Below are 65,972 nucleotides of genomic sequence, written 5' to 3' on the forward strand. Positions count from 1 at the left end.
TGAATGTGGGATTGAGTTGGTAGTTCTAATGCATGTTTAAAAGAGTGGTGGATGACACTGTGACGCAAATGGACTCATGACCCGGTCAGACTGTAGTGTCTGTAGAGATGGACTCTGTACAGCTGAGGACTTCATGACCTGGTCTGAGATCAGATTGTAGTGTCTGTAGAGATGAGAGACAGTAGAGAGACTATCATGACCTGGTCTGAGATCAGATTATAGTGTCTGTAGAGATGAGAGACAGTAGAGAGACTATCATGACCTGGTCTGAGATCAGATTGTAGTGTCTGTAGAGATGAGAGACAGTAGAGAGACTATCATGACCTGGTCTGAGATCAGATTGTAGTGTCTGTAGAGATGAGAGACAGTAGAGAGACTATCATGACCTGGTCTGAGATCAGATTGTAGTGTCTGTAGAGATGAGAGACAGTAGAGAGACTATCATGACCTGGTCTGATATCAGATTATAGTGTCTGTAGAGATGAGAGACAGTAGAGAGACTATCATGACCTGGTCTGAGATCAGATTGTAGTGTCTGTAGAGATGAGAGACAGTAGAGAGACTATCATGACCTGGTCTGAGATCAGATTGTAGTGTCTGTAGAGATGAGAGACAGTAGAGAGACTATCATGACCTGGTCTGAGATCAGATTGTAGTGTCTGTAGAGATGAGAGACAGTAGAGAGACTATCATGACCTGGTCTGAGATCAGATTGTAGTGTCTGTAGAGATGAGAGACAGTAGAGAGACTATCATGACCTGGTCTGAGATCAGATTGTAGTGTCTGTAGAGATGAGAGACAGTAGAGAGACTATCATGACCTGGTCTGAGATCAGATTGTAGTGTCTGTAGAGATGAGAGACAGTAGAGAGACTATCATGACCTGGTCTGAGATCAGATTGTAGTGTCTGTAGAGATGAGAGACAGTAGAGAGACTATCATGACCTGGTCTGAGATCAGATTGTAGTGTCTGTAGAGATGAGAGACAGTAGAGAGACTATCATGACCTGGTCTGATATCAGATTATAGTGTCTGTAGAGATGAGAGACAGTAGAGAGACTATCATGACCTGGTCTGAGATCAGATTGTAGTGTCTGTAGAGATGAGAGACAGTAGAGAGACTATCATGACCTGGTCTGAGATCAGATTGTAGTGTCTGTAGAGATGAGAGACAGTAGAGAGACTATCATGACCTGGTCTGAGATCAGATTGTAGTGTCTGTAGAGATGAGAGACAGTAGAGAGACTATCATGACCTGGTCTGAGATCAGATTGTAGTGTCTGTAGAGATGAGAGACAGTAGAGAGACTATCATGACCTGGTCTGAGATCAGATTGTAGTGTCTGTAGAGATGAGAGACAGTAGAGAGACTATCATGACCTGGTCTGAGATCAGATTGTAGTGTCTGTAGAGATGAGAGACAGTAGAGAGACTATCATGACCTGGTCTGAGATCAGATTGTAGTGTCTGTAGAGATGAGAGACAGTAGAGAGACTATCATGACCTGGTCTGAGATCAGATTGTAGTGTCTGTAGAGATGAGAGACAGTAGAGAGACTATCATGACCTGGTCTGAGATCAGATTGTAGTGTCTGTAGAGATGAGAGACAGTAGAGAGACTATCATGTTGAGAGTTGAATGTTTTTTGAACATGGTCCTGGAAACTTCACTTGAAAACTTGAGTCCCCCGACGATGACTAACGTCTCAAGCATCGGAATGAGTGAGATGAAAAAGAAGAGGAAGAAAGAAAGGAGGAAGATAGCATCTGTTTGTTTTTCTCTCTTTCTTTCCCAAGCTTGTTATCTTTCCTCATTTCCTGCTGGACGACAAGTAAATAATTCACATGTTCTGCATGTTCAACACTGGGATGTGTGTGTTAGTGTGTGTGTGTGCCTGTGTGTGTGGGTGCGTGGGTGCATGCAGGACCAAATTGAACCCAACCACCCCCCTCTGTGTGTGTGGGTGGGTGGGTGGGTGCAAGTTTTGTGCGTGCATGCAGAACCAAATTGAACCCAACTACCCTCCTCTGTGCCTTGGTTGAATTCTGTCAGAGAAATGTCTTTATAAACTGTCCCACAAGTCATCTAGAAACCATGGAGGGAGAGATGGGGAGAGAGAGTGAGAGAGGGGGAGAGACTAGACCTCTTCTTTGAGGCAGGAAAATGAGGTCATCATTCTGAATTGTGAGATGTTCCCAATGCACCATGCTGGATTCACATGACTCTGCACATTCCTGCCCACATACAGTGCAATGTGCGTGTATGCAGGGACACACACATACACCCCCCCCCAATCCACTCCAGTCCCCAGGGGAGACAGCCAAGGGATTGTCTCAATCAGTCTTTCATTGTGACCCTGGAGTTCCTACTCTCTCAGGGACAGAGAGAGGATTGACAGTTTAACCATAGATCATAACAGTGCTCAGACAGTGGACCTCTTTAGGAGATGGTAGAGAAATGAAGCAGACCTGGGTTCAAATACTATTTGAAGTCATTTAAAATACTATATCTGTGCTTGATAGCCTGTGACAATAAAACCAATAGAAAAGTCCTGAAAGTGTAAATCAGATATCTCTCAGAACAGGGTTAACTTCTGCATCAGCACATGACTAGCTGGCACAACTGGGGACGGCCATGGAAGAGGTTCTTTACCGTTTGCAGCGTCTCAAACATCCCCGGGAGGCGCTGCATCCTACTAGCGGAGGATACTCTAGAACCAGCCTTCCCATTGAGCCAGCCCAACAGCCAATTCAGCATCCCGCTCAGGTCAGCGATGCCTGTTATCCCTCCCAGAGAAATACGATGGTACCCAATCCAAATGCCGTGGCTTCCTACTTCAGTGCTCCCTTTATTTTACACACCAGAGGGGAGCCCCCACCACCGAGAGGTCTAAGGTTGTCACGGTTATTTCTCTACTGACAGGGTGGGCATTGCAATGGGCTAAGGCCGTCTGGGAGAGAGGAGGAGCTAAATTCCTATGAGGGGTTCATGGCTCTGTTTAAATGTATTTTCGATCAGTCCAATCATCAGGAGAATATCCCCTTCATCACCAGTGCACCACTTCACAAGAACATCCTCGGCCTCCCTTGGCTTCAATGCCATAAACCCACCATTTATTTCATGGTCGAGGATGAGAATCACATACTGGTCACCTGAATGCCGGAGGACCCGCTTTCCTGTTCCATGTGGTTCCATGTCGGTTGTGAGTCCTTTGTTTGCCCTTCAGCCCAACATCCCGTAGGTATAACAGGATCTGAGAGAGGTATTCTCCAAGACCCGGACACCTGTCTCCCTCCTCATCATCCCTGGGACTGTGCCATCGACCTGTTGAGTGGTTCCGGCGCGCAGAACAAGTGTGGAGCGACGCTCACGTGAGACTCCATCGTTGAAAAGAACAGGCAGAGCGCCATCACAGTGAGACCCCTGTGTTCTATCCTGGGGATTGCGTCTGGCTCTCTACCAGGAACTTCCCACTCTGCCTGCCCTGCAAGAAACAGAGCCCCCGATTTGTGGGTCTGTTCAAGGTTCTCTGGCGGGTCAACGAGGTGATGAAAAGGTTGCAACTGCCCAGTCACTACCATATCTCACCCTTGTTTTCATGTCTCCCTTCTCAGGCCGGTGGTTCCTGGTCCCCTAGCTGATGCAGTCCCCCACGACACCCCACCACCCCCCCTGGACATCGAGGGCAGTCCGGCGTATGCTGTCAGATCTCTGCTGGACACCCGGCGCCGTGGGGGGTCGGCTCCAGTATCTGGTAGACTGGAAGGGGTACGGCCCTTAGGAGCGGTGTTGGGACATTCTGGATCCCAACATCATCCGTGATTTCCCAGGGTCCGTGCATCAGAGGGGGGGTTACTTTCACATCTGCTCCTCCCCTCCATTGTGCGAAGTTGCCAGAATACTAACCACTGGTCCTGGGACTCATCATGATTCACACCTGGACCTCATTACTTCCCCTTATAGGTCCCTTCCTTTAATTCATTCCTCAGTTGGTATTGATCCTGTGTTCATGCGATCTTGCTTCTGTTACACTGTCTTGTTTCATGTTTTTCCTTTCATTAAAGGTTTCACCTGCACCTCCTTCTCGACTCTGTGTCATTGTTACAGTAGTGGACACAAAGGTCTGAGATGGTGTGACTACAGAGGACAGTCTCATGGGTGTAGTGAGCTACCGATCCATAGAGAGTAGTTAAAGATAGAGTCAACAACATTCTTTCAGTGCAGCTCTCTAAATCGGCTTTTAAATTAGTTTTTTTTTTTTTACTGACAGCCCTACTTATTCATGGATTTATTTTCAGATATCCGGGTCATGATGATCCAAACCAGTCTGTCTAGCCATGTTTAAGCAGTCCTGAAAAGCCATCTGGTCAGGAACACTTTAGTGGATATAGTCCCTAGATGTTCTACTAGCTCTAGGCTATACTAGGGGGGCTGGGGTCAGTTTGTTATATCTGGAGTACTTCTCCTGTCCTATTCGGTGTCCTGTGTGAATCTAAGTGTGCGTTCTCTAATTCTCTCCTTCTCTCTTTCTTTCTCTCTCTCGGAGGACCTGAGCCCTAGGACCATGCCCCAGGACTACCTGACATGATGACTCCTTGCTGTCCCCAGTCCACCTGGCCATGCTGCTGCTCCAGTTTCAACTTCCACCTGACTGTGCTGCTGCTCTAGTTTCAACTGTTCTGCCTTATTATTATTCGACCATGCTGGTCATTTATGAACATTTGAACATCTTGGCCATGTTCTGTTATAATCTCCACCCGGCACAGCCAGAAGAGGACTGGCCACCCCACATAGCCTGGTTCCTCTCTAGGTTTCTTCCTAGGTATTGGCCTTTCTAGGGAGTTTTTCCTAGCCACCGTGCTTCTACACCTGCATTGCTTGCTGTTTGGGGTTTTAGGCTGGGTTTCTGTACAGCACTTTGAGATATCAGCTGATGTACGAAGGGCTATATAAATAAATTTGATTTGATTTATACTATACCAACTAGGCTATACTATACCAACTAGGCTATACTATACCAACTAGGCTATACTATACCAACTAGGCTATACTATACCAACTAGGATATACTATACCAACTAGGCTATACTATACCAACTAGGATATACTATACCAACTAGGATATACTATACCAACTAGGCTATACTATACCAACTAGGCTATACTATGTAGGATATACTATACCAACTAGGCTATACTATACCAACTAGGCTATACTATACCAACTAGGCTATACTATACCAACTAGGATATACTATACCAACTAGGCTATACTATACCAACTAGGCTATACTATACCAACTAGGATATACTATACCAACTATGCTATACTATACCAACTAGGATATACTATACCAACTAGGCTATACTATACCAACTAGGATATACTATACCAACTAGGCTATACTATACCAACTAGGCTATACTATACCAACTAGGCTATACTATACCAACTAGGCTATACTATACCAACTAGGATATACTATACCAACTAGGCTATACTATACCAACTAGGCTATACTATACCAACTAGGCTATACTATACCAACTAGGATATACTATACCAACTAGGCTATACTATACCAACTAGGATATACTATACCAACTAGGATATACTATACCAACTAGGCTATACTATACCAACTAGGCTATACTATGTAGGATATACTATACCAACTAGGATATACTATACCAACTAGGCTATACTATACCAACTAGGCTATACTATACCAACTAGGATATACTATACCAACTAGGCTATACTATACCAACTAGGCTATACTATACCAACTAGGATATACTATACCAACTATGCTATACTATACCAACTAGGATATACTATACCAACTAGGCTATACTATACCAACTAGGCTATACTATACCAACTAGGCTATACTATACCAACTAGGCTATACTATACCAACTAGGCTATACTATGTAGGATATACTATACCAACTAGGCTATACTATACCAACTAGGCTATACTATACCAACTAGGCTATACTATGTAGGATATACTATACCAACTAGGATATACTATACCAACTAGGCTATACTATACCAACTAGGCTATACTATGTAGGATATACTATACCAACTAGGCTATACTATACCAACTAGGCTATACTATACCAACTAGGATATAGTATACCAACTAGGATATACTATACCAACTAGGATATACTATACCAACTAGGCTATACTATACCAACTAGGCTATACTATGTAGGATATACTATACCAACTAGGCTATACTATACCAACTAGGCTATACTATACCAACTAGGCTATACTATACCAACTAGGATATACTATACCAACTAGGATATACTATACCAACTAGGCTATACTATACCAACTAGGCTATACTATACCAACTAGGCTATACTATACCAACTAGGCTATACTATACCAACTAGGCTATACTATGTAGGATATACTATACCAACTAGGATATACTATACCAACTAGGCTATACTATACCAACTAGGCTATACTATGTAGGATATACTATACCAACTAGGCTATACTATACCAACTAGGCTATACTATACCAACTAGGATATAGTATACCAACTAGGCTATACTATGTAGGATATACTACACCAACTAGGCTATACTATACCAACTAGGATATACGTATCTCAGTTGGTAGGGCATGGAGCTTACAGGGGCAGGATAGTGGGTTCAATTCCCAGAACCACCCATACCCAAAAATGTATGCACGCATAAATCGCTTTTGTTAAAAGTGTTGGCTAAATGGCATATACTATATCTAGATGGTCACTCATTGGGTCTAGAAATCCCTTGCCTATTCAACTGACAGCCATGAACTCTCTATGGAATAGTCCTAGATAAGTGCAGGTGTCCTACGTCACATGACAGTGGACTGTCAGTTGGTTCCCTGATTGTCAGCCCACCCCAGACATCCCCTACCCCCTTCTTTCCCCCTGGGAGCCCCAGGATCCCACCTGATATCCTGATCAATGCCCCTTCGGCAGCTAGTCCCGGCTCCCCCTTTAAACCCTGGTGGAATGTGTGGATTTGAGTGAGAGCTGTAACCAGAGAGCAGCATTCTTCTTTCTAAGCCCATAATGGAGCAACTCTCTTCACTTCCTGTTGTTAATCAGTTTGTTTTGATTTCTTGAGGTTTTGACACTTTGAGATCTGTGGGAGAGAGGAAGAACGATGGAGAGGAGAGAAGGAGAGAGGGAGGGGAGATTTGCGAGAGGGGAAGGGGAGAGAAGAGAAGGACCATGACATTATTCCTACTGGTGTGTTTGTGTGTGGGGGATATAACATAGTACACACACAGAGTCCACTCTTCCCCCAGTCCCCCTACCTCATCATCATTACCTATATGGGACTCCCACCTCCTGCCAGCACCATTTGCACTAAATTCCAGATGAGAAGCTTGCCAGTGGAGGGGTACATAAAAAGGTAGAGGGGGTCTACCTCACCTCTCTCAGGCACGCATACCCCCCATCTCAACTTCTCCGTTCCCCACCTCTTTACGGCTCCAATAATAAACAACAATAAAATAATCCAAAGCTAGTCTAATTATGTTTTAAAAGCAGCCGTAGCCTTACAACTTCCAGAGCAGCGAAGGCTAATGGCCGCAGGGGGGAATCACATTAAACACAGTTAATCGCTACCACGATGCGTGCGAAAACACACTGTCATGTTATGGCCCGTAAACTGTGTAGGGTGGTTCTCACTCGGAGGTAAAGTGCTTCCATGGTTTCGTCAGGTGTGGTATAGCAGGGTTGGGGAGTAAACTGATTACCTACAGTTTTATAACCCATCCTCTCTTCCTCCTCTTCTCTTCCTCCCCTCCTCCTCACCATCACCTCCTCCCCTCCTCCTCACCATCTCCTCCTCCTCACCATCCCCTCCTCCTCTTCTCCTCCTCCCCTCCTCCTCACCATCCCCTCCTCCTCCTCCTCACCATCCCCTCCTCCTCCTCTACTCCTCCTCACCATCCCCTCCTCCTCTTCTCCTCCTCTACTCCTCCACACCACCCCCTCCTCTTCTCCTCCTCCTCACCATCTCCTCCCTCCTCCTCTACTCCTCCTCACCATCTGCTCCTCTTCTCCTCCTCTCCTCCTCACCATCCCCCCTCCTCCTCCTCCTCACCATTTCCTCCTCCTCCTCTTCTCCTCCTCTCCTCGTCCTCTCCTCCCCCCTCCTCTCCTCTCTCCCCTTTAACCTTATCCTCCACATCCCCTGCTCCCCCTCCTCTCCTTTCCTTCCCCCTCCTCTCCTTCTCCCTCCTCTCGTCTCCTCACCCCTCCTCCCTCCCCCCACCTCTCCTTCCCGTCTTTTCCTCTAATCCCCCTCTTCTCCTCTCCTCCCATCTCCTGTTCTCCCCTCTCTGTGGTGCAGTCCTGTCAGTCCCTGCCTGCCTAGCAGATCTCCAGTGAGGCATGGGGAAATCCTGCCTTAATCCTCCCCAGCACACCAACACCATTAGGACTGTAGCCTGGAACTAGGGACCAGAAGGATTGGAAGGAGGAGAACAAGAAGAGAATGAAGTGAAAGCCCCACCTGGCATGCCAATTGGAGGAGTCATTATAGGCTTATAGGGACGTTATACATTTCTAATACATTTCTGAGGACAGCTGTTCCCCTCCTGTAGAGGTATCCAGGAATTATTAGCTGGGTCCCTCTCACCCTCAACCCTGAAATCTGCCACTGATTAACCCCAGTCCACATCATTGTTGCCTCCCACCCTCCTCCCTAACCACATAACTCCACATCTCATTCCAAACAGTTTGTTACAAATGGATCTTAAGTTGGGTTGGATCCACTGGGACCAGCGACACAGAACGCTCAAGAATCATTGCGCTCCCGGGTAGCGCAGCGGTCTAAGGCACTGCGCCTCAGTGCTTGAGGCGTCACTACCGACAACCTGGTTCGATTCCAGGCTGTATCACAACCGGCCTTGATTGGGAGTCCCATAGGGCGGCGCACAATTGGCTCAGCGTCGTCCGGGTTTGGCCGTTGTAGGCCGTCATTGTAAATAAGATTTTGTTCCTAACTGACCAGCCTAGTTAAATAAAGGTTACATTTTTTTAAATAAAGAAATCCAGTCTTCTCTTGTTCATAAGGGCACAACATTATGCAACGGTCAATGAAAACTAAAGTTTCTCTCCAACCTGCTCCCTCCCTAATCCCTCCTTGCTGCGCATAACCAACAACCATAGTGTGATTCCAGTGTTGGCTGGTAGTACTTTAAATGGGGAGGACGGGTTTATAGTAATGGCTGGAACGTAATGAATTGAATTGTCTCAAACACATTAAACATCTGGTTTCCATGTGTTTGATACCATTCCATTCACTCTGTTCCATTCATTATTATGAGCCATCCTCCCCTCACCAGCCTCCTCTGTGTGATTTGTGGGTTTGCAGACATCTCCATATTCCCCCAATCCCCACACCCCCGCCACTCAGCTTGTGGACTCTCCCAGTGGGGGAGTTCCCATGGTTAGGGGGGTCAGACCACCACGGTGTAGAGGGGAGACCCGAGACCCCTGTCTTCCTCTGATCCGGTTCCCAGAAGTCTCTACACAGCTACACACATGTTGAAAAGGTCAGGGCTTGATAGACAACAGAGCACCAGCCATTACACTGCTATGTCTCAAGCCCCTCTGTTTCTCTCTTGCTTCTATACTGGAAGTCCCCCTGTTTCGTGTGACTGTGTGTTTTTTTAGCCAGCCAGTGAATAAAGAGGTAGTGTTTTTGGGTGTGAGACCCACCAAGGGGGGAACAGGGGGAACTGACTTAACTGCATGTTAAGGCTTGTCCTAGGCTGAATGGCTGCATGTCTGTGTGTGTGTGTGTGCGTGTGCGTGTGTGTGTGTGTGTGTGTGTGTGTGTGTGTGTGTGTGTGTGTGTGTGTGTGTGTGTGTGTGTGTGCGCGTGTGTGCGCGTGTGCGTGTGCGTGTGCATATGCGTGTTGGGTTGCGCATGCCTGCGAGTGCACGTGTGTGTGTGTGATTCCCACTGCTCGGTTCTGGTCAGCTGAGGTTGGTGTCTGCTGTTCCCACCCAGTGTAGTGGTCAGCCACTGTGGTCAGCGCTCCCTCCTCTGCCCCAGCAGCAGGGGTCAACCAAGAGCACTGGAACACATGACGAACGGACTGAGGCCAAGCGCGCACACACACACACACACACACACACACACACACACACACACACATACACACACACACACACACACACACATACACACACACACAGGAACCGGACACAAAGGACAAAGGCCAAGCATACACACATTCCTTCATTCCTTCCACATTTCTCTCCATTCTTTCACTGTTATTTCATTTTGTACACACAGACGTCCTTATTTCTAGCCCTTGCCGATCTCTTGCATCAGAGGGCAGCCTGTGGAAAGGTTGTGGGAGAGGTATGACAAGAGATGACCGTAGGCTGACAGGGCTGGAGCTTTACACATCCAAGACACCATCATCACTTGGCTGGACTTAATAATGAAATATTTAGCAGCCGTAGAAAGGCAGCAGTGTGGCATATCGGTGAACCTGTACCCGTACCCGTACCCGTACCCTTACCCGTACCCGTACCCGTACCTTGACCACAAACCACCAACCTCACCCTAACCCTGGCAAGGTGGGACTGGAGGTTTTGCTCAACAAAATAACAGGTGTTTGTGGGGAGAGGATGTGTGTGTGCGTGCGTGTGTGTGCTTGTGTGTGTGTGTGTGTGCGTGCGTGGCACAGTAAACCACTCCAACCTCCTGTCCCTCTCTAATGTTCCATCGCTCCTATTCAGTACAGACCAGACAGGTGAGTGAACTAATTAATGCAAGAAGAGTGATTGAGGGAGGGGTGGAGGGACAAAGTGAGGAAGGGAGAGAGGGGGATGGTGTGTGTGCTGAGAGATTAAGAAGTGCTAAGTGCATAATGATAATAAGCCAGGTATATTCACCTAGTCTCTAAGTCCATTCCTTATACAGTATAACACCTGTCTGGAATGTGCCTTTGCTCAGGGAAACTCTGCTGAATCATCTCCTTAGCAGTGAGTAATCCCAAAGGTGTGGTCCTATGGTGTCCAATAGGACTATAGCATTATACACTGGTGTGTTTAACAGTAAATGATGCACAAAGCCGTCTTCATGTGTCAAAACAATAACCACTAATGGTATCTGCTTTATCATCATAGACACAGACTGATGTGGTGGTTGGAGCTTTGGTCCTGGGTGGTTTAGCCCAGAGAGATAGAAGGAGGAGATAGAGTACTGTATATCCCACCACTGTGATCCTCTGGTCTAGCTCATGACTCACACAGTGAGATAATGGTAGGCAGGGAGACACCAACATTTTACAACGGAAAACAAAAACAAACGTTTCTTATTGGGACAACTTGAGGTAGTCCCTATACCTGTTTCAGTACGTTATGTTCCGTTTGGTGCCTAATGAACATGCCCCAGCTCCATATGATGCTACCTCTGGTAAGATGAGGGGTGGGGGTGTGTGTCTATTTGTCAATAACAGCTGGTGCACAATGTCTAATAATAAAGAAGTCTCGAGGTATTGCTCGCCTGAGCTAGAGTACCTTATGATAAGCTGTAGACCACACTATCTACCAAGAGAGTTCTCATCTATATTATTCGTAGCCATCTATTTACCACCACAGAGTGAAGCTGGCACTAAGACCGCTCTCAACCAACTTTATAAGGCCATAAGCAAAGAAGAAAATACTCACCCAGAAGCGGCACTCCTAGTGGCCATGTTCTTTATTGCAGGCAAACTTAAATCAGTTTTACCAAATTTTTACCAGCATGTCACATGTGCAACCAGATAAAAAAATATCCCAGACCACCTTTACTCCACACACAGAGATGCATACAAAGCTCTCCCCCACCCTCCATTTGGCAAATCTGACCATAATCCTATCCTCCTGATTCCTGCTTACAAGCAAAAACTAAAGCAGGAAGTACCAGTGATTCGCTCAATATGGAAGTGGTCAGATGATGTGGATGCTACACTATAAGACTGTTTTGGCTAGCACAGACTGGAATATGTTCTGGGATTCATCCAATGGCATTGAGGAGGACACCACCTCAGTCATCGGCTTCATTAAAAAGTGCATCGACGACGTCGTCCCCACAGTGACATGTACATACATATTCCAACCAGAAGCCATGGATTACAGGAAACATCCGCATCGAGCTAAAGGCTGGGGCTGCTGCTTTCAAGGAGCGGGAGACTAATCCGGACGCTTATAAGAAATCCAGCTATGCCCTCAGATGAACCATCAAACAAGTAAAGCATCAATACAGGATTAAGATTGAATCCTACTACACCGGCTCTGACACTCATCGGATGTGGCAGGGCTTGAAAACTATTACGGACTACAAAGGGAAACCTAGACGCGAGCTGCCCAGTGACGCGAGCCTACCGGACGAGCTAAATGCCTTTTATACTCGCTTCAAGGCAAGCGACACTGAAGCATGGACGAGAGCACCAGCTGTTCTGGATAACTGTGTGATAACGCTCTCGGTAGCCGATGTGAACAAAACCTTTTAAACAAGTCAACATTCACAAAGCCGCTGGGCCAGACGGATTACCAGGATGTGTACTCAAAGCATGCGTGAACCAACTGTCAAGTGTCTTCACTGACATTTTCAACCTCTCCCTGACTGAGTCTGTAATACCTACATGTTTCAAGCAGACCACCATAGTCCCTGTGCAAAAGGAAACGAAGGTAACCTGCCTAAATGATTACCACCCCGGTGGCACTCACGTCGGTCACCATGAAGTGCTTTGAAAGGCTGGTCATGGCTCACATCAACAACATCCTCCCGGAAACCCTAGACCCACTCCAATTCGTATACCGCCCAAACAGATCCACAGATGACACAATCTCAATCGCACGCCACACTGCCCTTTCTCACCTGGACAAAAGGAACACCTATGTGAGAATGCTGTTCATTGATTACATCTCAATGTCCAACACTATAGTGCCCACAAAGCTCTGGGACTAAACACCTCCCTCTGCAGCTGGATCCTGGACTTCCTGACGGGCCACACCTAGGTGGTAAGAGTAGGCAACAACACGTCTGCCCGGCTGATCCTTAACACTGGGGCCCCTCAGGGGTGTGTACTTAGGCCCCTCCTGTATTCCCTGTTCACCCACGACTGCGTGGCCAAACACGACTCCAACACCATCATTAATTTTGCTGATGACACAACAGTGGCAGGCCTGATCAATGACGAGACAGCCTATAGGGAGGAGGTCAGAGAACTGGCAGTGTGGTTCAAGGACAACAACCTCTGCCTCAATGTGAGCAAGACAAAGGAGCTGATCGTGGACTACAGGAAAAGACGGGCCGAACAGTCCCCCATTAACATCGGTGGGGCTGTAGTAGAGCGGGTCGAGAGTTTCAAATTCCTTAGTGTCCACATCACCAACAAACTATCATGGTCCAAACATACCAAGACAGTCGTGAAGAGGGCATGACAAAACCTTTTTCCCCCTCAGGAGACTGAACAGATTTGGCATGGGTCCCCAGATCCTCAAAAGGTTCTACAGCTGCACCATTGAGAGCATCCTGACCGGTTGCATCACTGCCTGGTATGGCAACTGCTCGGCATCTGAGTTAGGTGTTACAGAGGGTTGTGCGAACGGCCCAGTACATCACTGGGGCCAAGCTTCCTGCCATCCAGGACCTATATAATAGGTGGTGTCAGAGGAAAGCCCATAAAATTGTCAGAGACTCAAGTCACCCAAGTTATAGTCTGTTTTCTCTGCTACCGCACGGCAAGCGGTACCAGAGTGCTAAGTCTAGGACCAAAAGGCTTCTCAACAGCTTCTACCCCCAAGCCATAAGACTGCTGAACAATTAATAAAATCTCCACCAGACAATTTACATTGACCCCCCCCCTCCCTCCCTCCCTTTTGTACACTGCTGCTACTCTCTGTTTATTATCTATGCATAGTCACTTCACCCCCACCTACATGTACAGATTACCTCAACTATCCTGTACCCCTGCACACTGACTCGGTACCGGTGCCCCCTGTATATAGCCTCGTTATTCTTATTCTTATTGTGTTACTTTTTATTATTACTTTTTACTTTAGTCTACAGTACTTGGTCAATATTTTCTTAACTCTTCTTGAACTTCATTGTTGGTTAAGGGCTTGTAAGTAAAGCATTTCACAGTAAGGTCTACACCTGTTGTATTCGGCGCATGTGACAAATATAATGTGATTTGATTTTGTCCTGCTTTTAGCCTAGCACCCTAGCCACTGATGAATACACCGTTTGTGAGAAACTAAAAGTTGAGAAAGAAAGTTAGATTTCATTTGACAAGGAATGCCAGCATTCTTCTTTGTTTAATCAGCACAATGTCTGTGTTGCTACACTGTAAAATGCCTGACATTTCTACGGTAAAGAACTGCGGATAACAGAAAATGATCTACACAGACATGGATGGTTGAACTTAGTGGTTTTTTAGCCAACTAGAGTGTGGTGATGACTGTGGGGATTACGCTGGGTCTGTACATATAGCATTCCTGTCCTCTATCGGTTGTGTCTTCTCTGACACGTCTATAGTATGAGAATCGTGGGTTCAGTTCCAGGTGGTTGAGAGTGTTAGATGAACTGAGCTGAGAGGAAGATAGTCTTCTGGTCAAGATAGTGTGTTTGTTACAACGCCTACTGATAAATAGACCACAGCCAAGAGGTCCATCCATCACTGACTCAGCAACACTGACTTGTCATTCTATTTGTCTGCTCTCCTCCGCATCCACAGGTCGGACTGACAGAACGGACATTCCCATTCAAGTCAAGTGGTGGATGTTCTGTAGTATTTATAATTCTCTGCTCTTCTCCCAGGTCAGACAGACTCTTATCCACCACATCCACTACTTTCCAGAGCAGGAATTCTTTCCTTTTCCCACTCCCTCTTCCCTCCTCCCAGTTGGGAGCTGTGCTATGTGTGGCCCGGGGAGAAACAGGAGTCATCTCCTTACTCAGAGAACATGTCTTCTCCTCCGCCACGTCTTTATGGCCACAGGTTTACTGTGCAGCCAGCTTCCATAAAACTATTTATTGGGGTTGATGTTGTTAGGTACACAGACCTCAGTTGCCAGTAAACATGTTGTTTAATAGCCCGTAGAGGGGGAGACTGAAGGAGAGAATGAGAGAGAGAGAATGAGAGAGGGGGCTAGATGGAGAGAACTGCCAGCCCCCCCCCCCCCAGACTTCTTTCTACTCTTCTCATCTCCTTTCCGTTCCTATCCTCATCTCACCATTCCACCTTATTATTGTTCTACTCCCCTCATCTATTCTGTGATGATTCCCCTCTCTTCCTCCTCTATCTTCTCTTACAACCTCTCAGTTTCCCTCCAATCTCCACCTCTACTCCCCACCTCTACTCCCCACCTCTACTCCCCACCTCTACTCCCCACCTCTACTCTCCACCTCTACTCCCCACCTCTACTCCCCACCTCTACTCCCCACCTCTACTCCCCACCTCTACTCTCCACCTCTACTCCCCACCTCTACTCTCCACCTCTACTCCCCACCTCTACTCCCCACCTCTACTCCCCACCTCTACTCTCCACCTCTACTCCCCACCTCTACTCCCCACCTCTACTCTCCACCTCTACTCTCCACCTCTACTCTCCACCTCTACTCCCCACCTCTACTCCCCACCTCTACTCCCTACCTCTACTCCCACCTCTACTCCCCACCTCTACTCTCCACCTCTACTCTCCACCTCTACTCCCCACCTCTACTCCCCACCTCTACTCCCCACCTCTACTCCCCACCTCTACTCTCCACCTCTACTCCCCACCTCTACTCTCCACCTCTACTCCCCACCTCTACTCCCCACCTCTACTCCCCACCTCTACTCCCCACCTCTACTCCCCACCTCTACTCCCTACCTCTACTCCCCACCTCTACTCTCCACCTCTACTCTCCACCTCTACTCTCCACCTCTACTCCCCACCTCTACTCCCCACCTCTACTCCCACCTCTACTCCCCACCTCTACTCTCCACCTCTACTCCCCACCTCTACTCTCCACCTCTACTCCCCACCTCTACTTACTCCCCACCTCTACTTCCCCACCTCTACTCCCCACCTCTACTCTCCACCTCTACTCTCCCCACCTCTACTCCCCACCTCTACCTCCCACCTCTACTCTCCACCTCTACTCTCCCACCTCTACTCCCCCACCTCTACTCTCCCACCTCTACTCTCCCACCTCTACTCCCCACCTCTACTCCCCACCTCTACTCTCCCACCTCTACTCCCCACCTCTACTCCCCACCTCTACTCCCACCTCTACTCTCCACCTTCCTCCCCACCTCTACTCCCCACCTCTACTCTACTCTACTCCCCACCTCTACTCCCCACCTCTACTCCTCCACCTCTACTCTCCACCTCTACTCCCACCTCTACTCCCCACCTCTACTCCCCACCTCTACTCTCCACCTCTAGCTCTCACCTCTACTCTCCACCTCTACTCTCCACCTCTACTCCCCACCTCTCCCACTCTACTCCCACCTCTACTCCCACCTCTACTCCCCACCTCTACTCTCCACCTCTACTCTCCACCTCTACTCCCCACCTCTACTTCCCCACCTCTACTCTCCACCTCTACTCCCACCTCTACTCCCCACCTCTACTCTCCACCTCTACTCCCCACCTCTACTCCCCACCTCCACTTCCCCACCTCTACTCCCCACTCTACTCCCACCCTCTACTCCCCACCTCCACTCCTCCCACCTCTAACTCCCCCACCTCTACTTCCCACCTCTACTGCCCCACCTCTTACTCTCCACCTCTACTGCCCCACCTCTACTCCCCACCTCTTACTCTCCCACCTCCTACCCACCTCTACTCCTCCACCTCTACTCGCCCACCTCCGCTCCACTCTACTCCCCACCTCTACTCCCCACCTCTATCGTCCCACCTCTCCCACTCTCCACCCTCTACTTCCCCTCTACCTTACTTCCCACCTCCTACTCCCCACCTCTACTCTCCACCTCTACTCCCCCCTCTAACTCCCCACCTTACTCTCCCACCTCTACTATCCACCTCTTACTCCCCACCTCTACTCCCCACCTCTACTCTAACTCTATCCCACCTCTACTCCCCACCTCTCCTCTCCACCTCCTACTCCCCAACCTCTACTTCCCCCACCTCCACTACCCACCTCTACTCCCCACCTCTACTCCCCACTCCACTCCCCACTCTACTCCCCACCTCACTCCTCCACCTCTACTCCACCTCTACTCTCCACTCTACTCCCCACCTCTACTCTCCACCTCTACTCCCCACCTCTACTCCCCACCTCTACTCCCCACCTCTACTCCCCACCTCTACTCTCCACCTCTACTCTCCACCTCTACTCCCCACCTCTACTCTCCACCTCTACTCTCCACCTCTACTCCCCACCTCTACTCTCCACCTCTACTCCCCACCTCTACTCTCCACCTCTACTCCCCACCTCTACTCCCCACCTCTACTCTCCACCTCTACTCCCCACCTCTACTCCCCACCTCTACTCTCCACCTCTACTCCCCACCTCTACTCTCCACCTCTACTCCCCACCTCTACTCCTCACCTCTACTCTCCACCTCCTACTCCCCACCTCTACTCCCCCACCTCTACTCCCCACCTCTACTCTCCACCTCTACTCCCCACCTCTACTCCCCACCTCTACTCCCCCACCTCTACTCTCCACCTCTACTCCCCACCTCTACTCTCCACCTCTACTCCCCACCTCTACTCCCCACCTCTACTCCCCACCTCCTCTCCACCTCTACTCCCCACCTCTACTCCCCACCTCTACCTCCCCCACCTCTACTCCCCACCTCCTCCTCCACCTCACTCCCCACCTCTACTCCCCACCTCCACTCCCCACCTATACTCCCCACCTCTACTCCCCACCTCTACTCCCCACCTCTACTCCCCACCTCCTCTCCACCTCCACTCCCCACCTCTACTCCCCACCTCCACTCCCCACCTATACTCCCCCACCTCTACTCCCCACCCTCTACTCCCCACCTCTACTCCCCACCTCCTCTCCACCTCCACTCCCCACCTCTACTCCCCACCTCCAATCTCCACCTCTACTCCCCACCTCTGACCTGTGATGTAATAGAGATGACGGTGTATGACGTTGGCGACCTCATGGGGGCTATATAAGGAACCTGCTCATCAGTCATTAGTCATATACCAGGACCCATCATCTCTCATCTCTCTGGGCCTGACTTATGCAATAGAAAGCTATGGGGGCATGAGCAACCACTGCCATGACAAGTATTATGGGGGAAAGTGCTGCACATGGCAGAGAAATAACTATGTTACTGTAGTAACCTAGAGTTTAATGACTACAGGTCAAATAGTATGTATGCAGGAAGGTTGTACTCTGGAATCCAAACTGAATATTGACCCTTTTTCTCAATTTCTATTTTTTTCACTCTGTTGAACTTTTTCTCCATATCTCTCTGTTTTCACTTCCCTTATTCAGGTGAAATATTAGGTTGCAATATTAGGTTTATATTCCAGGCTCGGAAAGTTGCTCTGATATCAAAAGCCTTTTGCTGTGATGCAATCTATTGTGAAATTGGGGGCCACTATTTCACTTGAGTCAGTGATGTGAAAGAGATATTTGGTTTGTATTTCAGGCTGGGAAGAAGTTGTGATCATAAGGGCCACCCTGTTTATTTAACTTGTGAAGTGAAACCATAGGGAAACTGAGTGATATTCACGTTGTATTTCAGGCTATAGGAAAGTTGCTCTCTGATATAAGCATTGAGGCCGAGGCCTCACCTGTGGCCAGTGGTGGTGTGTCCAGTCCTGGATGTCCTGGACTTTAACCATGCCCTCAAGGGCTTTTCCAACCAGGACCTCCCAAATAAACCCCTCTACTCTAGAGTTGAATGCTGACTTCCTCTGAGCATGTTTAGACCAGTCAGTCTCTTGTTAACCAGACAGTGGGTTGTGGGTTCCTCCTCTTGTTAACCAGACAGTGGGTTGTGGGTTCCTCCTCTTGTTAACCAGACAGTGGGTTGTGGGGTCCTCCTCTTGTTAACCAGACAGTGGGTTGTGGGTTCCTCCTCTTGTTAACCAGACAGTGGGTTGTGGGGTCCTCCTCTTGTTAACCAGACAGTGGGTTGTGGGTTCCTCCTCTTGTTAACCAGACAGTGGGTTGTGGGGTCCTCCTCTTGTTAACCAGACAGTGGGTTGTGGGTTCCTCCTCTTGTTAACCAGACAGTGGGTTGTGGGTTCCTCCTCTTGTTAACCAGACAGTGGGTTGTGGGTTCCTCCTCTTGTTAACCAGACAGTGGGTTGTGGGTTCCTCCTCTTGTTAACCAGACAGTGGGTTGTGGGTTCCTCCTCTTGTTTAACAGTCCAATGCAGCCATTTTTATCTCAATATCAAATGATTTCTGGGTAACATTGAAGTACCTTATTGTGATTGTTTTCAATAAAAATGCCCCCCCCCCCCGTCCCCCCCCTCAATTTTCTCAAGCAAGAATTTAGCTAGGACTGTCTGGGAGTGGTCTGAATGGGGAGGGGGAAACTGAAAATTATCTGTTATTGGCAAAGAGGTTTGGAACTCTCTTTCGTATTGGTCTAATAACTCATTTATCACCTGGTGATGTCACAAGGCAGGCCAAAACTCCATCCCACCAAAATGGTGAAATTTCATACAGCTCTTACACTAAAAGTGCATTATCATCATTTTCACAATTTCACAGTATTATTCCAACCTCATAGTGTGGAAATATATATACAATGGGGCAAAAAAGTATTTAGTCAGCCACCAATTGTGCAAGTTCTCCCACTTAAAAAGATGAGAGAGGCCTGTAATTTTCATAATTTTCATCCACACTTCAACTATGACAGACAAAATGAGAAAAGAAATCCAGAAAATCACATTGTAGGATTTTTAATGAATTTATTTGCAAATTATGGTGGAAAATAAGTATTGTAGTTTGTTCATATGTAGCTAAATCAATAGCCTATACGTGTGTTTTTTTGTAGGTGACGTCATAGGTGGGGGTAGGAGGTAGAGGAGGATATATTCTTAAATCATCCGCCAACCAACCAGCTCCCTGGGCTAGTGAATTGATGGGAGAGTACCACCCGAGCGCGAGGGGAGGCGCATCGGGCACGCGGCTCACCCAACTCCCACAGCTCGAGCTCACTATATTCAGCGGCTCCGGTGCGCTCGAAACTTTATTCACTCCAGAGTCCAACACAGAGACAGACCTGTCGAGCTCTCTAATCCCCACTGCAAGCTAAGCACTCACTGGATAGAACACACGGACAACTTTTTACAGAGCTATTTCCGCCTCTCTATTTTTGGTTTTCATTACGGGACTTAAACCTGGGATTGTACCATTTAAAAAAGACGCACTTTTTGTTGTTGAAATATTTAAATGTCATGGTTTTTCATGTTCATTGTATAAATAATATTTTTGGGGTATAGTACTCGAAATATTTGAGAACAAGGGAAACTGTTACACATGTTTTCCAACCCCTGAAGAAGACTTAACACGTTATTCGTTCTTGGGGGTCGATAACAAGTGCAATGATTGCCAAGGTCTTCTGTTGGGATTGCCTTACTGCTCAACTCGTCTAAGGAGCCAGCCATGTCCTTTTGTCTGCTCTACTTCTGTCACGGAGAGAGGGCTCGGAGTGGCGGACGCGCACGAATGTGAATTACATTGCAGTCAACTACCCTACTTCAAAGCACTTCAGATTTCCGCACAGTTCCACAAACAAGTGTTTAGGAGTTGTACCGCTGGCGACTGAACGGGACTACTCACATGTTCCTCTCCCCAAGGGATGGTTCTTGATCATCCGAGGGCAGGAGTGACTTTGCGGCTCCTACAGCAGGAGACGTTTTCTTGTTTTGGGGGAAATCGGAATTAAAGGGAAATGAGACCTGTACTTTGCTACTTCCTGCTCTGTACATCGTACCTGCTGAATGCTGTTGCTGAGGTATGATAGACATAAGGGCTTTTCGCAACCACTTTCTACAGGTTTGAATAAGACTAGCCATGGTGGCAGGCTACAGTCAGGCACAGTGCATGCCTCTCTCTCTCGCTGTCACCCTCTTGATGGCGCGGGGGGTCGTTTTGCGGGGTTGAGCGTGGGGGCGAATGGGTAGAGGGTAGTCTAGGGACTTCGGGGTCCTGGTGCTGTCCTTAGTGCGCATTTGTTCTGGAGAAGGGGCTTTGCTTGCCAGCAGTCGACATTGTTGCATGTTGTTTTACAAGTTGTGGGACACAACTATTTATAGACTTAACAATTGAGTAATAAGGTACTTGTCACAAAGTGCATAGGCCTTATTGGCTATTTTGGATACACGTTATTTAGATTTTGCAAACATATTAGGTCTACTTGTATTTATATTTAAAATGTTCTTTCTCAACCATTTTGTGCTGACTTTGTGCATATTAAGTCATAAAAGCCTATTTGATTTTGTTGTGTGCTATTTAATCTGCTAAAAAACGAACAAACAAGAAGCAAACTTGTAGCCCTAAGGCGACACAAATGTTTTGCAATATCAGCACCACCCCACTTGCCATATGAATGCATTGCATAGAACGCTTTCAGAAACAAGCATTGTAACTGCACCAAGAAACATATTTGACTTATTTTTGGCGGTCGTTTCCAAATCTGTTTATGCGTGAACCAACTGTGACAACGTTATGGTTGAGCCAGCCAAACGCTTTCATGGGAACCGCACTTGGGATATATAAATAGCCTCTGTCGCTGTGAGGCCGAACACTACTTCCAGCTTGAGAGAGAAACCTAGTATCCGCAACAAGTCACAAGTGCAAGTGTAGCGGACTGCCTGTGAACAACTCAAGAGAGAACATGCATGCTGTAATGGGCACACCTTTGCGTCATTTTTTATCTCCATTAACCTGCATTAATAAGACAATAATAGATAATGACGCAAATGTATGCGTTATTTTACAGTCCATGTGTGTCTTTAATCTTCATTGTAATCGTTTTGTCTTGATTTTGTGTGTGTGTAGGAAGTCCCGCAGGAGTTGATAGAGAGACTGTCCCACAGCGAAATCCACAGCATCAGCGACCTCCAGCGGCTATTGGACTCCGAGATAGACGCCCCCGTAGGTAAATTCTGTCTCTTGATACTTTCACGCACACGAACTGTGATTCCATTCCACTGAACTTTGCTCGAACCCCAATCTGTCGCACTGGGCGATACCAGAAAGGTGTTTACTTGTATTTATAAGTCACTTAGAACGGTGTCATAAAATTGACTAGGGGAAAGAACGATGATACCGAATGTATGAAGGTCGCCCAGACGCAGCAGAGATTATTTGGGCATACCCGATTGGATAGTGTGTTCAGGAGCAGCAAATGCATGTTTTAGTTATTCTCTTGTTTCACTGAGTGGGAGTTGCCGGAGCCTGTGGTGCTCTCCGTATCAATCTTACCTTGGGATCTCAGCAGCCAGTCAGCATGCTTCTTCAACAACTGTTGCTATGAAATGAATGGACTGACTGGTCAAGCTGTTCTCGGCGCCGAGCGCGTAAAAGGCTATGTGCCCCGCTGCTCGCCCCGGAGACATTTGTCGGGGATTATATGTAGTCATTTGGGTCTTTTTAATTAGCTCATTGAAAACAGACAAACAAACAAACAACAACGACACGGGAGCGTGTTAAGGCAGGGTCTCGTGTAGGAAATGTTCCCGGATTTGTACTCGAGGCCAGGGAGGAGGGAAGGCCAGGTTTTCTGGAACAGAAAGTGGTGCATCCTACTTGGGAACTGATAACCAAAACACCAGCGCGAGATAAGACGCGTCTGACTCTGTAGTGTACACATGTGACATAGAAGGTGGACTTTCACCGCGGTATTTATTTTCCCGGACTCTATTTAGCAGTTGTCACCCACAATATGCTGGCTTTATGGCACTCAGGGTGCTGTGGCTGTAAACGGATAGAGACATGCGGCACGTTGGACGGTGGCTGTAAACGGATAGGCGCATGCGGCGCACAGGGTGCAGAGAGCACAGCTTTTCTGCCGCAGTCATGTTCCTTGGAGGTGGTTGTCTCTTGTCGAGAGCAATCTAGCTGTCTGTCTCTGGCTCTTTTGAAGGGGATATTCGGTTACAAGGGTGCGCTGGCACAAACTGTTTGAGTTCACATGAGCCTCTATTTACACAGGCCACCCGCCATATATCAAATCTGGGCTTTCCCCAAGTCTGTCTTGTGGATGGAAATGGATAATTATATAATTGGCTTTTTAAACACCTGTGTTGGTAATGGAAGGTCTAGCTCATATGCCAACTATGATTACTATTAACCATATGATTCATGTTGGTACTGTTGCTCCAAGAAACATTTGCTCCTATTCACTAATTAAATAGCCAATGGGCTTTTCTTTGGTTTGACTTATATACAGGGTTCATTACATCACTCACACCTATGTTGGGGTACAGATACAGGCCTATGTCATTGGTCATTTTATCATTAGACAGAGTTACATATATGTTATTACTGATGTTGTCTGTCTGTTTTATCCACATTTCCTATTGGCAAATTCAGTCAACTTTATTGAATCACCAATGGTTAAACTTGTCTTGTGTCTCCTATCAGATCAACATAGCAATAACATTTCATTAGATTATCACAACACACAAACACAGCATATGTGGGATATAGCAGGCCTACATTATGAAAGGACTTTTCCTCCACAATTCAGCTCGTCATCATATCGGTTGGACTGAGTGGAGTCTGAAATAGGTCTCAGTCGGGCTGGTTCTAGCAGCTAGCCTTAGCATGAGAGGATGTGTTTATAATTGAATTGAAATGCCTCCCTTCAAACAGTGGAATGTGTTCTGTTACCTGCCTGATTATTACTACCAGTACATACATCTGGCTGGAGGCCAACAGACTGCCTGATTATTACTACCAGTACATACATCTGCCTGGAGGCCAACATACTGCCTGATTATTACTACCAGTACATACATCTGGCTGGAGGCCAACAGACTGCCTGATTATTACTACCAGTACATACATCTGCCTGGAGGCCAACATACTGCCTGATTATTACTACCAGTACATACATCTGCCTGGAGGCCAACAGACTGCCTGATTATTACTACCAGTACATACATCTGCCTGGAGGCCAACAGACTGCCTGATTATTACTACCAGTACATACATCTGCCTGGAGGCCAACAGACTGCCTGATTATTACTACCAGTACATACATCTGTCTGGAGGCCAACAGACTGCCTGATTATTATTACCAGTACATACATCTGCCTGGAGGCCAACAGACTGCCTGATTATTATTACCAGTACATACATCTGCCTGGAGGCCAACAGACTGCCTGATTATTACTACCAGTACATACATCTGTCTGGAGGCCAACAGACTGCCTGATTATTATTACCAGTACATACATCTGCCTGGAGGCCAACAGACTGCCTGATTATTACTACCAGTACATACATCTGTCTGGAGGCCAACAGACTGCCTGATTATTATTACCAGTACATACATCTGCCTGGAGGCCAACAGACTGCCTGATTATTATTACCAGTACATACATCTGCCTGGAGGCCAACAGACTGCCTGATTATTACTACCAGTACATACATCTGTCTGGAGGCCAACAGACTGCCTGATTATTATTACCAGTACATACATCTGCCTGGAGGCCAACAGACTGCCTGATTATTACTACCAGTACATACATCTGCCTGGAGGCCAACAGACTTCCTGATTATTACTACCAGTACATACATCTGCCTGGTGGCCAACAGACTGCATGATTATTACTACCAGTACATACATCTGCCTGGAGGCCAACAGACTGCCTGATTATTACTACCAGTACATACATCTGTCTGGAGGCCAACAGACTGCCTGATTATTACTACCAGTACATACATCTGCCTGGAGGCCAACAGACTACCTGATTATTATTACCAGTACATACATCTGCCTGGAGGCCAACAGACTGCCTGATTATTACTACCAGTACATACATCTGCCTGGAGGCCAACAGACTGCCTGATTATTATTACCAGTACATACATCTGCCTGGAGGCCAACAGACTGCCTGATTATTACTACCAGTACATACATCTGCCTGGGGGCCAACAGACTGCCTGATGGGTCAGTAGGCTGCCAGGCAGGCCATTGAAAGACCTTAGAAGCCAGCCAGAGGTGTATTTTCAGAGCTTTTGTTGTGAATGGCAGGACAGTAAAGCTAGTTACAGGGGAGAGGGACTGTACAAGGGACTGGGTCCTGCTTGTCAGAAAGTAGAGGGGGGGTGAGAGAGAGAGATGGAGAGAGAGAGAGAGAGAACTGTCAGTTATCTATGTCTGTTTGTCCCATGGCATATGTTGCAACCATTGCATCCTAAACCCTTAACCCCTAGCCACTTCTTGAACTCTTATACCTTGTTGACAGATAGGAGTTCTCACCCTCTTCAACTTTGGGAGAAGGGAAGGATGTGTCAGTGTCATTTAGAAGTAGACCTTCAGGGCTTATCTGGTCTTGGCTTGTGTTTTATATGTGTCTTGTGCAGTGATGAGAGTCTGCAGTGATGAGAGTCTGCAGTGATGAGAGTCTGCAGTGATGAGAGTCTGCAGTGTCGAGAGTCTGCAGTGATGAGAGTCTGCAGTGATGAGAGTCTGCAGTGATGAGAGTCTGCAGTGATGAGAGTCTGCAGTGTCGAGAGTCTGCAGTGATGAGAGTCTGCAGTGATGAGAGTCTGCAGTGATGAGAGTCTGCAGTGTCGAGAGTCTGCAGTGTCGAGAGCCTGCAGTGTCGAGAGCCTGCAGTGTCGATAGCCTGCAGTGTCGAGAGCCTGCAGTGTCGAGAGTCTGCAGTGTTGAGAGCCTGCAGTGTTGAGAGCCTGCAGTGACGAGAGTCTGCAGTGTTGAGACTCTGCAGTGTTGAGAGTCTGCAGTGTTGAGAGCCTGCAGTGTTGAGAGCAGCCTCGGGGGCATGTAGGAGGTCCATGGTGGACGGGAGGGTGATTGTGTGTGTGTGTGTGTGTGTGCGTGCGTGTGTGTGTGTGTGTGCGTGCATGCGTGTGTGTGTGTGTGTGTGTGTGTGTGTGTGTGTGTGTGTGTGTGTGAACATGCACATGTATGTATTTTGGCGTGTATGCGCTTGTGTGTGTATGTCAGGGAGTCAGTGAAGAGCAGTCAGCAAGGCAATGGTCTCTTCAGACAGGGTGACAGCTGAGATGACCTGCTGAAGTCTCGCCCCCTGTCCCCCCTGGAGCCAGTCTCCTCTCCCCCTCTCCTCTCATCTTCCCCAGCCTCTTGGTCTGGCCTGTTCTTATCTGTCTATACTGAAGGACTGACAGAAAGGGGAACCTGACTCCTGACATGAGGCCTGAGGTGGAGAGGTGGAGTATCTGTAGCCTGTATTCCTGGCTGCACTTCACTCTACAGGGAAAGGTTGTGCAACAACAACCTGAACCTACAGCTCTGCTCTGCCTGTTTACCTACAGTTGGCAACAGTTCAGGGCCTGTATTCTCAAAGCTTCTCAGAGTTCTGATCTAGGATCAGTCTTTGCCTTTTAATAAGATTATATGGACATGGGGGACCTGATTCTAGATCAGCATTCCTACTCCGATGAACCAGATTCACCCACAGCCACATGCCCGTTAAGACAAAATACTCTCACTGGGGAAAAACTGGTTGATTCAACATTGTTTCCACTTCATTTCAACCAAAAAATTAATGTAAGGATGTTGAATCAATGTGGAAATCTGGTTGGATTTCAGAAAGTAATCAACGTAAGGAAATGGTGTATTTTTTCCACCTAACTTTTGATCTAAATTTTAGATCAATTTTAGAAAATTAGATTTTTTAGGGGGTTGATTTTACATTGAATTCACGTTAGTTGACAACTCAACCCAATGTAAATTAAAACTAGACATTGAACTGACGCCTGTGCTCAGTGAGCTGATACACTATCTCACAGGAAGAACCATTTCCATTTCTCCATGACCAGGGTGTGAGGAGTGCCTACTGGAGGCAGAGAAGTCAGGCGCAGGAGAGCAAAGACTGTGTTACAACGGTGCAGTTTCATAATAAAAATCACAGTGAACAAAAACAATAGATACATTGGGACAGAACCCCTTGGTGCGCCAGACATAACATGCACATACACTTACAATAAACAATTCTGGACAAGGACATGTGGGGAACAGAGGGTTAAATACACAACATGTAATTATGGAATTGGAACCAGGTGTGTGGGAAGACAAGACAAAACAAATGGAAAATGAAAGGTGGATCGGCGATGGCTAGAAGGCCGGCGATGCCGACCGCCAAACGCCGCACGAACAAGGAGAGGGACTGACTTCGGTGGAAGTCGTGACACAGGGCCTGTATTCACAAGATGTCTCAGAGTAGGAAAGGCAACACTGATCCTAGATCAGCACTCCTACTCTGAGATACTTTATGAAAACAGGTCCAGAAGTGTTGTGTCAGCAGGTAGCATGCTGACAGTGAAAGGGGGAGTCAAACATAGAGAGAGAGAGAGACACACAGAGAGAGAGAGAGACACAGTGTTAGAGAGACAGAGAGAGAGAGAGAGAGAGAGAGTCAGTCTCCTAGCTAATAGAGTGAGTAATTTAGGAGTCATCAGAGGCAGTGTGATTCATGGCTGGAGACTGAGAAGGCTGCTGCAGGCAGCAGGCGTGTCATTACCAACAAGCCTTTACCTAAACCTTACCTGGAGTAGACAGGAGAGAGGAGGAGGGGGGTTCCTTACAGAGGTAGCATTATATCTTTCTCTGTCTGTCTTGTTTACTGTCTTTCTCTTCCTCTCTCTCCTTTCTTTTTTCTTTCTCTCTCTTGCTCAATCAGTCTGCTTCTGTGTCTTCATGCTTGCCTCTCTCTCTGTCTATCCATATCCGTTTCTCTCTTCTCCCCTGTCTCTGTCTATCCTTCTCCCTCTCTCGCTCTAATCACTATGTCCATCCATCTCCCTCCCTTCCCCCTCCCTCTCTCTTTCTCTCCCAGCCTGCTTTCTTCATGTAGAAAGGAAAACAACAGAAAGGTCTTTTGTGATGCTGAAAAAGCAGTAGTCAGTCCATAAAGGACTCCTTTATATGGCGTCTCCTTTTCTCTCTCCAGCCGCTCTGACATGGCCTGTCTCCTCCCAGTGTCCATTGCCGTGACGCCCTCCCTGCTTGTCCTCCCTCCCTCCCTCCCTCCCTCCCTCCCTCCCTCCCTCCCTCCCTCCCTCCCTCCCTCCCTCCCTCCCTCCCTCCCTCCCTCCCTCCCTCCCTCCCTCCCTGCCTGCCTCCCTCCCTGCCTGCCTGCCTCCCCCTCTCCTTCCCTCCCCCTGCCTGCCTCCCCCTCTCCTTCCCTCCCTGCCTGCCTGCCTCCCCTCTCCTTCCCTCCCTCCTTGCCTGCCTCCCCCTATCCTTCCTTTCCTCCCTCCCAACCTGCCTGCCCCCCTCTCCTTCACTCCCTCCCTGCCTGCCTCCCCCTCTCCTTCCTTCCCTCCCTCCCAACCTGCCTGCCTCCCCCTCTCCTTCACTCCCTCCCTCCCTGCCTGCCTCCCCCTCTCCTTCACTTCCTCCGTGCCTTCCTCCCCCTCTCCTTCCCTCCCTTCCCACCTAGAGAGAGAAAGGGGAAGACTAGATAGAGAGAAATTAAGGGGGGGTTGAGAGGTAGAGAGGTAGTGGGTAGAGAGATAAAAAAGGGAGAGAGAGAGGGATTGAGAGAGACGGGGAAAGGTAGAGAGAGATAAAGAGAGGGAGAGCAAGAGAAAGAGGGATGGAGGAAGAGAGAAGGGTAAACGGAGAAAGGTTAAGGGGCGAGTGAGAGAGAGACAGAAAGAGAAGCAGGCTGGGAGTTCTGTCAGTGACCCAAAGCATTAAAAGGTTGTTAGGTGGAGACATCAGGCAGCTGTCACAACCTGTTTCACTGACAGGAGGGCAGACAGACACACAGTGTGTGTGTTAGTGTGCGTGTCTGAATGTGTGCTTGCAAGTCCTGCGTGTCCATGCGTGCATGTTTGTGTGTCTGACTGAGTGCATATGTGTGTGTGTCCGTATATGCGTGCATGCATGTTTTAGCGTGTGTGTTTGTGTGCCTTAGTGTATATGAGCCTACTTGACACAGTGATACCTATAGGTTTTGTGTTGGGCTAAACGGCAGGGAGACTGGGCTCCCAAGCAGAGCAGGTAATCACTTCCTCTAGGGAGGGAAATCTTTTCTGGGTCACAGCTGTCTGACTGGGACGGTAGGTACCCTAGCTGTTATAAGCAAAAGATAGCTGGTTCAAATCCCAGAGCCGACTAGGTGAAAAAAAATCTGTCAATGTGCCCTTGAGCAAGACATTTAACCCTATTTGCTCCTGTGGTTGCTCTGGAAAGGAGTGTCTGCTAAATGACTCGAATGTAAATGACTGACTAGCTGGCAGACGCAAAGGCCCGCTCTCTCTCTCTTCCCACTGCCTAGGCAATGTTTAGGCTTGACAAGGCCTCGAAATGCAGCATACAGATGTAAATAAATAAGCAAACAGAGGTTTATATAGACCTTGTACAGGAGAAGAAAAGCCTTTCAAACGTCTCATCTATAGCACAAAGGAGCTGTAAGTGAAGTCCTTGTGTTTACCTGAAGGCCTTGTCTAATGGTTGACTCTGGGCTTTACGTTGTTATGAGCATAGTGAGTTGAGTTCTGATGTGTGTGTGTTTAGGTTTCCGTTGTGTGTGTGTGTGTTCAGTATATGTGAACAGGTATGGGGTTGTGTCCCTTGAACAGGTGGGCTACCAGAGAGAGGACCCACCTGATCTGTAAACAGTGTCTCAGAAAGCTAGTGGACAGTCCAGCCTCTGTTCCCTGAGCCACTGAACAGCCCTTTATCGTTTTACTGCGGTGTGTGTATGTGTGTGTGTGTGTGTGTGTGTGTGTGTGTGTGTGTGTGTGTGTGTGTGTGTGTGTGTGTGTGTGTGTGTGTGTGTGTGTGTGTGTGTGTGTGTGTGTGTGCGTGCACGCCAGTCATGAGTGTGTGTGTGTTTGCGGTCTGTACCATGAGTGTGTGTTACTTTGGCACCAGATCCTATAATAAAATGCATACTCTGGGTGGGGACCAAAACAAGCTGGGATTATCAGATGACCATGACTGTAATAAGGTGAGCTAGCTACAGTAAACTGTTAGCATTCAGTTAGCTAACAGCCCTGCACTGAACTGTGGCACCATGACTAAACATAATTGCACTCAACGTAATTGTACACTTTCTGCCAAAAGTCAACATTTAAGCAAACATTTCCTATAAATAGTGATGTAAAACCACTAATTAGACTACTTGACTACTTGGCTGATGGGGGTTGATGACCACCTGTGAAACGACCACCTTGGTTTACATTACAAGATGGCCACATGTGTGACTCAACTGGAGCCGCTGCATTCCTTCTGTGAAAGTCTCCCCCTCCTCCCACTGTGTTAGTAATGGGTGAATAAGACTGAGCATGTAATTACACACTAAGAAAAGAGGCTTCCTCAAAGGTTCTTTTGGAATGGTGATGGTTCTATGTGGAACCATAAGGACTCAATGGACCCATTGAGCCCTTCGATGGTTCTTTGCAGTTCAGAAAAGGGTTTCTCTGTTAGTGATAATTAAAATGTAGGAGTGGTGGCTCATTAGAATATTTCGGGGCATGGTTTGCTCACAGCTCATTTTGTACAACCGTGAGTGAGAGTGTCATTCCAGTTGATATCATCTGTGTTGTGATGACGTTACGTTATGTCCAGTGACTGTGCCTTGTGAAAGACTCACATATGGCCTTATGTCAACTGAGAACTGTTGTCTACCTCAGTTGTCACTTTTCCCCTCAGCGAGTCCCAGCAGTTCCAGGCCTAGCACACCTGATCCAACTTGTCAATTACCACAATAATAACACCTATGGGATTCAAACAATATAATATGGCTAACCAAAATAACAACATTTATGGTTCTTCAAACAGTACTACATAGAACATTTAAGATTGATGAAGGTTCTTTATAGAACCATTCTCCATAAAGGTTCTATAAAGAACCTTAAAAAGGGCTCTGTATAGCTCCAAAATGGGTTGTAACCATAGCGGAACCCTTTTTTGGTGCTATATAGAAACGTTGATTAATGATTCTGTATAGAACCTTAGGAAAGGGTTCTATATAGCACCAACAAGGGATCTGCTATGGTTCTATAAAGAACCTGCATCAATCTTAAATGTTCTTTGTAGTACCGTTTGAAGAACCATACAGGTTTTTAAGCCAAAGAACAAGCCAAAGAACCCTATTTGGCACTATTTAGAAGCATTTAGTTTCGGTGTGTATATTAAGGTCTATGGCATGGTTTGAAACACACTATCTAGATCATGTTTAGTGTGTATATTAAGGTCTATGGCATGGGTTGAAACACACTATCTAGATCATGTTTAGTGTGTATATTAAGGTCTATGGCATGGGTTGAAACACACTATCTAGATCATGTTTAGTGTGTATATTAAGGTCTATGGCATGGTTTGAAATACACTATCTAGATCATGTTTAGTGTGTATATTAAGGTCTATGGCATGGTTTGAAACACACTATCTAGATCATGTTTAGTGTGTACATTAAGGTCTATGGCATGGTTTGAAATACACTATCTAGATCATGTTTGCTGTAACCCCTACTGGAGGAGGCTTGTGGTCGACTGTTTTGCAGCCGAACAACGATGATGATGGTGATTATTGTCGAGGTATGACATCATCAACGATTTTGCCAAGCCAATAAAGGCGGTTCATTTAACTCATTAAGCCGGTGACTAGGAAGGTTTGTTGTGTAGAAGCAGGCTCCATAAAACATCAATGGAGGAAATGACGCAGTCTTTAGGTGAGGACCACACTAGCCACTTGTACCACAATGTAATTCACCTCCAATTAAGCTCTAGTGGGCTTGTAAAGTGTCATTAATGTAGGCTTGAGTGGTGAAACTGGGGTGAACTTGCTTGGTTCAGTTAGCTTCCTTTCTCTGTGTGTGTGTGTGTGTGTGTGTGTGTGTGTGTGTGTGTGTGTGTGTGTGTGTGTGTGTGTGCGTGTGCGTGTGTACGTGTGGATGAGTGAGTCTCTGCGACTGTGTGTGTGTCCGTGTGTTTGTGTGTGTGGGCGTGAGTGTCTGCGACTGTGTATGTGTGTGCGTTTGTGTGTGTCGAGACATTGCATTAACACGGCTGCCTTCTGTTTTGACGAGGTGCGGAAAATGAGGTCATCGAGGAGACCAAGCCGATGCAGAAGCATCATAAGAACTACTCCCAACAGCATGGCTACTCAGACCTGAAGAGCTCACAGATACACAGCCGACGCAAGAGGAGCGTTGGTAGGTCTGCAACGACACACAATCATCACATTACAACACAATACAGGGTTCACACACACAGGCTACGTTTGAACCAAGGCATGACAATGAATGGATATGATGTTAGGTTGTGTTTACTGAGGCACTTATAATGAAGACAAGACGTCTATCTACCAAACGTTTACCCTAGGATTCATGGGAGATTATCGCTGGTGAGGAAAGGGAGGGGTCACAGGTCTAGGGGAGCCTATGATTGGCTGTGGCGTGTAGATCTAAGACACACATGTCGGGAGGAGAAAGAAGTATCCTTAAGCGAGGAAATTCCAGGCATTCAGTGTTCATGTCTCAACTCGCCGGGCCTTGACTTGTATTACCTGGGAGAGTGCCACGCGGGTAGAGGTATCCTCTGATAGAGGTCTGGGGAGGAGCCTAGTGTGTCGCTTGTAGGGATGTGTGAAGGACGGGGTTCGAACCCGGGTCTTCCATATGACTGCATTAGCCCACTAAGCCACTCTTCAGGTACTCCTCACACAAGAAGTCTCCGGTACTCTATTCTTTCTGGAGCATACCGCAGGCTTCTCAGGGCATCACGTCTAAAATGAAGGGCTGGTCATGCCTTGCCTGCTGTTTGAATATACATGCCAGTCACAGGAGGTTGGTGGCACCTTACTTGGGGAGGACGGGATCATGGTAATGGCTGGAATGTTATCAAACACATGGTTTCCATGGTGCCAGTCCATTTGCTCCGTTCCAGCCATTATTATGAGCCATCCTCCCCTCAGCAGCCTCCACTGGTGCCAGCACCCTTAGAAACAGGCGTATTATTCATGTCCTTTATCATAAGCCCTGCATGCAGACATAAGGCTGTTTGGCCTAATCTAGCTGCATTACAGCAGAACAAAGGAGCAGTCTTTCTCTAGAGTCTCCACTCACTCAGTTACTACCCAAACTCCTCAGGTCATAGGTCACATCTCTTAATGTGGATTTGTCATCTTTTCCTTTGTGAATCTTCCTGGATCAGCCTTTAGTGCTGGTTAGGGTTTGAATGTGGTTAGGAGCTGATCCTGAATCCGTGATCAGTGATGTAGATGACATACTTAAGGGTGCTCAGAGATCTGAGTGTGTGTAGGAGTAAAAGATAAGAATAGCATACGTTCTGAAAGTAGTGTATCGTCCGATGGTCAGAAAACCAATGTACTGCTTCTAGCTTCTAGCCAGTTCAATGATACAGCATCTAACAACCATTATAAAGTGGGTAGAACGAGCGCTGAATGCTGATTGTCCGAAAGACGTGGTATATTTGGTATTTTAGGTATTTTATTAGGATCCCCATTACCTGCTACAAAAGCAGCAGCTACTCTTCCTGGGGTCCTCACAAAACATGAGACAGTATACCAGGGGTATCTTCCTGGGGTCCTCACAAAACATGAGACAGTATACCAGGGGTATCTTCCTGGGGTCCTCACAAAACATGAGACAGTATACCAGGGGTATCTTCCTGGGGTCCTCACAAAACATGAGACAGTATACCAGGGGTATCTTCCTGGGGTCCTCACAAAACATGAGACAGTATACCAGGGGTATCTTCCTGGGGTCCTCACAAAACATGAGACAGTATACCAGGGGTATCTTCCTGGGGTCCTCACAAAACATGAGACAGTATACCAGGGGTATCTTCCTGGGGTCCTCACAAAACATGAGACAGTATACCAGGGGTATCTTCCTGGGGTCCTCACAAAACATGAGACAGTATACCAGGGGTATCTTCCTGGGGTCCTCACAGAACATGAGACAGTATACCAGGGGTATCTTCCTGGGGTCCTCACAAAACATGAGACAGTATACCAGGGGTATCTTCCTGGGGTCGTCACAAAACATGAGACAGTATACCAGGGGTATCTTCCTGGGGTCCTCACAAAACATGAGACAGTATACCAGGGGTATCTTCCTGGGGTCCTCACAAAACATGAGACAGTATACCAGGGGTATCTTCCTGGGGTCCTCACAAAACATGAGACAGTATACCAGGGGTATCTTCCTGGGGTCCTCACAAAACATGAGACAGTATACCAGGGGTATCTTCCTGGGGTCCTCACAAAACATGAGACAGTATACCAGGGGTATCTTCCTGGGGTCCTCACAAACATGAGACAGTATACCAGGGGTATCTTCCTGGGGTCCTCACAAAACATGAGACAGTATACCAGGGGTATCTTCCTGGGGTCCTCACAAAACATGAGACAGTATACCAGGGGTATCTTCCTGGGGTCCTCACAAAACATGAGACAGTATACCAGGGGTATCTTCCTGGGGTCCTCACAAAACATGAGACAGTATACCAGGGGTATCTTCCTGGGGTCCTCACAAAACATGAGGCAGTATACCAGGGGTATCTTCCTGGGGTCCTCACAAAACATGAGACAGTATACCAGGGGTATCTTCCTGGGGTCCTCACAAAACATGAGACAGTATACCAGGGGTATCTTCCTGGGGTCCTCACAAAACATGAGACAGTATACCAGGGGTATCTTCCTGGGGTCCTCACAAAACATGAGACAGTATACCAGGGGTATCTTCCTGGGGTCCTCACAAAACATGAGACAGTATACCAGGGGTATCTTCCTGGGGTCCTCACAAAACATGAGACAGTATACCAGGGGTATCTTCCTGGGGTCCTCACAAACATGAGACAGTATACCAGGGGTATCTTCCTGGGGTCCTCACAAAACATGAGACAGTATACCAGGGGTATCTTCCTGGGGTCCTCACAAAACATGAGACAGTATACCAGGGGTATCTTCCTGGGGTCCTCACAAAACATGAGACAGTATACCAGGGGTATCTTCCTGGGGTCCTCACAAAACATGAGACAGTATACCAGGGGTATCTTCCTGGGGTCCTCACAAAACATGAGACAGTATACCAGGGGTATCTTCCTGGGGTCCTCACAAAACATGAGACAGTATACCAGGGGTATCTTCCTGGGGTCCTCACAAAACATGAGACAGTATACCAGGGGTATCTTCCTGGGGTCCTCACAAAACATGAGACAGTATACCAGGGGTATCTTCCTGGGGTCCTCACAAAACATGAGACAGTATACCAGGGGTTTGACAAAACAGTTCTTTTTACTGTTCTAAATACGTTTGTAACCAGTTTATAACAGCAATATGGCACCTCGGGGGTTTGTGGTATATCTCCAATATAGAACAGTCCTTAGCCGTGGTATATTGGCCATATACCGCATCCCCTCGTGCCTTATTGCTTAACTGTACTACATACTTTCATTAAAAAGCATCTGAGTGTATATCTAAGTATCTCTCTTTCTCCCCCCCCCTCTCTCTCTCTTCCCCCCCCACTCTCTCTCTCTCCCCCCCCACCTCTCTCTCTCTTTCTCTCTCTCTCTCCAGAGGAGGCGGTGCCTGCGGTGTGTAAGACGCGGACGGTGATCTATGAGATCCCACGCAGCCAGGTGGACCCCACGGCTGCCAACTTCCTGATATGGCCGCCGTGCGTGGAGGTCAAGAGGTGCACGGGATGCTGCAACACCAGCAACATGCGCTGCCACCCCTCACGCAGGCACCACCGCACCGTTAAGGTGAGAGAGGAACGCAGTTTTCACACACGCACACACACAATCACCCTAAGCACGCACACACACGCACACACACACACACACACACACACACACACACACACACACACACACACACACACACACACACACACACACTTTCCTCCCATTCACTTGGGTAAGTGTACAGTAAATCATGCAGGTTGATTAAGTACAAAAGAAGTGTTTAGGACATGTTCCCTCCCTCCCTCCCTCTGTCTATGTCTCCATCCCCCTTCACCAGGCATTTGGCCTTCTCCCAAAATGTATTGTATACTCCCACACTCCCTTTTAGCCCCCTCGACGCCACCCCTCCCTCCCTCCCTCCCTCCCTCCCTCCCTCCCTCCCTCCCTCCCTCCCTCCCTCCCTCCCTCCCTCCCTCCCTCCCTCCCTCCCTCCCTCCCTCCATCTCTTGGTTGGTGAGGGTCCAGGGTGTCTGTGCCAGGCAGGGAGAGACGGGACTTGGGTGGGAGGGAGGGAGGGAGTAAGGGTAGAGGGCTACAGCTAGGGCAGCAGCTGGAGGGTAGATCAAGGAGCACCAGCAGAGAGAGAAAGAGGGAGAGGTGAATGAGACAGAGGAGAGAGAGAGAGGGAGGGAAAGAGAGAGATGGGAGAGAGAGAGAGAGAGAGAGAGAGAGAGAGAGAGAGAGAGAGAGAGAGAGAGAGAGAGGGAAGGAAGGAAGGAAGGAAAGAGAGAGAGAGATGGGATAGAGGAGAGAGAGAGGAAGGGAAGGAGAGAGAGAGGGAGGGAAAGAGAGAGAGAGGGGAGAAAGAGAGAGAGATGATGGCAGAGAGAGAGGGAGGAAGAGAGAGAGAGAGAGAGAGGCCAGAGAGATAAATATGGCGACAGAGATAGAAGCAGACAGAGAGGGACAGAAATACAGCAGTGTATGGTATGGTAAACAGGTTGTAAAGCCCAGTTGCCATCTGTGTGTCTTGACTGTCCTGCGTGTCCCATTCCAGCAAGCCCCTGTCACAACTCTCTGCCTGTGTTCCTGTAAGCAGGCAGAGAGAGAGAGAGGGAGAGAGAGAGAGAGAGGGAGGGAGAGAGAAGGAGTGTTGGGTGGGGGGGGGTGTTCTAGCAGTATTTTACGGTAACTAACACCCCTTGTTAGTGTGAAAACCCCCTGCCTCTGTTTCTCCTCAGAGGAGACACCGCTGACTTCAGATGTGTTCCTGGTCTATTTACACTTCAGCTTGTTACTGCTTCTGGTCCCTGTGTGTTTATCTATCCTGGAAGCAGGCAAAGTACTGTGCGGTGTAGGATGGCTGGGAACGAATAGGGGGAGCATAGGAGCACATCCTGTTCTTAAATATCTCTTGAATGTGTGTGTTTGCTGATCTTGTGTGTGTGTATGAGACAGTATCGCTGTACTCTATCCATCGTGCTGATCTTGCCTGGTCACATGCTGGTGAGACATGGTTATCAGCTGTCATGCAAACCTCCACTGCTGCACCATGCCAGGGCTTCAGCTTTGGAGATAGCGCCGCGCTATCCGCTAGCCAGAGTAATAACAAAAATACCATCACCAGTTTCCTGGCTCAGCAGTACTGGCCAGTCAGCTTTCAAAGGGATAGGCGGCCATTTTGTGTCAAGACATTGGGAATCTGGGGTGCAGTTGCAGAAGTGGTCTAGCGTTCTCCATAGAGGACTGAGTGACTGGGAGGAACAAGTGGTCCACTGTGGCTCTCAGTGGGTATGGCAGTGCTTAGTCATGATGTCTGAGTGGCCTCCACTGTAGTCTCGCACTCACCTGGCCTGTCTGCTTGCTTGTCTGTCTGTCTCCTTGACAGCCCACTGTCCTTCTGTCTGTCTGTCCACTCCTTAAAAGAAGCCCAGGGGGAAAACACTACAATGTTAAGCTATGCTTTCAGTGAGAGGGTTATGAGGACTGGTGTGCAGAAAGAGTGGAAGATGGACAGAGGGTTGGGTCTGGGACAGTGTCTCAGAATGCCCTCTCTTGTGGTCGCCCTCCGTGTCCCCCTCATGACCCCCTTGGATCAACAAGCTTTCTTCACACAACACAGGGACAGGGAGCAGGGGGAACCCTGGAGCCAGCCGTGGGCGGCGGTTTTGTGGGGAGGTTTTTTCCGTGTTGGACCAGGGAGGGAGCTGAGAGAGAGAGGCTCTATCCCGGTAAAGGTCAACCGACGGGGGTGACTCCAGTCAGCAGACATTCAGGATATTTGGTGTGAAGAACATTGTCTCCTCCTGCCAAATGTTTTCTTTCCCGTCTTTAGGAATAGAGCTGAATGGGGTCCTCTCTCTCTAACTCCAGGTCTCGCCAGCCTCTCTCTCTAACTCCAGGTCTCGCCAGCCCAAGATGTTTTCCTTGTGCTAGATGTGAGGGATGGAGGGTTAGAGGGATGGGAAAATAACGCATTGTGTGTTTCTTTCCACCTTGTGCTGTGATGTATTTCAGTATTGGAGCTAAATGCACTTTATTTATTTTTCCCTTTTTTCTATTTCTTTCTCCTTCCGTTTCTCTCAGTAAAGAGTCTGTGTCGCCCTGCTGCTGTACGTTTCTCTCAGTAAAGAGTCTGTGTCGCCCTACTGCTGTACGTTTCTCTCAGTAAAGAGTCTGTGTCGCCACTACTGCTGTACGTTTCTCTCAGTAAAGAGTCTGTGTCGCCCTGCTGCTGTACGTTTCTCTCAGTAAAGAGTCTGTGTCGCCCTGCTGCTGTACGTTTCTCTCAGTAAAGAGTCTGTGTCGCCCTGCTGCTGTACGTTTCTCTCAGTAAAGAGTCTGTGTCGCCCTGCTGCTGTACGTTTCTCTCAGTAAAGAGTCTGTGTCGCCCTGCTGCTGTACGTTTCTCTCAGTAAAGAGTCTGTGTCGCCCTGCTGCTGTACGTTTCTCTCAGTAAAGAGTCTGTGTCGCCCTGCTGCTGTACGTTTCTCTCAGTAAAGAGTCTGTGTCGCCCTGCTGCTGTACGTTTCTCTCAGTAAAGAGTCTGTGTCGCCCTGCTGCTGTACAAGCCTGGTTTATTCACTGGCCAAGTCATCAAAAAGTCAAACTTTAAATAGGCTTGGCCTGGGGGGATCGTGGCAGATCTAGTCTCTCTCTCTCTTTCTTTCCAGTGCTTTGGTCCATTACTGATAAGCCAGACAGTGTGTGTGTGTGTGACAATGAGAGGGGGAGTCGGCCTAATAGCCCTCCATGGTACTGTGTGCTATATTAGGATCTGGCTCTGGCAGTGATTGTAGAACTGCTGTAGATGCAATTCAATGGTCAGACATGTCAACAAAGGATTAAAGGAATTAGAGAGAGAGAGAAAGTGGGGGAGTGGGGAATGAGAGAAGAAGAGAAACAGAGAGGGGATAATGAATGAGAAAAAGAGAGAGAGAAGCGATGATGAGGAATAATAGAGAAAGATAGAATGAGATAAATAAAAAGACAGAGACTGTTTAAGTAGTCAGCTCCATCATCGTAGCATTACCATAACTCTCCCCTTATTTATCCTTCTCCCTCACTCCCTACTCCGTCCCTCCCTCTCTCTCTCTCCCTCACTCCCCTCTCCGTCCCTCCCTCCCTCTCTCCCTCACTCCCCTCTCCGTCCCTCCCTCTCTCTCTCTCTCTCTCTCTCTCTCTCTCTCTCTCCCTCACTCCCCTCTCCGTCCCTCCTCTCTCTCTCTCTCTCTCTCCCTCACTCCTCTCTCTGTCCCGCCCTCTCTCTCTCTCCCTCACTCCCCTCTCCGTCCCTCCCTCTCTCTCTCTCCCTCACCTCCCCTCTCCCTCACTCCCTCTCCGTCCCTCCCTCTCTCCCTCACTCTCCCTCTCCGTCCCTCCCTCTCTCTCTCTCCCTCACTCCCCTCTCCGTCCCTCCCTCTCTCTCTCTCTCTCCCTCACTCCTCTCTCCGTCCTGCCCTCTCTCTCTCTCTCTCCCTCACTGCCCCTCTCCGTCCCTCCCTCTCTCTCTCTCCCTCACTCCCCTCTCCGTCCCTCCCTCTCTCTCTCTCCCTCACTCCCCTCTCCGTCCCTCCCTCTCTCTCTCTCTCTCCCTCACTCCTCTCTCCGTCCTGCCCTCTCTCTCTCTCTCTCCTTCACTCCCCTCTCCATCCCTCCCTCTCTCTCTCTCCCTCACTCCCCTCTCCGTCCCTCCCTCTCTCTCTCTCCCTCACTACCCTCTCCGTACCTCCCTCTCTCTCTCCCTCCTCCTCTCTGTCCCTCCCTCTCTCTTTCTCTCTCCCTCACTTACCTACTCCGTCCCCCCCTTTCTCTCTCTCTCTCTCTCTCTCTCTCTCTCTCTTTATATCCATATCTCTCTATATCCCTTTTTCTCTCTTTCTCTAGTCTATATCACTTTCTCTCTATCTTTTTATTCCCCACATCAACCCCTCTCCTTTCTCTGCTCCATCTTTCGCATCTCTTTCCATCTCCTCCTGTGTGAGTGTGTGTATTCAAGGCCCCAGCTGTGGTGATGAGCTGTGGTGCACTGCATTGCATTACAGGGTTCTGATAGGTTCGTCAGTGCTGCTTGCCCGGGCCTGCTGGTTAGATACAGTCATCTGTAAAACAACAGGGGGTTCTGGGAAGCAGGCCCTGCTCTGAGGACAAGAGGGTCTAGTGAGGACTGTGTGTGTGTGTGTGTGTGTGTGTGTGTGTGTGTGTGTGTGTGTGTGTGTGTGTGTGTGTGTGTGTGTGTGTGTGTGTGTGTGTGTGTGTGTGTGTGTGTGTGTGTGTGTGTGTGTGTTTGTGTGTTCTCCCAAAGGCTAAAGCAAACAGTCAGTCAGACTGACAGAGAATAGAGCTGTCACTTCCCTCTTTTAGTTGTAGTTTGACCACTAACTAGTCTTGGATATCCCAGACATTGGAGCAACGTCAGCTAGGCAACGACACTAGGACTGGGGAGGATGTCGGCTTCTCTCTGACATTTCAAAAGGGGGGGGGGGGGATCGTTCTGGGGAGGGTCCTCTTCAGACAGATAACCCTTCCAACAAAAGAGACCACAGAGAACACTAGTCTAGTAGGACATTGGGGAGTAATGGACCAGCAATCAGAAAGACTAGGAGTAGGAGAGGGTTACCTCATCTGCCTGGCTGGCTCAGTCTCTGTGGGAGTGTGTGTAACAAGTATTCCCGTTTACAGTGTGTGTGTGTGTGTGTGTGTGTGTGTGTGTGTGTGTGTGTGTGTGTGTGTGTGTGTGTGTGTGTGTGTGTGTGTGTGTGTGTGTGTGTGTGTGTGCGTGCATGCGTGCGTGCGCCTGTGTGCACATGCTTGCGCCTGTCTGCCTGTGTGTGTGTTGCTCCTCTGTGCCGTGTGTTCTCCCCTAACGCGCTGCCTGGGACAAGACCATTAGTGTTGAGGCAGCAGCAGTAGAGAGATGAGAGTGCTACTGAGGGGAGCAGAGGGGAAGAGAGGCCACAGAGTAATGAAGTGTTGATGCCTGTTGGATCAAAGTTGGAGGCCACAGAGGGTCAGGAGGATATAGGTGCAGGATCCACACGTCTCTACTGACCCTGACTTTAAGGAGCCTCCTCTGACCTTTTGACCTACACACACACACACACACACACACACACACACACACACACACACACACACACACACACACACACACACACACACACACACACACACACACACACACACACACACACACACACACACTTCCTTTCCCTCATTCATCAGACAGTCAGTCAGGCAGTCAGGACGGAGGCAGTAGCTACTAGCCGGGGCCTGTCCTGGTGTGGGACCTGGTTACGGGGTGTTTCATAAATAAAGGGACGAGTTGACGGCCATACAGTCAGTGTGATTAATGTGTGTGTGAGGCGTCCTGTGGATTATGTGAGAGAGGGATGAGGGGGATGGAGGGGGGAGAGGGGAAGTGAAGGGGGTCCCTGTTTGAAGTTGGTGCAGCTGTGAAGTATTTTCATTTTGATTTGGTCCCAGATTTTCTGCTAAATGGTGAGGGTTAGTGTGTGTGTGTGTGTGTGTGTGTGTGGGGGGGGGGGGGGGCACCCACTGTGAGCCAGAGACCATGAAGCTGGACAGATTCTAGAACGTGGGCCAGATCTGGACCGTCTGGAAATCATCTGCTGAAATAAGAAATGTAATTCAACATTTTTTAAAAATGTATTTGTATTCTATCTTCATTTCCATCCCTCCTTTCCACTCCTCGTCTCCTGTCCTCCCTTTTGAACTTCTGCTTTGACTTCCTCCTCTCTCTTGCTCTCACCCTCGGCGTTTAAAGCTGTTTCTCTCTATCAAACCTGAGTTCAAATATTATACATTTGAAATCTTTCAAATACATTGAGTGTTTGCTTTAACCTGCCTTGAGTGCCAGGTTTGCACTTTTGGGACATTTTTATTGGTTCCATTACAAGTTCAATAAAGTACAGCTAAAGTATATAAAATGATTTCCAATAGTATTTGAACCCAGTTGTGGTCTGTTTGATGTTAGTTACCTACATGTTGCATGTGTTCTTTGACTCTTCCTGCTTTAAAGGGTGTCAAGGCCCATTCTGTTTGCTGTGCTTATCAGTGGCCCAGAGCCCAGCCCTGCTGGGGAACACAACACTAGACTACACCACTAGACTACACCACTACACTACACCACTACACTACACCACTACACCACTACACTACTACACTACACCACTACACTACTACACTACACCACTACACTACACCACTAGACTACACCACTACACTACACCACTACACTACACCACTACACTACACCACTACACTACACTACACCACTACACCACTACACTACACCACTAGACTACACCACTACACCACTACACTACACTACACCACTACACCACTACACTACACCACTACACTACACCACTACACCACTACACTACTACACTACACCACTACACTACACTACACCACTACACCACTACACTACACCACTACACTACACCACTACACCACTACACTACTACACTACACCACTACACTACTCTACACCACTACACCACTACACTACACCACTAGACTACACCACTAGACTACACCACTACACTACACTACACCACTACACTACACCACTACACTACACCACTACACTACACCACTACTACACTACACCACTACACTACACTACACCACTACACCACTACACTACACCACTACACTACACCACTACACCACTACACTACTACACTACACCACTACACTACTCTACACCACTACACCACTACACTACACCACTAGACTACACCACTAGACTACACCACTACACTACACTACACCACTACACTACACCACTACACTACACCACTACACTACACCACTACACCACTACACCACTACCTTACACCACTACACCACTACACTACACCACTACACTACACCACTACATCACACCACTACACTACACCACTACACTACACCACTACTGTACACCACTACACTACACTACACTACACTACTACACTACACTACACCACTACACTACACCACTACACCACTACACTACACTACTACACTACACCACTACCTTACACCACTACACTACACCACTACACTACACCACTACCTTACACCACTACACTACACCACACTACACCACACTACACCACTACACTACACCACACTACACCACTAGACTACACTACACCACTACACCACTACACTACACCACTACACTACACCACTACACTACACCACTACACTACACCACTACACCACTACACTACACCACTACACTACACCACTACACCACTACACTACACCACTAGACTACACCACTACACTACACCACTACACCACTACACTACACCACTACACTACACCACTACACTACACCACTACACTACACAACTACACTATACCACTACACTATACCACTACACTACACCACTACACCACTACAATACACCACTACACTACACCACTACATCACACCACTACACCACTACACTACACCACTACACCACTACACTACACCACTACCGTACACCACTACACTACACCACTACACTACTACACTACACTACACCACTACACTACACCACTACACTACACCACTACACTACACTACTACACTACACCACTAACTTACACCACTACACTACACCACTACCTTACACCACTACACCACTACACTACACCACACTACACCACTACACTACACCACTACACTACACCACTACACTACACCACACTACACCACTAGACTACACTACACCACTACACCACTACACTACACCACTACACTACACCACTACACTACACCACTACACCACTACACTACACCACTACACTACACTACACCACTACACTACACTACACCACTACACTACACCACTACACTACACCACTACACCACTACACTACACCACTACACTACACTACACCACTACACTACACCACTACACTACACAACTACACTACACCACTACACTACACCACTACACTATACCACTACACTATACCACTACACTACACCACTACACTACACCACTACACTACACCACTAGACTACACCACTACACTACACACTAATCTACACCACTACACTCCTTGCCACTACATGTTGGATCTTCATTTGATCACCCTGTTGTTGCAGGATTTATTCTGCACAGCAGGAAATGCAAATTTATAGTCTATTAGAGGTTTAAAAAGGCTTCTAAAGTTTATAATTTCTACTTTAAAATGTCAGTCTTGATTTGCCTTAACTGAAAATCTATCAGCCTCAACAAAAATGACCATTTATTATAATCCACACAATAATTCACGTTTCCTGTTGCTGCAGGATAATTTGCCTGCTTTGAGAAACTGGTCAAATTAAGATCCAACATCTGTACCTACTCTCTCTATTGGATAGACTAAACTAAAATCTGTAGCATTTTTATTCCAGTTTGCTTAAAAACCCCATCAACATTTCAGTCCACAGGACATTCATCAGAATGGTAGAAAACATGAAAAGATAAAGACAAGGTAATATGGGGTGTTTTCGCTGTCATCCCATACTTGTGCCCACAGAACCTCGACAGGGTAGTGATTACCTGTCAGACCACTGTCAGGCCAAACACTTCATATAAACACCACTCTTACCTAGCTCTAATTACCATTGATGACAAAGGAGAGCATTCCCTCTTCACCTCTATCTCGTTACCTCTCTCTATGTTGTTCTTTCTCTGTCTGTCTCTATCTCCTTCCCTCCCTTCCTCTCTTTCTGTCTGCCTTTCTGTCTCTTTCTCTCTGTCGCTCTCTCTGTCGCTCTCTCTGTCGCTCTCTCGCTCAATTCAAAGGGCTTTATTGGCATGGGAAACATATGTTTACATTGCCAAAGCAAGTGAAATAGACTAGAAACAAAAGTGAAATAAACAATCTATCTCTCTCTCTATATCCTTCCCTCTACCACCTTGTTTACATGTTCTAGTCTATCATTTTTATAATTTTCACCTCCCTTTCTGGGAGAGTGTTTTACTCTTCATTTCTGGTTTCTGGCAAAGAGTGGTGTCCAATTTCCACTACTATCAGTAGGAGTACTCTTAGTTTAGATTGAGTCACAGCCTAAGTCATGAAAAGCATCTTGTGTGAGGTGGTACGGTGTGTGAGGTGGTACGGTGTGTGAGGTGGTACGGTGTGTGAGGTGGTACGGTGTGTGAGGTGGTACGGTGTGTGAGGTGGTACGGTGTGTGAGGTGGTACGGTGTGTGAGTTCTGGTGTGAGGACATGGGAAGGAGCAGGAAAGGAATGCAGGAGAAATCTCTTATTGGACGCTTTGATGTTGGATATTTGATGATGGTCATACTTGGTGTCAGGAGGAAGGAGAGGCAGACAGTCTGCGGTCGAGACGATCTCCACATACACATTTGGTGACACACTGGGAGCTGAGAGAGAGAGAGAGAGAGAGAGAGAGAGAGAGAGAGAGACTGGTGTGAAGAAATCAAGTGCTTTTTCTCAGCCCTCCCATTGGTTTCCATTGGCATTCCTGCCTGCGTGCCTATGATAAATGCTCTTCTTGTTTCCTTTCTTCACCCCACACCCTAATCCCCCATCAGCACCCCTTATAACCCCCCATCCGCCCCTAATCCCCCCTCAGCACCACTTATAACCCCCCATCCGCCCTTAATCCCCCCTCAGCACCCCTTATAACCCCCCATCCGCCCCTAATCCCCCCTCAGCACCCCTTATAACCCCCCATCCGCCCCTAATCCCCCCTCAGCACACCTTATAACCCCCCATCCGCCCCTAATCCCCCCTCAGCACACCTTATAACCCCCCATCCGCCCCTAATCCCCCCTCAGCACCCCTTATAACCCCCCATCCGCCCCTAATCCCCCCTCAGCACCCCTTATAACCCCCCATCCGCCCCTAATCCCCCCTCAGCACCCCTTATAACCCCCCATCCGCCCCTAATCCCCCCTCAGCACACCTTATAACCCCCCATCCGCCCCTAAGCCCCCCTCAGCACACCTTATAACCCCCCATCCGCCCCTAATCCCCCCTCAGCACCCCTTATAACCCCCCATCTGCCCCTAATCCCCCCTCAGCACCACTTATAACCCCCCATCAGCCCTTAATCCCCCCTCAGCACCCCTTATAACCCTTCATCCGCCCCTAATCCCCCCTCAGCACCCCTTATAACCCCCCATCCGCCCCTAATCCCCCCTCAGCACACTTTATAACCCCCCATCCGCCCCTAATCCCCGCTCCGCACACCTTATAACCCCCCATCCGCCCCTAATCCCCCCTCAGCACCCCTTATAACTCCCCATCCGCCCCTAATCCCCCATCGGCACCCCTTATAACCCCCCAACCGCCCCTAACCCCCCCTCAGCACACCTTATAACCCCCCATCCGCCCCTAATCCTCCTTCAGCACCCCTTATAATCCCCCATCTACCCATAAATCCCCCTCTTCTCAGAGTGGAAAGCGTTGGGGGATTTGCTGTCTGTCTGTCCATCACTTTCAAAGCCCTGGTCATTGAGTTCCTCATGAGGATCATCCTTTACGGAGGAGGAGGGAATCTATTCCTTTTTCCATTAAAACCAGACTGTCAGACAGACAGATAGAGAGACAGCCCCCTCTATCTCCCTCCTGCCTTCTCTGCCCCTTATACCCCCCTTGTAGCTCACAATGAGCAGGGTTAGAAGGGGGGTGCAGGTTTTCCTCTGTATGTCTGATGTCTGTGTGTCTGGTGTCTGGTGTTGGGACTCGGCCACTTAATTTATCCTGTGACAGATGAATTGCGTATCCCCCACTCTCCCCTCCTCCTTCACCCCTCCCTTCTTACTCTCCCCCCTCCTCCCCAATCTTATTTATTTTCCTTTATTGCGATGTTGTTCCCATTCCTAACTACCCGTGGTGCACATCCACATCTAAACCTTGTTTTCCTTGGATCGCCGAGCCCAAACTTTCCTTTCCATGCTCCGGCACTCCCATCGGGGGAAATCCCAATTAACCCAGCCAGGACAATCGGCTTCAGAACTGGGAGAGGCTGGGATAGAGACTAGAGAGAGAGAATGGAGAGAGAGACTGGGATAGAGACTGGGGAGAAACTGGGATAGAGAATGGAGAGAGAGACTGGAGATGGGACTGGAGAGAGAGACTGGGATAGAGACTGGTATAGAGAATGGAGATATAGACTGGGATAGAGACTGGAGAGAGAGACTGGGATAGAGACTGGAGAGAGAATGGGATAGAGACTGGGATAGAGAAAGGAGAGAGAGACTGGGATAGAGACTGGAGAGAGAATGGGATAGAGACTAGAGAGAGAGAATTGGATAGAGACTGGAGAGAGAGAGACTGGGATAGAGACTGGAGAGAGAGACTGGGATAGAGACTGGAGAGAGAGACTGGAAAGAGACTGAATAGAGACTGGAGAGAGAGAATGGGATAGAGACTGGGAGAGAGAGAGAGACTGGGAGAGAGACTGGAGAGAGAGAGACTGGGATAGAGACTGGAGAGAGAGACTGGGATAGAGACTGGAGAGAGAGACTGGGAGAGAGAGAGAGACTGGGAGAGAGACTGGAGAGAGAGACTGGGAGAGAGAGAGAGACTGGGAGAGAGACTGGGATAAACCCTTTAAACCCTCCTTGCTCTGTCTCTCTGGCCGGATTGGATATCATTCCATAACCTGACCAGGATTCTTTCCCAGGCCCGGCTTTCTGACAGAGTTTAGAGGTTGATGATTTATATATAGAGTGTGTGGGGCCCCTTCGGTTGCACCACGGGGTCTTCTATGGTGTGTCTAGCTGCTGTGGTGGTGGGCTCTGAGACGGGACTTGAGTGGGTTCAATGAAAGGAGGATTGAATTTACTATGAATGTCAATATTTCTGGGGAGTCAGAAAGTGTCATGACAGGACACAGACAGGCTGACAGGGACACAGACAGGCTGACAGGGACACAGACAGGCTGACATGGTGACAGGGACACAGACTTGCTGACATGGTGACAGGGACACAAACTTGCTGACATGGTGACAGGGACATGGACAGGGACACAGACTTGTTGACATGGTGACAGGGACGCATATTTGCTGACATGGTGACAGGGACACAAACTTGCTGACATGGTGACAGGGACACAGACTTGTTGACATGGTGACAGGGACACAGACTTGCTGACATGGTGACAGGGACACAGACAGGGACACAGACATGCTCACATGCTGGCAGGGACACAGACAGGCTGACATGCTGACAGGGACACAGACAGGCTGACATGCTGACAGGGACACAGACAGGGACACAGACATGCTGACAAGGTGACAGGGACACAGACATGGTGCCATGGTGACAGGGACACAGACATGGTGACATGGTGACAGGGACACAGACATGGTGACAGGGACACAGACATGCTCACATGGTGGCAGGGACACAGACAGGCTGACATGCTGACAGGGACACAGACAGGCTGACATGCTGACAGGGACACAGACAGGGACACAGACATGCTCACATGCTGGCAGGGACACAGACATGGTGACAGGGAAACAGACAGGCTGACATGGTGACAGGGACACAGACAGGCTGACATGGTGATAGGGACACAGACAGGCTGACATGGTGACAGGGACACAGACCTGCTGACATGGTGACAGGGACACAGACATGCTGACAAGGTGACAGGGACACAGACATGGTGACATGGTGACAGGGACACAGACATGGTGACAGGGACACAGACTTGCTGACATGGTGACAGGGACACAGACTTGCTGACATGGGGACAGGGACACAGACATGGTGACAGGGAAACAGACAGGCTGACATGGTGACAGGGACACAGACATGGTGACAGGGAAACAGACAGGCTGACATGGTGACATAGAGGGGGATGTGGAGGAGGGAGCAGGGCTGTTTGCGTGTTACCCAGTACTGAACTGAACACCCCTCCCCCTCCTCTCCACCTCCTAATTCCAGTATCAGTCTATTGTCATACTCTGACTCTGGGAATGTGCCCTGGCTGTGTACAAGGAGACAAGTGAAGGGAGGGAGAGAATGACAAGGAGGAGATGGGAAGTGTAGAGGAAGACAGTGACTAAACAAGAGAACACTTGCTGTTGACAAAGTGTGAAGAGCAGAGGGAGAATACGTAACTTCATTGGTGGAGACAAGTTAGAAAACAGCCACACACTCAGAGGAGGGAAGGGTTTAGGTGCTGCTCTGCTCTGTGTGTCTTTAGCCCTGCTGTGTTGAGTAACAGGCCTACTGTTGGCCTCTCTGTCACACACACACACCACTTTATCCTCTTGTCCATGTGTGTTTGTTTGTGTGTGCGTGTGTGCGTGTATCATTTGTCATTAGGCTCCGCCACAGTAGTAACTGTCAGGCACCGCTGACTCTCCCTGTTTTTGATTGGCCGACCCCTGACCCCCTAGACATTCTGGTAACCAACGGCAGCGGAGCCGGGCACAGAGACAGCTGCAGCCCTGTGAGCATCCAGCTCTGATTCCACTGTCACACACACTGGCTAGTGACAAGCAGTGGGTTTCCTTTGGCTTGTTTTGCTCAGGAAACACTATCGATTCATCAGGCCCATATTAGTCACCATTGTCCTTGAGGATTAAACAGAAGTAGACCGAGTTTAATAGGTTACGTATGAATGAGACTTAATGCTACCCATGATCGCGTTCAGTGTGCTGTCCCCCTCCTTTAAAGACTCCCCCCTAAACACACACAACCCACCCCAAAATGACATGGTCCGCAGAATGTACACAAATCTAAAACCTCCCACCTCTGCAAACTTATGCGAAAGACACACAGGTTGAATGAATTCAGTTGTGCAACTCTCCCCCTCCACCCCCTCTTTCTCTCCCCCTCCACCCCCTCTTTCTCTCCCCCTCCACCCCCTCTTTCTCTCTCCACCTCCACCCCCTCTTTCTCTCTCTTTCTCTCTCTCCCTCCACCCCCTCTTTCTCTCACCCATTCCCTCCTCTCTTCCCACCACTTCTCTCTTTTACCCATCTCCCCTCTCTCCCCCTCCCCCTCCCTCTCTCTCTCCACCCCTACTCAGTGTCTGCTCAGGCCCTCTCCCCCTCCCTCTCCCTCTCTCTCTCCACCCCTACTCAGTGTCTGCTCAGGCCCTCTCCCCCTCCCTCTCCCTCTCTCTCTCCACCCCTACTCAGTGTCTGCTCAGGCCCTCTCCCCCCTCCCTCTCCCTCTCTCTCTCCACACCTACTCAGTGTCTGCTCAGGCCCTCTCCCCCTCCCTCTCCCTCTCTCTCTCCACCCCTACTCAGTGTCTGCTCAGGCCCTCTCCCCTTCCCTCTCCCTCTCTCTCTCCACCCCTACTCAGTGTCTGCTCAGGCCCTCTCCCCCTCCCTCTCCCTCTCTCTCTCCACCCCTACTCAGTGTCTGCTCAGGCCCTCTCCCCTTCCCTCTCCCTCTCTCTCTCCACCCCTACTCAGTGTCTGCTCAGGCCCTCTCACCCTCTGCTTCAGACCGGAGATAAGAGCAAACACACACCATAACGATTGCCATCCAGACACCATTGTCCACTGTTTACCCACGGCATACCTCTGCTACTTAACCTCCTTTTCACTCCCTCTATCCCTGTTTTCTCTCTTTCTATCCCTCATCTTCCCCCTTTCCCTCCCTTTCTAAAAGACACTGTTTCAAAGGAAGGATGCTGAATAGTGGATGCTGTGTACACCCTAGCCTCTTTCTGGCCGCTCTGTGTCCAGCTCAGCCTACGTCTCAGTCTCACCCTGGGCTTATGTCTCCAAGACGTTGCGTCATTGCAAGGCCCAAACATTACAAGGTTATGTAGTATCAGAATGGTGTATTATTTGGGCTGTGTGACTAATTCACTGGGTAGAGCTTGACCTGGCTGGAGGCCAGAATGGGATTGAGAAAGAACTCTCCTTCTCTCCCATCTGTGTGTGTGTGTGTGTGTGTGTGTGTGTGTGTGTGTGCGTGTGTGCGTGTGTGTGTGTGTGTGAGGGTGTGTGTGCGTGTGTTCGTGTGTGTGTGTGTGTGTGTGTGCGTGTGTGTGTGTGTGTGTGTGTGAGGGTGTGTGTGTGTGTGTGTGTGTGTGTGTGTGTGTGTGTGTGTGTGTGTGTGTGTGTGTGTGTGAGCTGTCCTGGCTGCATAACAGCATTGTTCATAACACCGGAAAGCGTGAGGAGATTGCTGGTCAATATCCTGTCCCGTGCCATGACCAGGAAGAGCACAGAAGCCTGATATATTGTTTCCATGTGGCCCAGGCCCAGGGTGTGTCTGTGTACCTGCCCTGGTCTTCAGATCAGAGATCGGAGAGAGGCATCACCTAACGCCATTTTACACATCCACCTAACAGCCCAACTACACCCACGTCACAGGCCCCTTGAAGTGGCTGGGTGGTGGGGAGTCAGTGTTGGGGTTGGTGGAGTTATTGAATGGGCGTTTAGGTGGAGGTCTGTGTAAGATCTGGCTGTGTGGGATAGTGTTGGGTTGGTGGAGTTATTGAATGGAAGTTTAGGTGGAGGTCTGTGTAAGATCTGGCTGTGTGGGATAGTGTTGGGTTGGGTTAAGTGCAAGGGTTAGGCTTGGCTACAGTAAATTAGTTGAGATGAGGTAGGGGTGCAGGTCAGGCACAGAGGCAAGGGGACCTCTCAAACTACTCTCCCTGGGTCTCCCGAGTGGCGCAGTTGTCTAAGGCACTGCATCACAGTGCTAGCTGTGCCACTAGAGAGGCTCTGTCGCAGCCGGCCGTCACCGGGAGACCATGTGCCAGCGTCGTCTGGGTTAGGGGAGGGTTTGCGACTCCTGTGGCTGGCTGGGTGCAGTGCTCGCTGGCACGGTTTCCAGGTGTCCACATTGGTTAAGTGGGCATTGTGTGAAGAAGCAGTGTGGCTTGGTAGGTTGGTGTTTTGGAGGACGCACGGCTCTTGACCTTCACCTCTCCCGAGTCCGTACGGGAGTTGCTGGGATTTTAATTAAAAAAATAAATAATAATAAATAAATAAACATTTAAATAAAATTTCTCCCCAGCCAGGGTGAACCTATACTGGGCCTCATGGTGCGTGTCACTCCCTCCTCCCTCCCTATTGTTTGAGCCTCTGCTCAATATTGACACACCTGATCACCAGGCCATAGAACGCTGCACCAATACATCAGCCCCAATGGAATGCTGCTGTCATACATCAAACAGAGGGAGATGATGGTGTCTGTGCCTCTCGGCGTTAGAGAAGGAGGAGGAGGGAGCAGGGCTTTCTCTTTCTTTTCATTCATCCATCTCTCTTGATGTTAGCCAATGGAGAAAGAGTGAAAGGTGAATGAAGGGTACACAGGAAAAGCCTAAACGAGCCTAAAGGGTGTTGTTGTGCTAGTGTTGTTAACCTCTCTCTCTCTCCCTCCCTTCTTTCAGGTGGCCAAGGTGGAGTATGTGCGGAGGAAACCCAAGCTGAAGGAGGTCTTGGTCAGGTTAGAAGACCACCTGGAGTGTGTGTGCCAGTCACAACATCACGTGACCGAGCACTCAGACGCAGACACAGGTAAATAATATTTAAGGCTGACCGAATTTATCACAACTTTATTGGAGCCTAGATGACCTTCAGAGACTGTTTGGTTGGATGTCTGAGTATCTGAGTCCCGCCCCATTCAGTCATACCTTCCTACACCTGGTCTCTTTATACTGCTGTCTGTCTGTCTGTCTGTCTGTCTGTCTGTCTGTCTGTCTGTCTGTCTGTCTGTCTGTCTGTCTGTCTGTCTGTCTGTCTGTCTGTCTGTCTGTCTGTCTGTCTGTCTGTCTGTCTGTCTGTCTGTCTGTCTGTCTGTCTGTCTGTCTGCCTGTCTGCCTGCTGGCCCCCATTGCTTGCACTGGATGACCTCTTGTATATGACTGTTGAGAAAACAGACACGCCTGCAAGCTAGACTTCTATTGCCAAACCTGCAAGGCCCCTTGTGTGTGTCTGATAGAAAGACAGTGTCTGTGTGTGTGTGTGTGTGTGTGTGTGTGTGTGTGTGTGTGTGTTGTGTGTGTGTGGTGTGTTGTGTGTTGTGTGTGTGTGTGTGTGTGTGTGTGTGTGTGTTTGTGTGTGTGTGTGTGTGTGTGTCCAAAGGCTGCTTGGACGGTAGGTAACAATCCTTTCCCCTTGATCCAAAGCCTTCGTTGGGAAGAGATAAGAGGAACGATGTGGACTGATAAGGCATCTCAACTATTTATAGTGTCATTTCAAATCCTCTTGAATTGTCTCTCTGTCGGGGGGCTTTTTATCTGCTTTCTGCTCGTTGTGTCGTAAACCTCGCTGCTTCCCTCTCTTGCTAACCCCTGTCCCTGTCCTCCTATCCTCCCTCTAACCCCTGTCCCTGTCCTCCTATCCTCCCTCCCCAACTTGTGTTTTCAGACCACCATACTAGGGCTAAAGGTAGGAAAAGGAAAGCTAAAAAGCTAAAGCTCAACAAGGATTTATTGGCGACATAATAAACTTGAACACATTATTCCAAAGTCCGACTGCCGGACCCCCCGGCTCCAACAGGTAGGAGGACTTTAGCACCAGCATGGCAATCCAACCAATTACCTACCTGCTGGTCACAAGCCCAATCAGGGGAGAGAAAGGGTTGCCAATCAGATCACAAACAAAGCCACACCCAATCAGTGTGAGGAGAGGGAGGGCTGAAATGGGCCACACTCTGTGAATGCCACTGCATGATTTAGTGTGATTTTTATGCCTGCCTGCACACTGCATGTCCACTTTGTCTTATGTTTTATGCCTGTATGAGTTTATGAATGAGGATTTCAACCTCACCTTGTTCACCGACCAGTATTTGTCCTTCACTCCAGCTGTCTCTGTGTCTCTGTGTGTATCTGATTTCACATACCATTCTAGATGACTCTACTTCCCATGCTCTCCTCTGTATTTCATGTTGCCTCTTTCTTTCTCTCTCATCCTCTCTGTCTATTTGTTCTGTCTGTCTGTCTGTCTGTCTGTCTGTCTGTCTGTATAATGTTCTGACTGTCTCTCTCTCTCTCTCTGTCTCTCTCTGTCTCTCTCTGTATCTCTCTCGGTCTGTCTCTCTGTCTCTGTCTCTGTCTCTGTCTCTGTCTCTGTCTCTGTCTCTGTCTCTGTCTCTCTCTCTCTCTCTCTCTCTCTCTCTCTCTCTCTCTCTCTCTCTGTCTCTGTCTCTCTCTCTCTCTCTCTCTGTCTCTGTCTCTCTCTCGCTCTCTCTCTCTCTGTCTCTCTCTGTCTTTCTGTCTTTCATTCCCTATGAGGGATTGTTTGTTGTCTATTGTGTGTTTTTAGATCTCTTCCACTTCACTTGCTTGTACTTTGTACTGAGTCACACACTCACTGAGTGGAAATGCACGGCCAGCACCTGGGATGATGACTGGTATATTTGATTACTCTGTTATTGAAATCAGGAGAAGGCTTATGCCAATGCAATTGGCTGTGTGGACATGGGTGTGTCCACCTGATGACTTTATGACACACATTCAAATTGAACAAAATGGGGAACGAATATCACCTTTTACCTCTAACATGTTCTAATAATATGTGGGTTAATGAAATGCTAATGCTAAAGCTAATGGTAATAGTAATTATGAGGGTAATGCTAAAGCTAATGGTAAGAGTAATTATGAGGGTAATGCTAAAGCTAATGGTAAGAGTAATTATCAGGCTAATGCTAATGAAATGCTAAATGTTAACGTCAGCTCTCTCTTTTCTCCACAGTGGACGTAAGGTGAGACCCCAGCAGCATTGGACTTCAGTGTGGAAGGGGCCAAAGAGAGGATGCTGCCATATTTGGACTGCTGACCTACCCCCTTCCCTGACCCCACCCCACGCCACCTACCGCCTTTTAAAAACAAAGATTACTGTAAAGAGAAAAAAAGACAAAAAGTTAATAAAATGCCAAAGGTGCTTTTTTCTATTACCGTAAAAAGTAATGCAGAAGGTCTCTGCCAAGCGCAGCAGAACCAACCAATCGAACAATGACGCGGATGAGGATGGTGAAGCCGATAAAGAGCTGGGCAGAAAAGAGAGGAGGAGGAGGACAAGATGGGTTGTCGTTTGTTGAGTAAACAGGACAATTTGACAATCACAGAGAGAGATCCAGGATGGATCATTGGATTAAGCCTCAATGGGGGATCTGTCGACTGGATCCTAAAAGGACACAGAGGGGGACAATCAGTGGACTCTTCGGGACGTGTGGAGGCTTGCATGTTCCTAGCCGTTGGCCTAAGTGACACTTGCCTGGACAGTCAATGACTGACAGAGAGAAAGAGAGAGAGGGAAAGAGATGTTGAGAGAAGTTGTAGAGAGGTGTAGAAGGTACTGGTCGTGTTGCTTGTTGTTCTAGAACTCTCTGTACACTGTAGTGGAACTTGTGAACAATCTGGAACTCATAGAATGGTCGCCCATTTTGTCTATTTTGGATAAAGTGTTGGGAAAAGTGTTTGGAGTCATCAGGACCTGCTGTTCCAAGATGTCTTCTCTGCTTCTCTCTCCTGGGTTCCCCTGTCTGCTCCTATTGGGATTGTGCCAGTCACCATATACACTACAGAACGATTCAGAAAGGAAGATTCATTCATTGCTACTAATAAACTATTTATACATGTGAACGTTTTCCTCTCTCTCTCTCTCCCTCCAAGACATTATGTTTTCTGTGACATGTAAGATTCATGTTCTGTCTGATCTTCTGGTAGTGAATCTTCATGTCCACATGTAGTTGTTCATGTAGTTGTTACTCATGTTCAATGTTGCCTTATTATGTGCCAGTATATTATCTGAACAGTCTCAAGTCTAGTTGTATGGGCTGGAAATGTAAGGAAGCGTGAGAAGGAGGAGATGGGAGGACAGAGTCTGTACAAGTACAGGAAGATGCTTTATTTTTGTTAAAAAGATATATTATGCTTACTTATATTCAAGCAGGAAGTATGTTTGTTATTTCTTTGTTTGTTGTGGTTGAATGCTTTTCTTTAAACCATGGAAACGATGCAGGACTGGGGGTGGTGAAGTGTATCAGGCCCCAGCAATGCACCCTGTTTGGTGGTGTAGGGTAGGCTTACATCAGCAGTGCTATACTGTATTATCTAGAGAGATGGATAGAGCTAACCTGGTCCCAGATCAGTTTGTGTTGTCCTGCAAACACATATAGTCATTGGCAAGGCAGCACAAACCGATCTGAGATCAGGTTAGTGGAGAGCTGGCTGAGGAAGACTCCGTCTGGGGCATCGTTGGACTGTCTCTTTAACCCAGTTATCTAGCCAAAAGTTACACCCAGTAACCAGAGCGTCATTATACACAACAGAACGTTCAGCATGTGTGTGTGTAACCACTTTTAACCCACATCACACTCCTTTGATAAGATGGTCCTCAATCCGCCCCACCAGCACACAAGCTGTTCTTAACGAGTACAAAGTCCATCTTGAATGAGAGAGTTTGTGAACAATTCAACATGAATGGTTCCCTAGTTAATCAAGCAGCAGTCTTCCATTGACACGTTAACAACGATGAAGACTGTTCCACTGTTGATGAGTGAAAGATTAAAAAAGAAGATACCACTGTTTATGGAGAGATTGACACCAAATCTCTAACAACACCCTATTTCTCATACGGTGAAGTGCACTACTTTAGACCAGAGCCACTGGACCAAAAGTAGTGTGCTATACAGGGAATAGGTTGTCGTTTGGCACACACTGAATCAATAGAAAGACCTGGGCACTTTTCCAAAATGTCTCAGAGTAGGACTGCTGTTCATCTTATACATTATGATCTAAACAGCTAAACTGATCCAAGATCAGCACTTTATGAAGTCCTGGGTGAGAGGCATGTTGAGAGAAAATAGATGACTGAAGAAGCAACAACACTGTATCTGCAGCTGCTTTGTGTTGTGGTAACAACATGTTCAACTGCACTATACAGACTTCCAAGGTGATTCCATTGGTGCTATATGTATAAAGGCATTCATTTATTCATTCATTGTCGATAGACCAGGGACCATTGCTTACAGTAACTAAAGAAACTACAACAACACAAGCTTATACCATTTTTTATTTGGGCCTCTATTGGATAAAAACAGCAATGATTATAATTTATATATTTATGTTTTCAATAATAAATACATTCTGCTTATCAAACTGTACACAGAATGTTGGGTCCTGTTTTTGGTGCGAGTTGGTACAGTCTGATATGTGCCACGTCTCTTTCTCAGTTGCTGTATAAGTCAGTCCTTCCCTTGCTGAAGGAACTGACCAGGTGAAAAGCCTACTCACTGGGCACAGACTTCCATTTAACATGTACAGTGGGGCAAAAAAGTATTTAGTCAGCCACCAATTGTGCAAGTTCTCCCACTTAAAAAGATGAGAGAGGCCTGTAATTTTCATCATAGGTACCCTTCAACTATGACAGACAAAATGAGAGAAAAAAATCCAGAAAATCACATTGTAGGATTTTTTATGAATTTATTTGCAAATTATGGTGGAAAATAATTGCACAATTGGTGGCTGACTAAATACTTTTTTGCCCCACTGTATTTCACATTGGTTCAATGTAACTTCATTGAAATGACATGAACACAATGTTGATTCAACCAGTGTGTGCTCAGTGGGTAATTATATACTGTATATATCTTTTTTCATTTAACCTTTATTTAACTAGGCAACTCAGTTGAGAACAAATTCTTATTTACAACGACGGCCTACACCGGCCAAACCCGAATGACACTGGGGCAATTGTGCGCCGCCCTATGGGACTCTCAATCGCGGCCGGTTGTAATACAGCCTGGATTCGAACCAGGGTGTCTGTAGTGATGCCTCAAGCACTGAGATGCAGACCGGTGCACCACTCGGGAGCCCCATGCTGATGATGAGTTTCCACCATATTGTCTTCACCTTCCAAGTCAGTGCAGATGAAGAGGAGACGAGGACAGATCAATGCAATGAAAGACAGGAGGAGAGGATGGAAGGTTAGACAACGGAGAAAGAGCTGTTGATGAGGCGACCCATCTGAATCCTCATGTCCTGTAGTCCATCTGCATTCTCATGTCCTCTAGTTCATCTGCATCCTCATGTCCTCTAGTCCATCTGCATCCTCATGTCCTCTAGTTCATCTGAATCCTCATATCCTCTAGTCCATCTGCATCCACATGTCCTCCAGTCCATCTGCATCCTCATGTCCTCTAGTCCATCTGCATCATGTCCTCTAGTCCATCTGCATCCTCATGTCCTCTAGTCCACCTGCGTCCTCATGTCCTCTAGTCCAGCTGCATCCGCATGTCCTCTAGTCCATCTGCATCCTCATGTCATCTAGTCCACCTGCGTCCTCATGTCCTCTAGTCCACCTGCGTCCTCATGTCCTCTAGTCCATCTGCATCCGCATGTCCTCTAGTCCATCTGCATCCTCATGTCCTCTAGTCCATCTGCATCCTCATGTCCTATAGTCCATCTGCATCCTAATGTCCTATAGTCCATCTGCATCCTAATGTCCTATAGTCCATCTGCATCCTAATGTCCTATAGTCCATCTGCATCCTCATGTCCTCTAGTCTAGCTGCATCCTCATGTCCTCTAGTCCAGCTACATCCTCATGTCCTCTAGTCCAGCTGCATCCTCATGTCCTGTAGTCCATCTGCATCCTCATGTCCTGTAGTCCATCTGCATCCTCATGTCCTCCAGTCCATCTGCATCCTCATGTCCTGTAGTCCATCTGCATCCTCATGTCCTGTAGTCCATCTGCATCATGTTCTCTAGTCCATCTGCATCATGTTCTCTAGTCCATCTGCATCCTCATGTCCTCCAGTCCATCTGCATCCTCATGTCCTCCAGTCCATCTGCATCCTCATGGCCTCTAGTCCAGCTGCATTCTCATGTCCTATAGTCCATCTGCATCTTCGTGTCCTCTAGTCCATCTGCATCCTCATGTCCTCTAGTCCATCTGCATCCTCCTGTCCTGTAGTCCATCTAGTAGCCGGAGGGTGTGGAGTTGACAGGCAGAAGGCGTGTGGAGTGGATAGGCAGGAGTCATGTGGAGGAAATGTGAGCTTTCCTGGGGCCTGTGGAGCGAGCTGTGACTGGCCTCGCCTCCAGGATCCTCCAGAGCCAGGAGGAGACTTTATTACTCTCTCCCTGAGATGCTCACCCTAATCCTGGGTTTAGAGGACATGAAAGGGTCACCTACCCACCACTTCCCCCAGATACACCCCCCCCCCCGTTTATTAACCCTGAGAGGAGAGAGAAAGAAGAGAACATGAAAGAGCAGATCAGAGGAGGGACACCATCAAGGAAAGATCAACAGAGGGACATATCAAAGAAAGACAAGAACATGAGAATGTTATGTTTTTATAGTTTTTCATCTGACATGCTCTGCTGTAGAGGAGTTCATTCAACAAGGGAGTGGGGATGGAGGGATGGATGGAGTGAGGGATGGAGGGAGGGAGTGAGGGATGGAGGAAGTGAGGGAGTGAGGGATGGAGGGATGGATGGAGTGAGGGATGGATGGAGGGAGGGAGTGAGGAATGGATGGAGGGAGGGAAAGAGGGAAAAGGGAGGAGGGGAGGTGGAAGGAGAGGTATACTATATATACAGAAGTATGTGGACACCCCTTCAAATTAGTGGATTCGGCTATTTCAGCCACACCCGTTGCTGACGTGCATAAAATCGAGCACCTTGCCATGCAATCTCCATCGACAAACATTGGCAGTAGAATGGCCTTAGCCGCGAAGTGGTAGACCACACAAGCTCACAGAACAGGACCGCCGAGTGCTGAAGCACATAGCTCATAAAAATCCTCTGTTCTGGTTGCAACACTCACTACCGAGTTCCAAACTGCCTCTAGAAGTAATGTCAGCACAAGAACTGTTCGTCGGGAGCTTCATGAAATGGGTTTCCATGGCCGAGCAGCTGCTCACAAGCCTAAGATCACCATGTGCAATGCCAAGCGTCAGCTGGAATGGTGTAACGCTCGCCGCCATTGGACTCTGGAGCAGTGGAAACGTGTTCACGCTTCACCATCTGGCAGTCCAATGGATGAATCTATGTTTGACAGATGCCAGGAGAACACTACCTGCCCCAATACATAGTGCCAACTGTAAAGTTTGGTGGAGGATAAATAATGGTCTGGGGGTGTTTTTCATGGTTTGGGCTTGGCCCCTTAGTTCCAGTGAAGGGAAATCTTAATGCTACAGGATACACTGACATTCTAGACGATTCTGTTTCCAACTTTGTTGCAATAGTTTTGGAAAGCCCGTTCCTGTTCAGCATGACAATGCCGCCGTGCACAAAGCGAGGTCCATACAGAAATGGTTTGTGGAGATCGGTGTGGAAGAACTTGACTGGCCTGCACAGAGCCCTGACCTCAACCCCAGTGAACACGTTTGGGATTAATTGGAACGCTGACTGCGAGCCAGGCCTAATCGCCCAACATCAGAGCCCGACCTCACTAATGCTCTTGTGGCTGAATGGAAGCAAGTCCCCGCAGCAGTGTTCCAACAACAACAAACTCCACGGAATGTTCGACGAACTGGTGTCCATATACTTTACGTGAGGTGGTGTATCAATAGTTCAAGAAGCAGGGGAGAAAAGAGGAGAGAAATGTGCCAGAGGGAGAGAGAAAAAAGACACACACACACACACACACACAATGGGAGATACAGGAGAAAGGACTAAAGTGGACTCAGGATGTTGGTGCATGGTGCAGTATCTGGAGGGATGGAACCAGACTGGAGAGGACCACTAAGTGGACATGGTTTCATAAACAATGCCAGAATGGGTCTGGGAGCTGACAAGGTGTGAAGAGGGGTGCTGATGGGTGTGTGTGTATGTGTGCGCTTGTCACTGTGTGTATATATGTGTGCGTGTTTGTGTGTCTCTGTGTGTTTGTGTATGGGTTTTTGTGGTGATCAACAATACCAAGGAGGTCTCCCTCCCGATGTGAACACGGACCGTTGGAATGTCTGCCTCTTGTGGAACGCAAGCTGTCATCTGACTGGCCGACAATGGATGGGTCAGGGTTCATGGGTCAGAGGTCAGGGGAGGGGGGAGGGGTTGAGACAAAGTGGAAGTTGTTGAATGCATTGTAAATAATTTGTTATCCCTTCTCCCTCTCTCTCTCTCCCCTCTAGCTCCCCCTTCTCTCTTTCTCTCTCTCTCTCTCTCTCTCTCTCTCTCTCTCAATTCAATTCAATTCAATTCAAGGGCTTTATTGGCATGGGAAACATGTGTTAACATTGCCAAAGCAAGTGAGGTAGACAACATACAAAGTGAATATATAAAGTGAAAAACAACAAAAATGAACAGTAAACATTACACATACAGAAGTTTCAAAACAGTAAAGACATTACAAATGTCATATTATATATATATACAGTGTTCTAGCAATGTACAAATGGCTAAAGGACACAAGATAAAATAAATAAGCATAAATATGGGTTGTATTTACAATGGTGTTTGTTCTTCACTGGTTGCCCTTTTCTCGTGGCAACAGGTCACAAATCTTGCTGCTGTGATGGCACACTGTGGAATTTCACCCAGTAGATATGGGAGTTTTTCAAAATTGGATTTGTTTTCGAATTCTTTGTGGATCTGTGTAATCTGAGGGAAATATGTCTCTCTAATATGGTCATACATTGGGCAGGAGGTTAGGAAGTGCAGCTCAGTTTCCACCTCATTTTGTGGGCAGTGAGCACATAGCCTGTCTTCTCTTGAGAGCCAAGTCTGCCTACGGCGGCCTTTCTCAATAGCAAGGCTATGCTCACTGAGTCTGTACATAGTCAAGGCTTTCCTTAATTTTGGGTCAGTCACAGTGGTCAGGTATTCTGCCGCTGTGTACTCTCTGTGTAGGGCCAAATAGCATTCTAGTTTGCTCTGTTTTTTTGTTAATTCTTTCCAATGTGTTAAGTAGTTATCTTTTTGTTTTCTCATGATTTGGTTGGGTCTAATTGTGCTGCTGTCCTGGGGCTCTGTAGTGTGTGTTTGTGAACAGAGCCCCAGGACCAGCTTGCTTAGGGGACTCTTCTCCAGGTTCATCTCTCTGTAGGTGATGGCTTTGTTATGGAAGGTTTGTGAATCGCTTCCTTTTAGGTGGTTGTAGAATTTAACAGCTCTTTTCTGGATTTTGATAATTAGTGGGTATCGGCCTAATTCTGCTCTGCATGCATTATTTGGTGTTCTACGTTGTACACGGAGGATATTTTTGCAGAATTCTGCGTGCAGAGTCTCAATTTGGTGTTTGTCCCATTTTGTGAAGTCTTGGTTGGTGAGCGGACCCCAGACCTCACAACCATAAAGGGCAATGGGCTCTATGACTGATTCAAGTATTTTTAGCCAGATCCTAATTGGTATGTTGAAATTTATGTTTCTTTTGATGGCATAGAATGCCCTTCTTGCCTTGTCTCTCAGATCGTTCACAGCTTTGTGGAAGTTACCTGTGGTGCTGATGTTTAGGCCAAGGTATGTATAGTTTTTTGTGTGCTCTAGGGCAACAGTGTCTAGATGGAATTTGTATTTGTGGTCCTGGTGACTGGACCTTTTTTGGAACACCATTATTTTGGTCTTACTGAGATTTACTGTCAGGGCCCAGGTCTGACAGAATCTGTGCATAAGATCTAGGTGCTGCTGTAGGCCCTCCTTGGTTGGTGACAGAAGCACCAGATCATCAGCAAACAGCAGACATTTGACTTCGGATTCTAGCAGGGGGAGGCCGGGTGCTGCAGACTTTTCTAGTGCCCTCGCCAATTCGTTGATATATATGTTGAAGAGGGTGGGGCTTAAGCTGCATCCCTGTCTAACCCCACGACCCTGTGTGAAGAAATGTGTGTGTTTTTTGCCAATTTTAACCGCACACTTGTTGTTTGTGTACATGGATTTTATAATGTCGTATGTTTTACCCCCAACACCACTTTCCATCAGTTTGTATAGCAGACCCTCATGCCAGATTGAGTCGAAGGCTTTTTTGAAATCAACAAAGCATGAGAAGACTTTTCCTTTGTTTTGGTTTGTTTGATTGTCAATTAGGGTGTGCAGGGTGAATACATGGTCTGTTGTACGGTAATTTGGTAAAAAGCCAATTTGACATTTGCTCAGTACATTGTTTTCATTGAGGAAATGTACGAGTCTGCTGTTAATAATAATGCAGAGGATTTTCCCAAGGTTACTGTTGACACATATTCCACGGTAGTTATTGGGGTCAAATTTGTCTCCACTTTTGTGGATTGGGGTGATCAGTCCATGGTTCCAAATATTGGGGAAGATGCCAGAGCTAAGTATGATGTTAAAGAGTTTTAGTATAGCCAATTGGAATTTGTTGTCTGTATATTTGATCATTTCATTGAGGATACCATCAACACCACAGGCCTTTTTGGGTTGGAGGGTTTTTATTTTGTTCTGTAACTCATTCAATGTAATTGGAGAATCCAGTGGGTTCTGGTAGTCTTTAATAGTTGATTCTAAGATCTGTGTTTGATCATGTATATGTTTTTGCTCTTTATTCTTTGTTATAGAGCCAAAAAGATTGGAGAAGTGGTTTACCCATACATCTCCATTTTGGATAGATAATTCTTCGTGTTGTTGTTTGTTTAGTGTTTTCCAATTTTCCCAGAAGTGGTTAGAGTCTATGGATTCTTCAATTGCATTGAGCTGATTTCTGACATGCTGTTCCTTCTTTTTCCGTAGTGTATTTCTGTATTGTTTTAGTGATTCACCATAGTGAAGGCGTAGACTCAGGTTTTCCGGGTCTCTATGTTTTTGGTTGGACAGGTTTCTCAATTTCTTTCTTAGATTTTTGCATTCTTCATCAAACCATTTGTCATTATTGTTAATTTTCTTCGGTTTTCTATTTGAGATTTTTAGATTTGATAGGGAAGCTGAGAGGTCAAATATACTGTTAAGATTTTCTACTGCCAAGTTTACACCTTCACTATTACAGTGGAACGTTTTACCCAGGAAATTGTCTAAGAGGGATTGAATTTGTTGTTGCCTAATTGTTTTTTGGTAGGTTTCCAAACTGCATTCCTTCCATCTATAGCATTTCTTAATGTTACTCTCTCTCTCTCTCTCTCTATCTCTATCTCCCCCTTCTTTCTCAATTTCTTTATCTCCCCCTTCTCTCTCTCTCTCTCTCTTTCTATCTCCCCCTTCTCTCTCTCTCTCTTTCTATCTCCCCCTTCTCTCTCTCTCTCTCCCTCTCTATCCCCCCCCCCCCCTCTCTCTATCTCCACCTTCTCTCTTTCTCTGAGTTCGGTAGAATGCAGCCTTGCCTCTCTTTCAAAGACCTACATTGATTGGCGCACTGGGCATTGTTGTAAGATGTCCCTCTTGCTCATGGCCTGTATTCAAAAAGTACTGTATCATAGAGTAGGAGTGCTGATCTAGGATCAGGTACCCTGCTGACCATATAATCTTACTCATTATGATCTTTAAGGCGAACCTCATCATTCCTACTTTGAGGTTTTTGTGAATACAGACCCTTGTATCACAGTTGACCAGTGTGGTCTTATACAGCGATAGGATAATTGTTTGACTGATATCAAGGCCATATTCATAAATTGTATCACAGTAGGAGTGCTGATCTAGGATCATATGGACACGGGGGACCTGGTTCTAGATCAGCACTCCGACTCTGAGAGACTTGATGCAGACGGTCCCTGATGGATGGAAATAAAGAGTCATGAGGTTTAGATGCTCACTGGTGGCAGCGGTGGGATTTGACTGACAACCACAGTTAGCTCTCAGCCCGACCCCTCTAGTTGGCCTTGACAATTTCCTTCCCCAAATTACGGACCCTATAACTAACCTCCCTTTCCCTCCATCCCTTCATCCATCCATCCCCGCTCTCTCTTTCTTTTTTAAGTTGTTCAAACCTGCGGCCTCTGGTTTTGAGGAAACACAGGCAGAGGGTCCTCTGTGAAGATGGCAGTGGCCAGTTTGTCGGGGCCACGGACATGAATGTGCGTCTTTGTCCTCCCACCCCCCTACTACCCTCCTGCCTCCCTCCCAGCCCCCTCATGCTGACATGCTCGGTCTCTTTCGGGGGGCCCACCGAAATGACCCTGCTAATTATGTATTTAAGGTATTTGGCTCCTGTGAAAACAGCTTTGGGTAGAGCAGTGTGTGTGTGTGTGTGTGTGTGTGTGTGTGTGTGTGTGTGTGTGTGTGTGTGTGTGTGTGTGTGTGTGTGTGTGTGTGTGTGTGTGTGTGTGTGTGTGTGTGTGTGTGTTGTCCCTGCCTCACAGCTATCATTACAGTTCAGTGTTTATGTATACAGTGGATTAGAGTGACCCTGCCTGATTGGGGACTGAGGGGTAGAGGGGGGTAGAGGGGTGTAGAGGGGGGTAGAGGGAGGTGAGAGAGGGATAGAGGGAGTAGAGCGGGGTAGAGGGGGGTAGAGAGGGGTAGAGGGAGGTTAGAGGGGGAGAGAGGGAGGTTAGATGGGGGTAGAGCGGGGTAGAGAGGGGTAGAGGGAGGTAGAGAGGGGTAGAGGGAGGTTAGAGGGGGATATAGGGAGTAGAGGGAGGTAGAGAGGGGTAGAGGGGGATAGAGGGAGTAGAGCAGGGTAGAGAGGGGTAGAGGGAGGTTAGATGGAGTTAGAGGGTGAGTAGATGGGGTAGATGGAGATAGAGAGGGATAGAGGGGTAGAGGGAGGTTAGAGGGGGATAGAGGGGTAGAGGGAGGTTAGAGGGAGT

General features: G+C 47.8%; 1 protein-coding gene across 3 annotated transcripts; it reads left to right on the plus strand.

The window, feature by feature from the left end:
- Positions 1-20,208: 20,208 nt before the first annotated feature.
- On the plus strand, positions 20,209-57,441 carry LOC116363050 (platelet-derived growth factor subunit A). 3 transcript variants are annotated; one of them, XR_004207811.1, is made up of 7 exons: positions 20,209-20,993; positions 22,040-22,139; positions 32,242-32,367; positions 35,757-35,944; positions 52,724-52,850; positions 53,703-53,834; positions 55,029-57,441. XR_004207811.1 is itself a non-coding variant. In XM_031816960.1 (6 exons), exons 1-6 carry the CDS (start codon positions 20,931-20,933, stop codon positions 53,777-53,779), a joined length of 681 nt encoding a protein of 226 aa, XP_031672820.1. In that variant the 5' UTR covers positions 20,210-20,930; the 3' UTR covers positions 53,780-54,304. The 3 variants fall into 3 exon arrangements, 2 of the variants coding, with proteins under 2 accessions (XP_031672820.1, XP_031672821.1); XM_031816960.1 differs by lacking the exon at positions 55,029-57,441 and having other exon boundaries at positions 20,210-20,993; positions 53,703-54,304; XM_031816961.1 differs by lacking the exon at positions 53,703-53,834 and having other exon boundaries at positions 20,211-20,993.
- The last annotated feature ends 8,531 nt before the right edge of the window (positions 57,442-65,972 follow it).

Source organism: Oncorhynchus kisutch, unplaced genomic scaffold (assembly GCF_002021735.2).
Source record: "Oncorhynchus kisutch isolate 150728-3 unplaced genomic scaffold, Okis_V2 scaffold905, whole genome shotgun sequence".
Classification (NCBI taxonomy): domain Eukaryota; kingdom Metazoa; phylum Chordata; class Actinopteri; order Salmoniformes; family Salmonidae; genus Oncorhynchus; species Oncorhynchus kisutch.

Bases quoted from the DNA above. Each gene is read 5' to 3' on its own strand.
- LOC116363050 (XM_031816960.1), top strand. From the start codon at position 20,931: ATGAGACCTGTACTTTGCTACTTCCTGCTCTGTACATCGTACCTGCTG. The intron at 20,994-22,039 runs GTATGATAGACA...GTGTGTGTGTAG, and splicing joins TGCTGAATGCTGTTGCTGAG to GAAGTCCCGCAGGAGTTGAT. The intron at 35,945-52,723 runs GTGAGAGAGGAA...CCCTTCTTTCAG, and splicing joins GGCACCACCGCACCGTTAAG to GTGGCCAAGGTGGAGTATGT.